Source organism: Aplidium turbinatum, chromosome 3 (assembly GCF_918807975.1).
Source record: "Aplidium turbinatum chromosome 3, kaAplTurb1.1, whole genome shotgun sequence".
NCBI classification, from domain to species: domain Eukaryota; kingdom Metazoa; phylum Chordata; class Ascidiacea; order Aplousobranchia; family Polyclinidae; genus Aplidium; species Aplidium turbinatum.
The window spans coordinates 30,756,820-30,828,908 of record NC_137474.1 but is presented as its reverse complement, the minus strand read 5'-3'; the positions used below and the strand labels follow the sequence as shown (position 1 = coordinate 30,828,908).

Here is a 72,089-nt window from a genome sequence, read left to right as displayed (position 1 = left end):
CCAATGTGTTTACAGGAAGTGGACACTGTAGGAACCCTACATGGGCAGTGTTAGGCATTCGTGTCCTACAGTGGGAAAGAGAGAGAGAGAGAAACCTTTTATTTTGTCTGTTGCGAGAAAAGTATACGGTACAAATTATAGACAATGCAAATAAAATAGCACCATAACTAGAATCTACAACAGACAGGAAGCAGCGAAAGACCATATTAGTCATCGAGTCAGCTGCTTAAAGTGCTTCAGTGCCCACTTTTTTTGAGCGTTTTTATATAATATTGCCATTATGCAAATACTGCTTATCGTAGAATTTACACTAAACTATCAATAAATAGCAAATAGATGGTACTAAGACATAGGGTTGAAAAATCAATATTATTGACAAGCTTTTGAGGAAAAATTTCAAATTGAGCAAATCGGCAGCCGTGGCCGAGTATCGGCAGCCGTGGCCGAGTGGTTAGCGCGTTGGGCTCGCAGTCGAGAGCCTGCATGTTCGACTCCAGCCACCCGCACTTGTTGTTGTTTCTCTGGGCAAGAAACTTAACGATAATTGCCTCTACCTAGTGATCGATTTCGAGTAATGGGTAGTACCAAATTAAAGTCATAAGTAAAGTAGACAACCGGAAAACAGACATTGCCGTCGGCTGCAGCGTGGGTCAGGTGTATGTCGGAAGGCGTACACCGATGCATAGCGCTCAAGTCCGCTTTCCCGCAGTGCAGGATAAAGATAAACAAACAATAAACAAACAAACAAATATTCAGAAAAACTGGGCACTGTTGGGCGGATGCAACCTAGAACCTAGTTCGTACCCTGAACAGTCCGTACCCTCAGTTCGTACCCTAAAAAGATCGGGAGAAAAAAGTAAAAAAACCCGAAGTCGCTGATCGCAGTTTTCGCAAACAAACAAAGACTCTTAGGATCATTAACAGAAATTTTAAAATGTTTGCGGAAACTCCGACCAACCCTAACCCTTTTGAAATGTTTGCGGAAACTGCGGAAAAACGGTTCTATTTTTTTTTCTTGATCTTTTCAGTTTGTTTGTTTGCGGAAACTCCGATCAGCAATTTCAACTTTTTTTATTTATTTTTCTCTCGATCGTCTCCTAACCTCTTTCAAAATGTTTGCGGAAACTGTGATCAGCGACTTCGGCAAACTCTTAGGATCATCACCAGAAATTTTTAAATGTTTGCGGAAAAACGGAAACTGCGATCAGCGACTTCGGCTTTGTTCTATTTTTTTCTCAATCTTTTCACTTTGTTTGTTTGCGTAAACTGCAATCAGCAACTTCGCCTTTTTGTTATTTTTTCTTCTCGATCTTTTCCAAACCCTAATCCTTTTAAAATGTTTGCTGACAGGGGCGCCGGAAGCGGGGGGGCAGGGGAGGCGGATGCCCCCCCTGCCCTCAATTTTTCTGCAGATGGAGGGGCAGGGGGGCAATGGTGCCCTTTTAAAGTCATGTAAGCCACTACACATTTTGCAACATAACAATTTCTGCTATTCGCTTTTAGCCTAATTATAATCTTTCATTTTTGCCTCAAAATAATATTTACGGCGCAAAATTTTGCAACACAGTACAGGCCTTAAAACTCGTCTTTTTTTTCGGCAGCCATCGTGGCCTACCGGGAGCTCCTTCTCGGCGGCCAAATCTGCGTGCTTGGAAGCCAAAATACAAAATAAAAATTACGATAGCACAAGTAAATAGAATTAAACTTGCAACAATGCTAAAATGATCATTTAGCGTTGTTGAAGTCTGGGCCTGGGCGACGTCCTACAATAGAATCGTTGCACCACGCACTAATTGCTTTATCGGGATTGTAATCCAGTACTGCGAGACCATCTAACGACACTCGCACGAGTGTCTCCAATGTGGCTGATTTTAAAGAAGTTCGCCATTCCCCTAGAATTCTTTTTAGCAACGAAAAACAACGTTCGACATGATTGTGTTGACGATGACGGTAAGGAAATAAAATAAGTATTTCAATGATGTGAAGGACATTACCAAAAGAAGCATAATTTTTGTAAAATACGATCAAAAAATGTTTTTCCTTCGGATGTCAACTAACCTGGTTCTCCTTTTTAACAAAGATTCAATGTCCGACAACATCGAATCGACATAAAAACGACAATATTGCCAGCCGACGTAAATTAGCACTTTGGATTAACACTTTGTTAAAATAAACGTCGAGAATTACAAACAAGACTTACACCGCCGGTGATTGCAGAATGCAGATGGATATATTCCATCAATAACAAATATTTCCGCACAAAGCAACAGTGGCGATTATGACGCGCTGACCTAATTTTGCGTCACTCTTTGATACTACATATTTTCGACAGTTAATCCACGATCATTCTATTGCGAAATTAAATAATTGGCTAGAAGAGACCGGCGGCCAAACTTGGCCGATGTAGGAGGTAGCACCAGCGGTCATTCAAGCACTACTTTAGCGGCCATGGCCGCAGGCTGCTTTAAGGCTTGACAGTAGGATACATCATTATAACATAGCATGATGCCCTTCTTTGTATACCGAACGGCGGACACTTGTAGGCTATCATTACTAAATACATAGTGAGCTGATAGATTAGCATTATCGCTATATCTAATCTTAAAACTTGAAAAAAAAATTGGCCTTTCAGTAAACAAAAGTGCCCTTTTTTCGTAATCTTGCCCCCCCAGTCAAAAATCGTTCCGGCGCCCCTGTTTGCTGAAACTGCGATCAGCGACTTCGACAAACTCTTAGGATCATTACCGGAGATTTTAAAATGTTTCCGGAAAAACGGAATCGGCGACTTCGGCTTAGTTATATTTTTTTCTCTTGATCTTTTCAGGGGGAAAATTTTAGGAAAAAAAAAAAAAAGGAAATGTTTGCGAAAACTGCAATCAGCGACTTCGGCTTTTTTTAATTTTTTTTTGCAATCTTTTCAGGGTACGAAAACTGTTCAAGGTATGAACTAGGTTGCAACCCTGTTGGGCTATCTCCCCTACTACATATTTTCTGGACCTGGGTTTTTTTTGCCTCATCTGGGTTTTTTTAGCACACAATCTAAGTTTATTGGAAATTTGTCGCTGGCATCCCTGATGTTTTGTAGTTTTTCACCTTTAGTCCTTTAGAAACTAGAGTCATCTACCAATATTTCCATTCCAAAACTAAGGACCTATACTCAAGGGATCCAGTTTCAGGCAACTTGTAATGAGATAAGCTGTAGGTTTGTTTACAATCTAATTTAGGCTATTCCCTTGTTGTTAGGCCTATGGCCTCGGCCTACCAGGTAAAAGCTTCGTTTTATATCACCTTAGTGTTTTGTCTTTTGATAAATGAACAATTGATTGAAACTGTTCAGCTGTGCGTTTGAAGGCTGCTGTAAAAATGAATAATTTGGAAATAAGCTTTTACAACTTTCTAGGTACCGGTACTAGGCTAGGATCGTAGGCTACATAGTGATTTAAGTAGATTTTTTGGAACTGGTATACAAGTTCCCCCCCCCCCCCCCCCTGGTAACTAATGACAAAGAGGAATTGACCAAAACATGTGGATTGAAGTGTGTAAACAGTAAAGCAAAGGTAAAGTAGTTTCACCATGTTTGGTCGAGTCCTGTCTTTGTCATGAGTTACCAGGGGGGGGGGGGGAGAGACTTGTATACCAGCTCCAATTTTTTTGATAAATGTTGTGTTGGGTTATTAACATTGATTTTTACTTTAGTTTGCAAGCTTACATGTTGAAAGTAACCTTTTAGAAATTTTTATGTGGACAGTTATTTTGAAGAGAAGATTTATTTGTTTGATCTGGTAAACATAACATCCTGCATCCTGTTCATTTGTCATGGCATCGTCTTCAGCTTCATCAACTAGCCAAGATGATGTATTTGCGACTTATATGAGTGAGGTAGTTTACTTTTTGATTTTATTGTATTATGCACTAGTAATGCACCTAGGCATGATTTTGGCCTAAGACAGGATGTTCCAGCCAGAGATTGTTAACAAAGGCCGGAGGTTGGAGCTTTCGTAACAACATCTACCTCATATATATAGTAACAAATATATACTATTAATACTACAAAAAGTGCTCAATGCCAAGCCAGACCAGAGCGTATTACATCAAACATAGTTATGTACGCTAGGCTACTTTTCTTTAAAATCTCTACAGCCGGATTCACCCTAAAAGGGTGATTATCAGAAGGTCTTGAAAAAGATGCAAAAGCAACAAATTGGTACTACCTATAAAAATATTATAACCTTAATTTAATCTGTAAAAAAACCCATCAGGATTACGAAGGGCCACCTTCATCGGTTACCACAAAAGCGTCAACCAAGACATCCAAATGGAAACCAAGCAGATTGATACCAACACCATTGATTTCTACAGGCTACCCTATCTTTACTGCATTTTGCTTTTTTGTGATGTCACAGGTGTTGGTGTCCATCTGCTTGGTTTCCATTTGGTCGTCTTGGTTGAGGCTTTTTTTGTGGTACATTTACCTTTTATCTTTTACAACTTCTGGAACGAAGAAGCTTCAAAATCAAGCCGCGCTGGTTCGACTCTCGGCTCGGGGGTGTGCGCTTGAGCAACGCACGTCAAGGACTGCTCTCCATTCAGCGGCACATAGTGGATGGAATAATTCCCCGGCAACAAGACTTCAACAATCGGAAACTTCACTCTGTCAATCTCGGTGACCGGGCCTGCGTCAGTGATTCAAAGCCTCTACAAGTATGCAAAACTGCCAGGATTAAGCTCTGCAAGAAGCTTTCCCAATCCGAAGATAAAGATTCAATCAATCACAATCAATCATTTAACACCAATACAATATGTTACAGCCAATGTATCTAGTTGTGTATTCTTGCATTATTGCAATACTACAATAAGACATAAAATTACATTTATCCAAGGTCATGAACTTAACCAAAGCCATATACACAGCTGGCACAGTTGAAAAAAGTGGCCGGAGTTTGGCCAGAGCCGGAGGTTGTTCCATCACTACCATGCACTAGTGGCGTACGATCGATTTTTTAATAAAAACTGGACAAATATGATGCTCTGGGTTTTTTCTATTCTTTGTTTTGGTTTTTAACCCTTTGCTTTTCAATGTTTTTTTGGAAGTTAACTGCTCAAGGGGGGGCCGTTTTTGGATCAAATTCAATCAGCTGTTACGTGTTATCCGCTGGTGCTATTTCAACAGAAGTTGCACTGGTGTGAAAACAAATCATTTGTCTATAAGTTTGAAAAGTCATTATTTAAAAATTTTATATGTTAAACTTGATATTTCAATTTTTGCAAAGGTACTCAAAAACGACAATTTTGATTTATCTTGCCGCTATTTAATTACCATGCTAATCCGATTTCATGCAAAGTTCTGAATAACAAAGAGCTCAATCGACTGTACGAAGTGTGTGTGCGGTGTGCCGAATCATTGCATTGATAAAGATTTGCGAGCAAATCTTATTGTAAGCTACTCACTGATTCTAAAATAGTTACAATCAGAGTAATATTGTTACACGAATTTGAAAAAAAACAAAACTGCGTTTGTTGTCTTACATTTTTGTCCTCAACTAATGCATTCCGAAACTCATGGGTAGCTTCTAGTTCTATGGAATCAAATTTCTCATAAGTAACACCTTAGCCTGCTTGAATAGCTGTTTACATCTTCGTTTGTGTATTTTAGGTCTACAATTGAGTTTGTAGTATGAATATTTTTAGTAGAGAGAAGACAATTGAACAAGTTGTTGAAATTATCTGAAATTTCTAAGTTCAAATTAGGTGCTTTTGAAATTGTGGATTTGTGTCAAGTCGCATCACAAATATCATGCAGGCTCCATCATAAGTCATTTCGCTTACGGGTGTTTATAAACATGACTCATAAATTACATCCACAAAAAATACAGCATTTACATCAACAAAGCTAAGTTCGAAGCCCACTTTTTATTGAAGATTGCGTCAATCAATTTGAAAATACATTTTTAGTCCGCCAGCGTCGAAACAATGAAACAGCGAATTGAGGAACATGCGTAAACAAATGAAATGTGAAATAACCCACAGTCAGCAAATCTACATAAATTTAACGTTTACAAATGTTGAATCAATGTAAATAGACTGGATTGCTGACTGGGTCCTTATTGTTTGAAGCACAAAAAATATGCGTAAAGGTGACAACATCAGCAAGGTAGTGATTATGTTTCTGGCCAAAAAGAAATTAACTTTTGACTTCAAAGATAAAAATGATTATAACGAAGCTTCAAAGTTTGTCGTAAAACATTTTGCAGAGATACAATAAACATAATCACTTTGTGCCAAGTGTAAGAAGACTTCCTAGATTCTTTCCAACCATTTGCATGATTGCAAATTATTTTCTATAACTTTATATTGCCAAAAAATGGCTTTTTTGTTGAAACAACATGGCTACAATTCTATAAAAAATTCTTAGGCCTACTACATTGAAGTAATGAAAAATTTTTTTGTGATTTTGCTGATGACGTTTTACAATATCCGAGAAGTAAAAAATAATAATGATGAATTATTTTACAAAACCGTGGTTTGCAAGCGCTTCACAAAAAATTGTTAGGGGAAAATTTACTATTAGACGTAAAACGTTTGTAAAAGAAAATTGTCAGTTTACGTAGTTATTGTTTGTTTGTTTGTTTATCTTTATCCTGCATTGCGGGAAAGCGGACTTGAGCGCTATGCATCGGTGTGCGCCTTCCGACGTACACCTGACCCACGCTGCAGCCGACGGCAATGTCTGTTTTCGGTTGTCTACTTTACTTATGACTTAAATTTGGTACTACCCATTACTCGAAATCGATCACTGGGTAGAGGCAATTATCGTAAAGTTTCTTGCCCAGAGAAACAACAACAAGTGCGGGTGGCTGGAGTCGAACATGCAGGCTTTCGACTGTGAGCCCAACGCGCTAACCACTCGGCCACGGCGCGCCACCACGCGCTAACCACTTACAAAATATTTTGTAATGTATATACATTGTGTACATTGTACATTTTGTTTGTACATTACAAAATATTTTGTAATGTAGATGAGACATTATCATCTTTATTTTGCGCTCTTTGGAACACAACACAATGCACTGTGAAACAAAAATACAGGACATAACAACAAGTAGGCGACATAAAGCAGGGAAGGGACGCCATCGAGTTAGCTGCTACGTGTAAATGGAGCCTATCTCACAATTACTGTTTGCAAAAACGCTATTTCTCCGGCTTCTCCCAAAAGCATTTGCAGTGATACATTTCCTCAATTGCAAGTTTTGTCAATGGGAGCATTTCCAGAGAACGTTTATTTCGAAACCAGGTTTTCGTGTCTTTACCCAAGAGAAGATTTCTTATTGTAACGTTTTTTATTCGTCAATGAATATTATCTGCTTGAAACAACTGTTTTGAACAGTTTGTGGCCTCCATAGCCTACTATTTTGATCGTGGATTGCTATTCTTCTTTGTAGAGCTGATAACGCAAAAAACGTTTGCTATTATTGTTTCTAATTAACAGCTTTGCGATCACTGGCTTTTCTTTGTAGCATAAGAAATAACGCGCTATGTATTATTGAGGTCAAACCAAACAAAGGAAAGCAAGAGGATGCTTCTCTCTGCTCTCGCATATCGATGCACGAAGCAATTATGAGCTTATGGCTTGTTATCGCAATGTAATCCATTTCACGCTTTGCTGGAAGTTAGCTAGAAATAGCAAAAATTCACTAAAATCTTGAATTTACAAGAAAACTACACAACTTTTAGCATCAAATTTAATATCATCAGATCCGCCTGGCAATTTTAGGAAAAGTCAAGAAAAACCAAGTGCATGGCGTTACTGTGCTTCAAATAATTAAAAGAAATATGAGGGGGGAGCCAAATCTGGCCTCCCTTTGAGGAGCAAAGTGTTAAAGGAGGTTAAATCGAGCCGTTTTTTTTTGGGTCAGGTAAAATACAGACAACCCTGACTGATATGCACCCATTCCGTGTATATTTTTAACTTTGTAGGCTTAGTGAACATAAATTACCGCTGGAGTACTATCTTAGTGTTCTTTTTGTGCGTAAACCATATAAAAAATTAGGTGCAGGTGTACAATTCTCGGAGCTGGTATACAAGTCCCCCCCCCCCCTGGTAACTCATGACAAAGACAGGACTCGTCCAAACAGATAGGGTGAAACTACTTTACATAGCAATATGTGAATTGTGATGTCATCAACAAGCAATAATGTCATAGACAAAAATCTTGAACAATGAGTGTAAAAAAAGTACAAAATTTGCAAGTCAGAAAATCTAGCTTTTATATAGTTATCAAAATTAATTCATATTTTTTATTTGACATGAAAGAGTATTGGTATAAGCAGGGGCGCAACTAGGGGGCTGTTTAGTCGGCATGACAGCCCCCTTTAAGATTTGCAACTGCAAGAAGAGAGACGACTAACTAGACTGAGACTTACGTACTACCTAACGTGTGTTCGTTCAAGCTACGTCCTATGCATACCAAACTTGTTTCACGCTCAAGTCGCATAAACCGCAATACAAAATATTAACAGACCGTCATTTATTCACGCAATATGATGTCATAAAAACAAAATGGCTTGGGATACCGGCTCAGCTTTATGCTTGCAATGGCATGAAAAAGAAGCTTTACAAAGCCATCATTTTAACAAGTTCTCATTCTCAGGTTCAATCGTTTTCTTCTTCTTTCCTTTGTTCTCTCAAAACAACACGCGCACGCGCACACACGTAAGGGACCTCTGTTGATCACATGCAGAAACGGATTGGCATGCACGACGCACGTGACTTGCAGGCGTTTTGCGGACGGCGGAGCATTTTTTCAATTTTTTTTTATAATTTTTTTCCTTTCTCCGTATTATTTCCGAATCCAATTACCTGATAAAAAGCGGTTTTTAGATTCGATTCTGGATGGATTCGAATCTTAAGTATTTGAAATTCTACTTTGGGCATCCCTACTTAGGATGCAACCTTATTAACCCACAAAACGAAACTGCAGCTGGCTTTAGGCTAGTCTGATTTGTAATCTTCGTATGGTCGCAACTTCACACATTCTTAAACCAATTTTATAATTTTCATATCAAAAAGACGGCAATTAAATTTTCTTTACAATCTTGACGTGTATCCAGGCCCTAAGCTTGTGTGGACTACTTTTTAAAATGTCGGCTTGGAGAGCAAACAATTTGCTGTCTACTTTCGAAAGCGCGGAAAACTTTTTTGAGAGAGTAACAAGCGCGGACAGAGCGAAAACGGTCGCTTCGCACGTCACAGAATTGGATCATTGCGCTGTCAAATTACACTAGGCTAATATTCTAACAATCTAACTGTGATATATCCACAATAGCTTCTGCAAATAATTGTTAGTTTTCTCTCTTGTTGCCGACCCCCTTTGATTTTTTCTAGTTGCGCCGCTGGGTATAAGTATAAAAACATGTGAATTTCAGTTCTTAATTTTTATACCCATTTGTTTTATAGGCCCCCAAAGTTTGGCTTTCGAAAAATGCATGTATCCAATTGAAACCTTTGTAATCATATCAAGAAGTTCTCTGTCAACCTTTTAATTTACATTTTTGGATTCCTTGGGTCTTAAAACGTCTGTCTAGCAATTTTCAGCCATTTTGTTTGATCGTAGGTTAAGAAATTAGAAATATAGTAAGAAGATGGGCAAAATCACTGAAGCGGAACAGGCAAAAATGGTCATTTTTCTAATGACCATAACTCTACTAATATTTAAAATTTTCCAAAATTTTTTTTGCATTCTTCATGCTTCTTTGACAATGACATCTACAAGTACATATGTCAAAGTTCAATAAAATCTATGACATGTGGTGTAACCCATTTGCTCATTTGGCATGGAATGACCCTTATAATAATATTATTTTATTTAAAGTGGCTATGTTTACTCATTGGTTGCCATGTTTGTGATCAAAAAGCAGTGTCTCGTGGCAGAGATTTCCAGGATTGAGGTTAAGTTTACAGTGAGAGTTAGGGTTTTTATTTTCTGCCGAGGACTTCAAATTTTCCAAATCACAAGTTTTTAATTGTTTTAATCATTTCTCAAATTAGAGCATAATTTGTTATCTGGCAACACCAGTGCAGTAAATATAGCCATGTCCTATTTTATTTTGGAATTTGTAATCGTTAAATTTTATTTTCCAGTACCGGTAGTTTAAAAGTAGTGTAATGTACCAAACTTAAAGGCATACTAAATGAAATTTTTAAACGGGAATTAAGCATTAAAATGCGTAAACTGAACATTCAAGAATACATTTCAAGAAAAATTACCGAAAAAAAAAATGTTTTCAATGGCACTGGCAAGGCCCAAAGTCCAATGTTTCATTTATTTCAATTTTTACAAAATGACCAAAAAGTGGAAAGACTACTCGAGAATACGTCACTATTGACAGCAATTACAAAAGCCATGTTACCACATCTGATGTTTTAATATCAGATCTGATGTTTTGAGCAAACTGTCTGATGTTTTGGTGTTGAAATCTGATGCTTTGATATACATACATACCACACATAGCCTACAGTTAAATCGCCTGCAGTAACAACTATTGCTCGATCAGCTGATTGCTAGTCTATAGTGATGTAGACTGTACAGTTGCACGCTTTGCTGCTCATGCCCATTTCCGTTTTGAAAGCTCTGACAAAAGCATGTACGGAATGCTGATCAGACCGCAATGGGGCAAAATTTTATTGAAAATCGTATTATGGTAGCATGTTAAACACAAAGAACGTGTACAATCGCCAAGTCAGGTTTTTCCTTTAGTATCCCTTTAATGTTTTCAGGTCAAGCAAATTGAAAAAGCTGATTCTGTTTTGACTTCCAAGCAACAAATTGACAGGCTCAATCGCCCTGGTTCCAAATACTTCAATCTTAATCCATTCGATGTCTTGCAGGTCAGATTTCTTGTTACATTCATAATTTTGATTAAAAGCTTGGATACATGAATGAATAGAACTGAAATAAGAATGAATGTAACTTAAATGATAAAATCATATACTTTCTTCTTAATATCAAAGTTTGATGTTATCATGATGCTGCGACTGATACATATTTGAATAGTTTTCAAAGTTTTATGCCAACGTCATTTATGTGATGAAAGCTTAAACATAAATGTTATTCTATCTACAAGCTGCATAAAAAAGTTTGACTTTCAAAATTAATTGTATGCATTTAAATCATAGGCTAATCAGCATGATGAGAAGAATTTTCAGTGATTACATTTGTTAATTTCAAGTGTTGTTTTCAGACCTGGATGTATAATATATTTATATATAAGATTTTCAATGTTGATGTTAACAAGACACATTTAGACATGATCACTTTGTTGGTTCCTAAAGTAACTTGTTTGTTCTTAGACTATATTTTTGTGGAAAGTGAAATGGCTTTTCAACATGGCCTGCTGATTGAATATTTTACTTCTTTTATGCTGATTATACGGATTACTATGTTGGACAATGGACAGCAATGCAATGCATTTTCAATACAGAAATTCAATGTTGTTTCTTTCATTATAGTAGTAACAGCCTACTGTGTTTGTTGGCACTTTATTCTATTCCATTATGTCGGTAAAACATATGGATTAAGCAGCTGCGTCAAATAAGTATAATTGCGTGTCATTTTATTGCAGGTGACTCCAGATACTCCACAAAGTGATGTGAAATCAAAGTTTCGAAAACTTTCAATTTTAGTTCACCCAGACAAAAATGCTGATGATGAAGAAAGAGCTAAAAAAGCCTTTGATGGTATGAAACTGATGCATTGTTTTCAGGTTATGTTAATTTTTCCACTAACACATGTTCTTTGACTTGTCAGGATCAAGTGGTTATTACTGTGGTAGTTCATGTCCTACTTACTCTGCCATGGTATCTTTGAGCTTGATGAGTTTATTACAACCAAAGCTTAAAATTAATCACAAACTGATAGAACCAGCCCACTAAAAACCACCAAATATATTTGTTTTAAACGTCTAGCGATGTACAAGTGATGCAAAGTCATACAATTTTTCGGATACACAACCGCGGCCACGAATGACGTGATCCCTATGACGTAAGACCCGAATGCCTCAACACCTGAATAACTGAATCAGGGATAGACTTAAATGCCGCAAGACATGCTTGACGCGAGACTTGAAAAAATGAAATATTTTTGACACACAATGCGATAAAAGGATGCAATATGACAAGTGAAGCTTTTTGCACATAACAAAATAAAGATGAAGGTACCACTTTGTGGACACGTTTGAAAAAATATTAGACACGTTTGGGAAACTCTAGGGTTAGGGTTAAGTGCAAGTCTGGCTTCTCGTCATTCGTGTCTTGCGGCATTCGAATCTTGCGTCAAAGGGGATCGCGTCATTCATGATTGCGTCATGACTCATAAGGTTGTATTCTACATTTTTCTGCCTGGGTAGTCTGATCAAGCCTGGCAATATCTTCAACCAAACGACGCGCGCCCTTAGGTCGAAAATTGCTTGTCGAATAGTTTTTGTACATGACCACAGAAAGGACTTCGTTTTAATTTTATATCTTATACTCAATTATGATAGGTTATTTGGAGAGTTTGCGCCCTAGAAACCCCTATTATAATGTCTGTTTCTACCCTTTATATCCAGTTCTTATTCATGGTGGCCTTTTATTGCTGATTATACGAATTACTATGTTTGACAGCAATGCAATGCATTTTCAATACAGAAATTCAATGTTGTTTCTTTCGTTATAGTAGTAACGGCCTACTGTGTAACTGTAATAACACTACTATTAAACAACAATGCAGTAGTTGAGATTGTATTGATTGAATCTTTAAAAAGAGATAGTGATTCTTTACAAACAAATTATACCAATTCAATGCTTTTTTTTCCGGTACATCCCTACTTCTATCCATTTTCCAGAAAAGGGTTATTTTAATCAATAACATTTTTTGTTTGAATTAGGTTATTTCTCATGGCATTAAGTAAATCTCCAGATATTTCACTTTACAATCCCACTTTTGTTGTGATTGCCCTGGATTTAATCATCTGCAATGAGTACATTATTATTATAAAAGTACCTAATTTAGCAGGTTGAACCGTGATGTCATGGTTACTGATACCTTGCAAAGTCTTACACAGCCCGCTATGGTTTATGTATTGTATTTTCAGCTGTTAAGAAATCCTGGGAAACCCTTAATGATGAAAAGGAACGTACCGAGTGCTTGGGAGTAGTGGAAGATGCACAGAATCGCCTTGAAACGAAGTTGAAAAGTAAAAGGAAGAAGCTTAAAAAGGAAGGAAAACCCGTTGAAATTCCTGAAGACGATCCTGACTTTGTAAGTGGAGAAACCATGCTTTTAAATATTGCTCAACGATTTATCATTTTTATCATAGTGGCTTTGCTATAGAATAGCGAGAAAATTAAAACTGAATCTCTGTGTTGTAGAATGATTTATATTTTAAGTTTTCTGGAAGTTTAACCCATCTCTACCTTAACGAATTTGGTCCTTTTAGCGTTTTCAATTGAGTGGTTGATGTTTTCAGTACGCCATAGAACTTCACAAGGAGACTTGCAAGCTGTTTGCCGACTTGGCCCTTGTCAGAAAGGAGATGGAGATGAGAGAGATGAACGAACGGAAGCGACAGAGGCAAGCAGAGATTGAAATCGAAGAAAAAAATAAACTGCAGAAGGAATGGAACAAGAATTACGAGGTTTGTTACGCGATTGCTATTGAAGTGACGGTTATAATTCATGATTATTCTGTTATTCATGATAATCATCAACGTTTTAATGATTGCATTGCTTTCACTTTTCATTGATAATTTCAACCGCACGCATTATTCGGGCGATCAAAATGCAGCAAATTGTCCAAATTCTAAAATCAACAAGCAAGTTGTTGATCCATTGATATTGTAAAGTTCATTGACTGCACTACGCGGTGATTACAATACAGCGCACTAGCGGGAATCCTTTTAAAATGTAGCTTGCAAACCACGAGGTGAGCCTATGAATGTGCAATATGAACCCACTTTCCGCAGTCAGCGTAATGTTTTGGTGATGTTGTTAGCATGCAATGGGAAATAACTTATTATGTGTGTTTGATCGTATATGTATCCGTCCACCTTTGTGTTCGAAATTTATGTAACAGAGATAGATGAAACCTTTAATTTTTTTTGTACCGAAATTTCATCGTGCTAAAATAACCACCTTTTCAATCGCATCATCATCGTTCAAATTCGGTGTTGTCTCCACTAGTAGTGATGGCCGATTCATTCCTTGTAGCTTTGCCTTCACTTTTAGTTTCTATCTCATTTTGTCGATCGCATCCTTCAGTCCGACGTTGTCCGCCTCATTCTTCACCTAAGATGCTTAACTGTTGTGATGTTGTTTTTCAATTCTAACCAACCTTTGCAGGAGAGCAGAGAGGGCCGCATCAACAGTTGGCAAAATTTCAAGACAGGTAAAAAGAGGAAAGGGACCAAGCCAATGAAGTCCTTCAAGCCACCAAAAGTCAGAATGGAACAAAGATGACGTTGCTACCTGTTGACTCGATTCGCTCTTGCTGTTTGAGCAAAAAAACTGCGATGAAAGACCACGAGATACAAACAGGCGTCAATATTTAATGTCACACTTTGCTGTTTATTTTAGTTGACACGCGCGTTGCTCAGCAAGGATGGTGTCAGCATGTGGGGGCATTGGACCAATGGACCATGTCCCCCCTTCCAAACTTTTTTAAACTCTCGCAAGCTAAAAAATATTAGTGGTACTACTCTTTGTCAAATTGAATCAAATGGAGCCCCTCATTGCAAAATTCTGCGTCCACCGCTGCTTACCACAGCATCAAGTTTTATCCTCATGACAAACCTCGCGTCAAATTTACCAAAATTCACGCTTTTAGTTTTGAAATCCAGTGTAAATTGTTTATAACTGCAAAGGGACCTTGTCGAAGATGTCTGGTTTTGTTAAATGGCCATAATGAAACTTAGGCTACTATCCATTTGGCCTTTTATACTTGAACACAAAAGATCGTTACTTCAAAAATGACTTGGTAATGGTTACCGTGTTTTCATCTGTTGATACTGTTTCGTTGGCGGAAATACTCTGATGCTATCAAGCCACCAGAGACACATTTGTAGCTATTCTAATACGACGTCATGTCTTGCTTTTTTCACCCCTTACTTTATGTAGCGTATTCAATTTGTAATAGCCTAATGCAAATTGACAGTTTTTACACTCTTCGAAAGCTTCATACGATATTTCAACAATCTGTTGATGAATGCAACCAAAAATGTAGGCTACGTTGTCGCACTTCAGAATAATTGTAATCGGCCTCCGATTTGTTGCGGAAATAATCCATTGCCAGAAACTAGCATGAGGAAGACTATATTGGTTGTCAATATTTCAAACCTTTAACTGCAAAATTGTTCTTGTCGAAAAATTGATTCCTCCATTTTATATGGACGCCAGTCCTGTCGCTTTTACTGAATAAAACGTATCCGCTCTGTTGTTCGTTGCCGCCGTTTTTACAATACGAATTTTTTAAGTGCTTCTGACACGAGATACGTCATGTATGTTAAATCTTTACAGTGTTTGAAATATTGTACTCAAGACCTTCAGCAATGCCAAAGTTAAGCGCAACAAAATTCATTCTTTTGTCAGCAATGACTAGGAAGCTGGTTCGTAGAAGTGAATCAACAAACAATGAACTCGGAAGGTCTGTTGGGTGTTGGCCTCAACGCCCAACAGACTATAATTATAAAGCGGATTGACATGACTTCTGCTGAATAAATCTTTTCAATGTGACTTGTTTTGTCTGCTGTTATAACAGCAGTAGCGTTGACAGGGAGGTTTGAGGAATGATTTTGGACCTGGGCGGTATAAATTTAGGGGTTAGGGTACCACATCATAATGTTCCACATCGCCATACATGCACTATTAAGATATGACGCGTCCAGTTTTGGCTTCACAAAGCTACGCTTTCTCGTTTTACAGTACAAAAATTCAACAAAAGCAACCAAATAAAGCGATTCTCTTTTTATTACACACAAAGAAGGCGCGGCCTCGATCAATCTGTGAAGGCCACCCTGTCCAATAGGGTGGAATGAAAATAACTTTTTCGCGAAATTCAAAAACATAGCCCCCTAAAAAGTTGCTTTTGTTCATGAAAAACACATTTGTGAAAAAAAAATAATAATGTCTTGATGAATCTCAATCCACAAATCAAAGATGGCCGCCAACTTTGCTTGAAAATACAGTAAATTCACCATAACTTTGCCAATACTTGCCCAATTTTCATCATATTTCAACAAGCTTTCCTCGTTCATGTCATAAAACACTACAAATACATATGACGACAGCGTGAGCAAATTATGACGTCACTAAATCCAATATGGCCGCCAAATTATGTTTTTTTGCATTTTTTTCATTTCTGCTATTTCTACTTTCATTTTTTTATAGACGTATAGGCTACGTATGATTGCGTATTGCAGACCTGTTCAAAAGTGTTCATCTTATACCAGAAATAGTTACAGTCGTGTCCATATTAATTGACTCAAGCCATGTTTTTCAGTTAGCCTATATTGCAATGTGTCGTAGAATTTCTGATAAATCAAAGAAATACCAGGCAAATGATTATATTAGTAGTATTGATAAAGCAGAAACACAAAAGCTAGAAAAAAGAAACAAAAGAAGAACATTGTTAAAGCATTATGAAATGACCACAAGAAGTTGTGCAACTTAGTTGTCTGCATCATCTCAGGTTTATCACAGTAACAGTGACACAGAATGTCCTAACAATAGTGGTACATATATAGATGCTTCCTGTCCAAAGAAGAGAAAGGTCTTCCCCAAATCTTTGCAAACAATGGCAACCATTTGTGACAGATATGGAGTCTCAGATAGGGCATCAGAAGCCATAGCGAGTTATGTTCATGCTGATGTTCAAGGCGGCAACTTCCTGGTGATCGACAGAAGCAAAGTTCGCAGGAAAGGATGAAGAAACGCACAGCTTTTTTGTCAGGTGAAGCCAGCACAAAGATTACAGGTTTATATTTTGATGGCCGAAAAGATAAGACAATGTTGCAAAAGAGATTGATGGCAAATTTCATCGTAAAATAATATCAGAGGAACACAAGACAATTATAGCAGAACCAGGATCATTTTACTTCGGGCATGTTTTTGCAAGTAACGGGACGCGAAATTTTTTTTCCTACGAGATTTTTGTCTCATTTATTTTAGTCACTTTAAAAGTAAGATTTACCGAAAGTGTTTGAGAGATTGGTTGATTCAGATTGCGAAATAACTATTTGCCAATAAAATTCTGCAATGATAATAAAATATAAGCTTTCCCTAACCCTACTTTTTTGAAAAGCTCTTGTGCACCGCAAAAATTAATTTAAAGAAAAAAAAAAGTTTGACTTCGACGGGCGTCGAACCCTCGTTCTCACGATTACTAGGCGGAGGATGATACCACTGAACCAACCGTGCCAACGAGAAACTGTTGCATTCCACACGGTTTTAATACAAACTTTTACCAAAATATGTAAATGAGACAAAAATCTCGTAGGAAAAAATATTTCGCTAACGGGACAGGGGCTGAAATAGCTTCAAAGTTGTTAGATTATTTAGAAAAAAGGGGGGTAGATACAAATGAACTCAATGTAATTGGTAGCCTACTAATTGAACAGGCGTCAATACTGGTGTAAAGAAGGGAGTCATTCGATTAATTGAAGAGTCACTAGGTAAACCATAATGGTGTATCTGCCTTTTGCATGCCAATGAGATTCCTCTCAGTTATCTTTTTCAAAAGATAAATGGTCCAATTACTGGCCCCCATGGATTTGCAGGACCTATCGGCAAAGCCGTTCATACCTGTGACTGTCAACCACTGGTAAATTTTGACAAAATACCTTGTGATTTAGAGCACATACTGCAACCCAAAGACTTAAGCACCGATCAGAAGTATCTGTTTGAAATCTATCTGGCTATTACCCAGTAAACATTTTTCCTTGGCCCAACGTTGGCTGACGGTTGTTCGGGTTGGCTGAGGGTAGTGTAGTTTTGCCAACTTTTGAAATATTTTAATTGAAGATACCTTCGAAGAATTGTTTAAGTTTGCTTCATTGTATTCCTTTTACAATTGTAATGGGACAATGAAAATGCAAAAAAACTTAGAATTAGGAAGTCGGTTTTTCCAATGTTGGTGTGCAGTTGTACAGAACGTTGGACCAACGTCATTATTTGCGGGCGAACTACGGTAACCCCTCAATTTTTTTACGTTATTGCTATAAGTAAAAAAAAAATTTGAAATGTTTTTCTAAATCATGCATCACTATGAGGATCACTAATTCTGGAAAAAAAACACTAATTTGCAAATTTAGCTGCAGTTTTTCAAGTTTGTTAGCAGCAGCTAGTTTTTTTTAGTGTTCTACTATGGCTCTATATAACTATACTCTGCCTTCTTAAAATTGATCAGGGCTGTAGTTTCATCTCGCAATTTTTACGTGCTCCGTTCATTTTTGTTTTCGAAGTTTTCATTTTATTTTCGAAAAAAATTATGACAACACTGAACTGAATAATTGGACCACAGTCTGATTGGACCACAGTTTCCCGTACCATGTGTTTCAGGCAAGCACTTTAAAAAAACCATAAACATCTTATAACAACTAGACAGCGCATCTCGATTGAAGAAATTAAAAAAAGGCATTCGCCATTGTTACTGTCTCAAATTTGCGTGAAAGCTGCGCTGTTACAGCCAAGCCATACAACAAAATCTGTCATTTTTACACTGATTCAACGTCTACAGACGTTTGTTAAGACAGAATTTTTGTTAAGCGTTTTACGAACCAATTTAGCTTGTATTTGCTTGCAGGTTTTCTTACCAATGCGGTAAAACCTAATTTTTAAATAACATTTGGACACAGTTTTGACTAGTGTAAAAATATGATTATTGGTGCATTCAAACACATGATCCGAGAGATTAGTAAATATCTTGGAATAATATTTACTCCTTTTATCATTTGAATTGTATTTTCTTCGTTTTCTACATCCATATGCACATCACGCCATATCTAAAGCATTGACAAACGCGAGTAATTGGTACATTGTAAAAAATGGCGGACATTACAGTAATTTTCAATGTAAGAATTCGGTAAGCAACTGTTTGTTTCGTTTTATTATTGTCGTTTTCAATACACCATTTCTTCTAATAAGTAAGGCCTGCACTTTATCCAGTCTAGGCAGAAAACGTTTTAGACATTAGACATGGAATAATAGTTGTCTAAATGTTTAATTCGTCATGAATGTTCATTCTCAGATATTCAGTTAAGCCTACACTACAAAAACTAACACTTAGGCCTAAACATTACAACCGCAAGCAATTTGTACAAAAAGCTGGATAAGTTTGCCTTCTGCGTATAGAAGCTTAACAAACTAAATATTGCACCCGCACCTGAACGTTCATTGGCGAAGTAACGTTATATCAACGCTGTAAAAAGGGCAAAGGCATGACTATGAAAGCTAGTACAGTAGGCTAAAGTACATGGCGAGGAGACATCAAAAAACAGCAACAAGCTTTTTGGCATTATGATGCTGTGCGTGTACCGTGACGAGATACCATTCTGACGAGTTAGTCTAGTCGTTCTAGCGAATGTTCGCATTGACGTCACTGGGAAAGCACAACTAACCTATCATAACCATAACACATCTGATTGGCTAAGCAGCTGGTGACGTTTTGCAAAACGGGTGAGGATTGGTTGAAACGAAGGCATTTTTTGACATTTTTGAATCTGGGAAAGCAAGTTTGATAGTTGCTTACCTGGAGCCTCAGTGATTGTTTCTGACATAAGCGTTTGCGTTAATTGGCATTTATAGGCAAGACATGCGGTTTGGTGAGGACTTAGACTACTCACAAGCGTTACGAGTAATTCTAGTCACGAATACAGTAATTTTCAAGTTAAAATAGACGTGATAAAAATAATAAGTTAAACCTAGAATTCAGTCATTATATTTTGCATAGTTTTTGCTAAGGTAAGCACTGCTTTCCTTGCTTTCCCTCACCGATCGTCACTGGATAAGATTTACATTCAAGTTCACACCAGTCGTTCGAAAGAATGCAATCCATGACATTGCGCAACTCAAAATCAGCGTTTGTTGCACGCTCGATGTCACGTGTGCTCATGGCAATAGGTGTCGCTTCTTTTGCTACAAATTTCACATACTCATGCGTGTCATCACCGTGTTTGCACAGCGCTTTTGAAGAAAATAAGCGAGATAAGCAATCGGCAATGTTTTGCCTCCCTGGGATATACTTCACTTCATACTGATAAGTTCAGTTCAGTTTATTTTTTGTTTTGTTGGCGAAAAAGAAAGACACAAAAAGCAAAAACACAATAAACACAAATAATTCGCACAACAAGGCATTAATCTCATAGATAGCTAAGGCATTAATCTTAAAATCCAGCGATCAATTCTAGCATTCGGCTTGGAGCGGGGAGTGAAAATGAATTTTAACAATTTATGATCTGTCAATAAATCAAAACTGCTCCCATACAAATAAACATGAAATCTTTCGCATGCCCACACAATAGCTAAAGCTTCTTTTTCAGTTTGCAAATATTTACGTTCAATTTCGGTTAAAGGTTTTGCACCAGCACTCCAGCTAAACCATAAGGACTAGCATCAGCAATTACTTGAGTTTTAGCATGTTTGTCATAACAACCCAAAGTTACACAATTGCACAATAAAGATTTTAGCTTTTCAAAAGATTGCTGTTGAGCTTTACCCCAATGAAAATCAACACTTTTACGAGTTAACATACGAAGCGGTTCCGACACCGTGGCTATAAATCAGATATAAATCTAGCATTATAATTCACCTGTCCTAAAAAACTTCTTACTTCAGCAGCATTTTCAGGTGCTCTTGCTTGCTTAACAGCTTTAACTTTTGCATCTTCCGGGTCAATTCCTTTAGACGACAGCACATGTCCCATAAATACAAGTTTTTCTTTGTTGAATTCGCACTTTTCTTTGTTCAGCGTGAACCCACTATCTTGAATTCTTTCAAGTACCTTCTCGAGTCTTCGGTCATGCTCTTCTTGAGTCGACCCGCACACGATAATGTCATCAAGGATATTCTTGACTCCTGCACAGCCTTGTAGCGTTTGCTGCATTACTCGTTGGTATATCTCCGGAGCACAACTAACTCCAAACATCAATCTCTTATATCGATATAATCAGTGATGGGCATTATCGGCGATAAATTTTTATCGCTTATCGTTATCGCTCAATTATTTTTTCAGTTATCGTTTATCGTTATCGCCAAAGGCAAAATTTGATTACCGCCAATAATTAATCGCCGATAAATTTTATTTCGAATCAACACACAAGTGGAAAGACCATGAAAAGTAATATTTTTACTAGCCACCTAGTTAATGAAACTAAAATTAAAACCAGTTCTTCTTCAGTGCCTGAAGTGTATGTGCACAGGTCGTTGTGAAGGTGGGGGCACGCCCCCTGCAGCGACGGCCCTGACAACATAATAATTTTTAGAGTTGCAAATTGCAATGCAATGAAATGCATGCAACAAGTCTCTTGTTGTTTTGCTGCAATCGGCAATCGCGAGTGAATTTTACAATTAAAATGTAAGCACACAGACAGTATAGATTCCTTTGAAGCGAAGCGAAAGAAATTGGCAAGTGGTTTGTGAAAGTGTCGCAATACGAGGCCGCTTTTACATCGGAAACAAGGTCTTTCGCACCACCTCACGATCAACTATTTTATTCTTGTGTTTTCTTTTTTCGTTGGAAGTGTTAGTTTTTAGTAGGCTAATTGTCGTAAAAAAATAAAATCCCTCTCGTCAAAACATGAAACTTACTGTTTTAAGTGCATTAAATCTTTAGATGAGTAGATTAACTAAAATTGCAAGAACTTGCCTTGAGACGTGCGGTTACGTCACAAACTCAGTTTAAAAGACAAAATTCACACACAATAACAACACAAGATCAGTTATAGACTATAAGATCGATTTTTTTCTAGCTTGGCGATATAACTTTAATCCAAAAATAATAACCAAATTCGTAAGTGCCATTTAACTTATAAAGTTAACCCATTTGTGCCGAAAGTGAAAGTACTTAAAAAAATTTTCGGAAATTTAAATATTGCATAATTATGACCTAAAGAACATATATATCACAATTATTTTTTTCCTAATTGTGTTTGTACTTTTTGAGAAAAAAAACGTCCTATATATAAGACGCTAGGCAAATCCGTTATCAAATTTCACAAGTTTGTTGTGCGTAATGCTTAAGCGTTATTACATTTTACTTATCGCTCAAAGTGATAAATGGGAAATGTCTTGTTCATGTCTTGTCATGTCATTATTGTCATCGAGCATTTTATTGAAATGAAAGTTCAAAAAATATGAAGATGAAAATTAGCAAAGTAACACAATATCACTGTTTAATATCAATATCACAGTTTCTCCACGTGTTAATTTTATTCGTAGGCCTTTATCCATTGTTCGTTCAACCGTTTCGCCACTGTCCAAATTGTTTGCTCCGCGTTGGCAGTGATTGACGTTGTTTTGCAATGCCATCGCTGTCAACGTGGAACCTTTTTCGCTATAAATACCAGTTCATTTGTAGTGTTGTTCATTCGCAATTCAAAAGTTGTACTGAAGAGAGCTAAATGCTCGAAATCCGGATATACAACAAATTCATGCTGTGTATGAATTGGAATTAAAAGCGAATTGAAGTTCATCTGGTCCTTTGTCTCCATTCATAGAATTTGAGCATACGCTGACGACGACTGTCATTGCGGAATATGATATTGCTTGAAGCATTTCACATGCAGACCGACATCACATTTTTTGCATCTTGTAGTAGTTTTGTGCATGACAATAAGCGCATCGAGTTGCGTGGTAAAATTATGCTAAATAGGCTACAGTATAACCTTTCTCATTTACCTATGCGACCTAGCCTACCTCAATCAAATATTTTTGTTCCCACTAATACAGTGCCTATATTGTAATTCTTATCTCAACAACTCAGCGTTCTGCCATTGCTTTAATGAATGTGTTCACAAAGAAAACAAAAAAAAATATCTGAAATTATCATTAAATTACGATAATTATGTTATTGTTCTTAAACAAACACGACTAATTTGACAAGCTTGATGGATTTTACAGTATGCACATTTTACTACCAATAACGTTTAAGATTACTGATAAATTTTCAAGCATTTTGCGTTTTTTGGAATTTTTTTTAATTATTGCTGACTTTGTTGTAAACAGCCCTTTAAGCAGAAAGCAAAATACAAAGTTTGGAATTTTTTATGGTATTTTCATTTGATTTAATTATTTTTTCTACTGCACGTAAGCGGCAGTGTAACTCAATTGATAAAAGCATCCAACTGGTATCTGAAGGTATAATAAAGCACGCGGTTACCTCAGTGGTTTGATTCTGGATCAAGAGGTTGAAGATTCGATACCTACTGCCGCTGTTGCGATTCTATTCATGCATAACTTACAAAGCGTTTTGTCCCTTTACAGTATATTATGTTCAATTTTTCGTCATGTTGATGAAAACAGTTCATGCTGCATGGGATGGGGCAGCGCTAATCAAGAAAAAAAATTATCGTTATCGGACATTATCGGCGATAATTTATCGTTTATCGTTATCGCTTAACTTTTTTTTGATTTATTGTTTATCGTTATCGGTTTAGGCATTTTTCGTTTATCGATTATCGTTATCGCTTAACTGAAAAATGAGTTATCGCGCCCAACACTGGATATAATCCTTCATGCGTCACAAATGTAGTAATATTTCTAGAACTAGGTTATTGTAATTCAATTTGGTGATAAGCCCGTTTGACATCTAGTTTAGTGAATCCCTTGCTTTGGTTCATGTCATGCAGCACTTCTTCAATGGTAGGCATCGGGTGACGTTCTCTTCAGACTGCTTTGTTAGCTTGGCGCATATCGACACACAAACGAATGTCTCCATTTTGCTTGGGCACGATTATTGCAGGTGAAACCCAAATTGACGGTTCTTCAACTTTTTCGGTGATGTCAAGGTCTTCCAACTGCTTCAATTTTTCTGTCAACTTGTCACAAAGGTTAAATGGAATTCGTCTTACAGGTTGACACACAGACTTTACATTTTTATCAACAGGTATTGTTAGTTGAAAGTCTTTTAATTTTCCCACACCATCGAAACATGACTGATATTTATTCAAAAACGAAGGACTTTTAGTTACAGCATTTAGTTCAGAATCAAATTTAATTATTTGTAACTCTGTGGTTGTTTTCAATCCTAGCAGCGGTTGCCCTTTTCCTTTGATCACTACAAATTCGACATTTTTCAGTGCTTTTTTTGTCGTTTCAACGTCTGCAGTGAAAATTCCTGCTATTTTTAAAGGTGCATCACTTCCATAAGCGTAGATTGTTTTGTCAGAAAGATGGCTTTTGCACTTAATGCGCTGTTTTTTCAAATCTTCCCACAGTGCACATTTGCAGAATCAATTACATTACATGTAGCTCCCGAGTCGATAATCATTGAAATATTGATTCCACCAACATTTACCGAAACTTTTCCAGTAAGTTATTGTAACTACATAGATTAAAGATATAGTCCAACTCACCATCGGCATTTCGTTTTACTTGTCTAATGTTATTTTTCCGGTTTGTCCTGTTGCTTCCATTCGTCGGGTTCTTTCCCACGTGGCTGGTTTCAACAGACTTTGTTCTGCAGCAGCTTGCAAAGTGACCCATTTTATTGCTTTTTCTAGCCTACATTCTTTTCCTTGCGCTGGACAATTCCTGTCGCTGCGTTTGTGACCCTCCCTTCCGCATCGGTAACATCGGAATCGAGATTGATAGCTTTTCTTATCTGATTTAAACGTCGAGATTTTGTTGACTTCCTGACTGTATGATTTGGATTGAATTTCTGACACTTCGAATGCTAAGGCCAATTCTCTTAACGTTTTTAGATTCAAGTCACTTCCTTTTTCTAAGAGTCGCCGTCGTAACGCATCCGATCTACATTTTTCCACGACTTGATCACGAATTTGATCATCCATGTCTTCAAAACAGCACGTTTCTGCTTTTTGCTTTAATCGAGTTATAATTTGTTCTACACTTTCTTCCTCTTTTTGAAATAGAGATCTAAATACATGGCGTTCATACGGGACATTGTTTAACGGCGTAAAATAATTAGTTAGTGCTTGAACAGCAGCTTCAAGCATAGCTGGCCAATTCCCCTTCAAAGATAAAAAAAAATGTCCTGCACTGCCATTCTAGCACAATGCAGCAGCAGAGCTCGCTTTCTAGAAGCAGTCGTAACATTCTTTCCTTCAGCATACAACTCAAAAGCTCGTTTCCATCTGCTCCATCGCGTGCTTGCTCCAGGACTTTCACAGTCAAAAGGTTGCAAATCAAACGTAGGTATCTCCATTTTTTCTGAGTATTATCCTACTATCCTCGTCGCCAGAATTGTTGTGTCTGCCTAGCCTGCTTTACACAACTTGATAGTTCAGATTTAACTTACTTGTCATGGCACTTGTATTTGCGTGGCGGAACAAAGAATCCAAACAGCAAGACACGAGTCATTTATATACTAGCACGTTACGGGTTTCCAATACAGATTATGTAAATAGCCTACACAGACACTACACCCATGAGCAGCCATTTTAGTTTATGATGGAAAAAATCTAACATGCTTAGCCTACCTTTTCAGTTTGGATTACTGGATACACAGCTAAAACACTAAATTGCTTATAACCTGAGACAAAATAGATTTTCACATTAGCCTACTTTCTAGGTTATGGGTCTACACACTAACATTCATGTGCTGAAATTCACTTTAACCAACCAAAAACACGAAACCTCCTGTAAAGTAAAAATGAAACTACAGGATTTCCAAATTTGGACAAATCTCGACACAACAAGTGTAAAAGTTTTTATATATTTTTTGTAGGAGACAATATACGACGGTGGATCACATCTCCCCTATTATAGGCTACTAATTAAGCCTTTTCATCAACCTAGTATTTATTTTCGGACAGGCCTTTAAATTTCCCTATTTAATAAACAGTTACATTTGGCAACAAATTAAACTTCTTATTCTGACTTTCTTTTCACTTCAAGTGGGTCGCCGGTGCAAATTACAGTCTTCCACATCACTCTGTCAATAGCATCTTCTCCTTCACTCCAACTATTTCTGTATATTCTGCTACACAATCTCTCCATATTTTTTCGGCCTTCTTTGCTTTCTTTACTAACTTCTAATTGTCTTATTCCTCTTCCGACATAATCTTCGCCTCTCCTCATCGGCTCAGCCTACGACGTATCTCTCTTAGCTTATCTTTTAGCTCTCCGATTTGCATCAGCTTGCATTCGTTTTCTGATAAGTTCATTTCTTACTCGGTCATGCATTGTCAACCCTAAAGACCACTATAATATTGGCAACAAATTAAACATGGTTGTTATTTTTATTACCTATTATTAGGCCTATTCTCTACAGGTCTTGCAACAGGCAGTTTGAAAGGTTGTCTGGTTCAGTTATGAATAGTTTGAGTGACGTCATAATAGTCAGCATGTCAACCAACCTCATGGGCCGTGACGTGTGCCGTGTGCAACATTTTGCAGAATGCAACTGAAAAAGGAAAAAGAAATATTGAAGGACTCAAGACGCAAAATCTCTGCATTTGTAAACCTGGATTGAAGCAGACTTATTGCATGTAGTTTAGCCTTTCTGGTGAAAAAAAATGTTTAACCCTTCTCGCATCTGTCTCTAAGTCACAACTTCTCGAGCAGTGTATGTGTATGTTAAGCACCATGTTATTAAAAAGTTTTTGAAGTAAAAAAGCTCTTTTATTTGTATTGAAAAAGTACGGTAATTGAAAAAAGGAAAATGCATCGAAATAGGCCTACACCCAATTAAACTTTGGTCAGAAAATTTTCCACAGGGGTCACAGTTTAGGCCTACTGTACATCAGTTTTTGTATGTTTTTAGGGTTAAAGGATTGCCTTGCAGAGTTAAAAAATTAACATATAGGCCACTTGTGGCATATCCTTTACACAGAATAATTACCACAGAGTTGGCCCATCTGGTAGAATTTTAGAAGGAAGTGAATAATATGGTGATTCCCCTAACCACAAGTTTTTTTTTTCCGAAACACGATACACGAACTATTTTTCATCACCCACTCTATAATTCTGAATATACATTTTTTGGTGGTAATCCACTTCTAGCTAGTTGCGTCTACCTTACAAAAAATAATTTCAGCCGAAAACTCCATCAACTTTGCACATACCGACGAAGATCGTGATTGAGAGCAAGGATTTTCGCGGAATTGGAAAAATCCGTAATGCGTAAATGCGCACCCTAATGTTGATGGATGATTTAGAAAACAAATACAGACGAAATCGGTTAATCAAATCACCTATTTGCCAGACGTTTTGATACGATTATACGATTGATTCGTTTAACCAATTTACTAAAAAAAAGGTTTATTGTGAATGGGCATAATTGTTGAGGATGTTTATGCTGACTAGGCTGCAACGTACATTACAACTGAATACTTCCTACAATTGTTTACATTTCTGGTTAAACTTAGAGTTTACTAGTTCTGTGTTACATAACATTATGCTGTATGTTCCAGCCAACAAAACTGGTCATATTTACATTGATTTATTGTCTGCAGACGTTGAAATAATGTCATAAAGACCAGCTTTGCTGACTGAGAGAGCATGTACAATCAAAGCATTTTTTGCAAACTGCGGCAATCAGACTTCTTTTAATCTCACCGATCTCTGTGACATCACAACGCAAACTTTGACGTTGACGTTTTTGATTCAAGCGTGCTATTTTTAGCTCTGTGCCAGCTGTGTAGTTTTGAGTATGGAACGTGGTCTACGAAAATAGTGGTATGGTAGAAAAACACGGCTCACACTCATTGTTTGGTTTGGAATCGCAAAGGTATTTTTTTCAAGTCTTTTCCGCTGTCTGGTAAAATAATTAATTTGCAATGTTCTTCAACTGAACGAAACTGCACAAATGAAATTACGCACTGCATTTCACAACAGTAGGCTACTTTTTTTCAGCAATTTTTAAATTTTTTTTTAAAGTTTTCTGGTTTTGACTTTTGGTCATGCTTTCCAACACTTCCCTCTCAAGCCGAAATACTTTGTCCGTGTTCATTCCTTGGAAGGCCAGTCGCCGACGGATGACATTAAAAGCATTTGAACTCTTTTATTGGGAAGTGTAATTATTCCTTTTGTGTGCTCTTCTGTTTTAATGAAGCCCAGCTGTGTGAAAATTTGTTCTTTGTAGTGTGATGTCTACCACATAAGATTGTGGCCTGGGATTACAGATACTTGTCTTTGTTTTGATCGCATGCGTCTGTTTCACCTTTGCTTCATTTCGCCTTTGAACATTGGAGACAATTATGCAAAGCAAAAAAGAGACATTTTCTTTTCGCTAACAAGTACAATTATACGATTAAATGAATGAAGTATGCAAACGAGAAGCAAATCCTATGCTTTTATCTGACTTATTCTATTAAGCGGTATACGCTTAACCGATGTTTTTACTTAAGATTGAATTTGGTTTGGGATTTCAGGTTTTGATTCAAATAAACGATTGATACGTTTAAGCATTATACTATTAACCGATTTCGTCTGTACCACAAAGTATATTTTGACAACTACTTCACCTCGGTAATGTTGTTAGAAACATTGAAGAAAAATCAAATCCTTGCATGCGGGACAGTTCGACCCAATGGAAAAGGGCTCCCCAGTACACACTGTTGCTTCCGATAAGCAACTTTGGTTTATTACAAGTGGATGGACAGGAAAGCAGCCCACATGCTGTCCAGTGTCCAACTGTCCACTGTCCAACTTCCATAATGGACTATACCATCATCCCTGCTAAGGTGACTGAAAGACGGCTCAAGGAAAGAAATCGAATGTCCTGTGGCTATCAAAGACTATATGAATGCATTTATGGATGGAGTTGACAAAGCTGATATGCTTTGTGCTCTCTATGGCACTAATCGCAAGTCTATAAAATGGTGGCACAGGATTTTCTTTGGTGTGATGGATTGAACAGTCGCCAATGCCTACATATTATGTTGTGTACAAAATGTTGAAGAACAAACTGCTCTTTGTTGGACTTCCGCATGCAAGTGGCACAAACTTTGCTAACCCTTGGGAGAAGCAGCAAGGTTGGTAGGCCATTGCAGACTCTCTCACCAAATGTCACAAGCAACAAAAGACGCAAGTCCAACTTCTCATTGTCCAAATCCATGCATATGGAAACTCGCGGCTGTCATTTGCCTGTGTTTGTAAAAGAAAGGAGATATTGTGAAGTCTGTTCTGCCAATGGTTGTGAGTCTCGCCCACATTCAAAATGTTCTTACACTGTGATGTATTTTTGTGCTGCAATCAGCAAAAGAACTGCTTCGTGGTATTACATAAAGATTGATAAAGTGTGCCATTGCGGTTTGTTTTTTAGCATCATTTGAACCATCAGCAGTGATATGTTCGTTTATTTCTGTGTGGTTTGCTTATTCACAACATTCTGGTGTATTCTTGTCGTCTCGATGTCATGTACCGGTACTATTTGTCAATATACTCCATGCATGTGGTATACTGTTTGACTTCATGTATTACATTGATTTTGGCTGTATACCGGTACTCTGGGTTTTTTTTTTTCGGTCATTTATCGGTCATTGACCGATTTTTTAGCAAAATGTCCGAAAAAAATATAGTCAATTCGGTCAAAATGTCCGAAAAATATATAGTCAAATCGAGTGTTGCAAGGTTGAGTTTCGCTGATGAACGTTGAAGAAAGTTTTCTCAGATAAAACACGACAACGTTTCTCAGCGAAACATAATATTGTAGCCATGGCTTGGTTGTAGCTCATAGGCGCCTAACTATTTTTTTGGCCGTGGGGGCGAAAGCGTGTTTCATCAGCAGCAACATAAATTCAGCAAAATGTCACGCAGATGGATGACATAATTATGTCGTCACACTAGGATTGCTTTTATTGCCACACTCGGAATTATTGCTACGTTCGACCTACCGTTAAATATTATAAACAAAACTCGACCACTTCGGTTAAGCAAACACATGCCATGCGTTTGCGTAGGCTAGCGGTTGATGGACTGCGACTCTTTAAGCTAAGCACAACATAAAGTTTAGCAACGAACTAGATTTATTACCATGAAACAAGAGACGAAAAGGTTTACCAAAAGTAAAAGGTAAACTGTGAATGGAATGACAATATCTTGAAAATGGAATGCAAATACTAACTTGATTATACGCTTGATAATGTGCCTGTTGAAAGTAAAATCATTCACGTTTACATCAATTCAACAGCACGTCACCTTGAATAAATTTAGAAGTTGCTGACATCCGTAAACAGCCCTTGAGAAATAGTTACGGAGAGACGTTTGATTAAGTTTTCGACTTGACATTGCTCCCTTTTCACTACAATATCGCAACTTATGACTGACCTGCTTTCAACTTACGACTGACCTGCCTGTTTTCGTGTTGCAGATGAAACAAAAGATGCGCATATTCCGCCTTTGATCAGGTTTCTATGGCAACGGTCGTGTGTGCGCCATGCAGTTTGCGCGAGTCTGTTGTTGCGTTGTTTATTCGGCATGTGCGCAATGCGGTTTGTACCAGCCCTTGTTACGTTGGTTGGTGGTTACGTCGTGCCGAGACTTCAAGTTCATTTTCACAGCGAGCGGTTCACTGCCGCGACATTTCACTGCAAGGCATGGGTCACATTGAACAGGATCAGATGTGACATTGGCTGCACTGGAGCTAATCTATTTAGGTGGGGGTTGCATAATACGGTGATATGTGTCTGCGGAGCGGTAGAACAAACAATGCAACACATACTCCACGAATGTTCCATCTTACGGCCCCCAAGTGGAATCATTGGTATTCGAAAACTGGACCCAACTACCGTATCATGGCTGCACGATGAGGCATTGCCAATCTAAGCTACTACAAGTCAAACGAGAGAAGAAGAAGAACTGCAGAGGTTTCGACTTTCAAAAGCAACATCGAGTCTGTTTGCAAGCGCATAAAGCCAAACGCACGCTCCGTCTACGTAGCAAATTATGTTGTTTTTGGGTGCATTCAACATCTGATGACATTGAATCGACACAAAATGCTAGATTTTTGCTATGTCGCAGGCAGCAAAATCAGTCATTTTTACATTGATTCAACGTCTGCAGACGTTAAATCAATGTAAAAATGACAGATTTTGTCTGGTGTGGAATTGTAGCATCCTACTCGTTCTAGTGATTATTTATCGCGAAGCTGTTGCGGTTTGCATTAAAAAAATGCTGTCCTGCTGCCGATCGTTAGTTCATCTATTGTTTTATGTATCAATACAGCATAAAAAGTTGGCGCCTATGTTGTAGCTAGTCAGGAAGTGCAAATTTTGGTTTGTATCAGCTACTTGAAAGGAAATATTTTCATCAGAAAAAAGACCGAAATAAATAAAAAATGACCGAATTTTTTCAAGTCATTTCGGACAAATGACCGAAAAGTGTCAGCGAAAACAAAAACCCAGCCGGTACTCCTCTTTACTTCTGTTGTGAGACTATTATCATCGGACTGATAAAGCCTCAGCTGCAAACTAAAGACTGACAAGTTTTGTATACTTAGAGAAGCTTTGAACCACTGACACAGGCCTGATCAACCAGATTGGCCAAGTAAAATTTTTGCTGATTGTGGAAGAGTTGTCTGAATTATTCCATCCACTAGGTGGCTGGTAAATGGTGAGCTCTCTTTGAAGTACATTGCTCTAGTGCACACCCTGAGAGTCAAACCAGGGCAGCTTGCTGTTGCCATTTTTCCGTCCACAAAGCCCAAAACTCAATCGCGGTGAAGCACAGCTGGCAGCAGTAGTCAATAGTCATCATGCACTTTAGTCGCATCATATTTGTCCGGACTTGTGAGTCCCATTGCACAGTTTCCATGGTTGGTTACGGTTGATACACATTAAAATCCCGGTACACGACAACTGGGCGAGACAAAGTGGGCGATACCCACTTGGGCGAGACCAGGTGGGCGACGAGTCAAGTGGGCGACGAGCCAAGTGGGCGACGGACCAAGTGGGCGACGGACCAAGTGGGCGACGAGCCAAGTGGGCGACGGCCAAAGTGGGCGACGGAAGCGAAAGTTTAGCCGTTCGGAAAAAATATGACTTTTAATTTTTACTTTAAAATACAATGATTGATTTGTGGAAGGGAGGCAATGAGAGTTCTCACGCTGAGTTTCACGAAGCATTGGAAGCAACATTTTCATTATTTTTTGTAGCCTAGTAATACTAATAGCGCTATATATAGTCAATTCGTTTTACCTGAGAAAAGTTGGAACAAACAAACGTTTCTTCAACGTTCATCAGCGAAACTCAACCTTGCAACACTTGGCCGAATTGACTATATATATAGCGCTATTAGTATTACTAGGCTACAAAAAATAATGAAAATGTTGCTTCCAATGCTTCGTGAAACTCAGCGTGAGAACTCTCATTGCTTCCCTTCTACAAATCAACCATTGTATTTTAAAGTAAAAATTAAACGTCATATTTTTTCCGAACGGCTAAACTTTCGATTCCGTCGCCCACTTTGGCCGTTGCCCACTTGGCTCGTCGCCCACTTGGTCCGTTGCCCACTTGGCTCGTTGCCCACTTGACTCGTCGCCCACCTGGTCTGTCGCCCACTTGTCTCGTCGCCCACCTGGTCTCGCCCAAGTGGGTATCGCCCACTTTGTCTTGCCCAGTTGTCGTGTACCGTTAAAATCCTTTTGCAGTTAAGCATTTGTGTTCATAACTAAACTGTATACAAAACATTGCACATTTTTTTCATAAAAAATGCACCATGGTAAACAAAGGGTTAAACAATTAGAAAGTTTCAAAACAGTTTAACATTGCTACATTCAAGTATATTTAAATTTTGAAGTTGATATAGAATTAATTTCCTAATCTGTCATATAAAACAATAATTGTCATCCCAATGAATTGCTTTGTTGCTGATATTTTTTAATAACCAATCAAACTAAATATCGCCGCTGTTAATGACAAATACGACAGCTTCAATAAATTAGTCAGTCGCCATCAGTGCACCCTGCACATAACTTCTCATGTATATTTGCTAAATATTAAGGCATCCTTCGGTTAGCCACTGTTTGATTTTTTTAATGAAAACTAGGCCCCCAACTTGCCATATCACTATTTGGTCATATTTGCTTATCAGTTTTTACCACAATTGGTTCAGTTTACTGCAGTATTGGTTTTCTGAGCACTCACTAGCTATTTTTAATGAATGAATGACTTTATACAGTATAATATATATGTTTGCTTTATTGATACGTAGGTATCTTTATTCTGGAGTTTAATTCATTCACATATTTTTGAAACGTATCTGTATTTGCAAATACAATGCAAGAAGTGAAGGCACAAGGATTTGACCAATTTATGAAAGCTGTAGAATCACTTGAGTTGAAAGAAAAAACCAAATTTTGCTTTTTTTGTGGAGACAAAGATGAAAACGGAAAAAGCTGGTGTCCAGACTGTGTGGTCAGTGAGCCTGTTGTACGTAAATGTTTAGAGAAATTACAAGACGATTCGAATGTTGTGTTTATTTATTGTGCAGTTGGTGGTCGTGACTATTGGAAAGATCGTAAAAATGAGTTTCGCACTCACAAAGCATTAAAATTGACAGGTGTGCCAACATTGTTGAAGTGGGGAACTCCCCAAAAGCTTGTTGAAAGTGAATTGAAGGAAAGCCTCATTTCAGTTTTATTTGAAGACAGTTGAACTGTTGCTTACTTTTCATGCAAATGTCATATCATATTAATTTCTGTGATTTTCCTGCTCCAACATATGCATTTCATTGCATTGTTCAATCTCAAAAATATTGTTTAGTGTTCCACTTATTTCATGAAATGTATCATTACATCATTTCTTGCCTATTGTGGCAAACACTTGCATTTTTTCAAAATATCTTTTAAAACTGAAGTTGTTTTTTGCTGTGTAAAATTTATAAAAAATCATTAGGCTATGGAATGGATATTGTCTGTGCTGTGACACACATTAGTAAAAGTAATGCATTATCTCAAGAAGTTGGTAAATTAAATATATACATAAATTTTGAAGGAATTGAAAAGATAAACTTCACAACAGCAACTGTGCATGTGTGCAACACAATGATGTGAATAACAACAAAAATTTTCAGGTTGGTTTTTTATATCCTAATAGCTTACTGTGGTAGCCTACTTGCTTTGTATTGAAAAAATGTTGGCTTTTGTTGCATGTGATTTGGAGTTTTGCTTTATGTGACTTGCAAAGGTCTTTGATTTAACGTTGTTTTTGTGCAACTTTGCTATGTCAGTAATTCTAAAATGAAACAAAGTAAGGACAACACCAACTTCCTCTTAATGCTTAACTTTAGTTACTTTCTATAAAACTAGACTATTATTTTTGTATTAAAATTATACCTATTAGCCTAAATCTTGTATAAACGCAATCTTAAAAAAATATTCATGTCAATTGTAAATTGAGAGATAACAGGTTTGTGATGTTGAGTTCTCACACTCGTTACATGATCAGGGACTTCTTTAATTTACCAATATGGCTTAGGTCATGCCAGTAGGCTACTAGTGTTTGAACAAGTAAATCAAATTTTTACATCATGAATCTTAACCAAAGATTTCTTGGTAATATATGAGGCTACCAGTTCAGTGCATTGTTGGTGAAGAAAAACGTGGGTAGCCTACATGATTTCAGTTTTCATCTTCGTTGTTTTTGACATGGTTTGACATTTCGTTTTCTCACGGTTTAAAGATAAGCTCTTCTCTTTACTACACCAATAAGCATACAGACGAGTCTTGTTTTCCACTACTAAAGCAGCATGGCTGGGCTGGCTGGCATATCCTATTATGGTATTTGTCCTTCTATGGAATGTCTTTGTTCTGCTTATAATTGTCGAAGAATTAATTTGCCATAAAAGTTTAAATGGATTCTAGTAGAATGCATATGATTTTTCAAGTTGAATATTTTTTTTTTATAAATTGAGTGTTGCATATTTTTATTTAAATGAACCAAACTACTTAATCTGTACATTCAGTCTACTGCATTACGTGGTGGAGCGAAGCAATTTCTTTTTCGATTCTTGCTTATATCATACTCGTTTAGAATGTCATGTTATTTTATTGAGTTTCATTTTTTCAATCATGGCAACTGTAATTATGATATATATATAATTAAAAATGAAAATTTAACTGTTTTAACTGCAGATTAAATATATATACCGTAGCCTACCGTACTTAAAGTATAAGACTTTAAGAGTTAGTATGTCATTTGATGTTATACAAATGCCGTCTAAGTATTTGAAGAACACAAATGATCCTTTCAGTTGGCGCTTGCACGTTCTTTCAATAAGTGCCAACGGCAAATCTACTGCTATGGTTGGGCGACATTCCGCATGCGATTTCAGAATTGATCCAAAAGAGTTTCCCTGTTTTATATCAAGGTATGATGATGCCTTTGCCTTTTGTAGTTAATTTGACAGTTAAATTACTTGACAAGATAGTATTCTGACTCAAATGTGTGACATATTTATGACCAAGATATTTCGGATCCAATATGAATAAGCTTTTATTATATACTTCTAAGTACAACAAAAATATAAACCTACTTTTTGACTATTTTGTTACGTTTTACAAATGCGTTTGATTCAGAAAACATGCACAGTTTGACTTGAAGGAAGAAAAACTGTATGTAAAAGATTTGGGAAGTGCAAATGGAACATTTAAAAATGATGTTATGCTTACACCCAATGTTGAATATGCATTATCAAGTGGTGACTATGTTGCATTTGGGAGCAAACGTGAACAAAAAACTGTACCCGGAGAAGCTGTCCAGAAGCAGGACACTCCATTTTTGTAAGTACTGTACTTTCTAATGAAATGCTATTTTTACAAAACCTTTCTTCCACATGTGTGAAGTTACTAAATGATATATTCATCCTGAGCAATTGAATTCTTATTATTAAGTTAATTTTGTTTTATATGTGGATAACTGGATATTTGGCATATCACATCACTATGTGATAGAATTTATTAATATTACTTTATTTGTCAAAGTTTTTGTTAATTGCGCATTAAAACAAAAAATAAAGTAAATGTGCAAAATTGCATGGAAAGTGACTTGTAGGCACCTGTCATGGAGGCATCTATGTTTCCTATACACAATAAATGTAGTCTATATATCTACCGTGCAGTACAAAAATTGTGATGTGTAAAATGTACTTGTAAACAAATTATATTATAGCATTTTGCAAACATCCTATAAAATGCACTTTACTTGAACTAGCGTATCAATCACCCGGCAATCATAGGTACCAACTTTTCAAAAAACATTGGGGGGAGGGGTGAGAAAGGGGATGACGTCATAACCATATTATAATAATGCTATTTTACTCAATTAAAATGGTCTTTGATTAATGTGTGGGCACATTTGTCATGAAAAAAGGTTTCGTGTATTTTTTTTGTTAAAAGCAAAACTTTCTTGATTTTGTCAGATGATACTATAAAGATGAAAAAAAATTACAGTGGCATTTTTTCTGATGCACTCTAATGACCTGAAATCCCCTATTAAAATGGCCAAAATTTTGGCCTCATTCATTTACATTAAACATATACAAAAGTACTTTATGACATAAATACTTTGTAACAAAGTTTCTTTGTGACGCACATACAGCAAGCTTATTGAATCATTTTAATCAGCTGTTTTTTATAATTTGTGATGTCATAGATGAAAGACAGTATGCTACTAGAGAAAACCGAAGCTGGTGTAACGGTTTTTACAGGTTTACTCAGGCTGCTGGATAAAAATAACAAAGTGATACTGGAGTAAAGGGTGAAACAGCCTGTTAAGTAGAAAAGTGTTAAGTAGCACCCAGAGATCTGGGCAGAATTCATGAAATGGAATTTCTGCGTAACCAAAGGTGTTCCTGGATTCACATCAATAGGTGCAGACTGCAGACCACGAGATTGAAAAAGAAAATCGTGAACTCAAGGTTATTGGAGGCATAGTTGGAATTACACAGAATCAAAAGTCACTGGACAAATACTTTCTCATCTCACCTGAACTCTCAAATTTGCTGCATGACTTTGAGAAAAAGTACTACTCTGGTAGCAAGGCAAAGAGAACGCAGCACCATGAGCTTACAGGAGAAAAACTCTCCCGAATAAAGCAAAATGCTATCAAACTCAGCGTAGTATTTCACGAGCATGGAAACCCATTTGAATCCTTTGACGAAGATGAAATTTACAATTTGCTCACCAAAGGAGTTATGAATGAAACTGCTACCAACGACATCCTTCGGCGTGATGAGAGTGGGCAACAGATTTTTCGAAAGTTTGGCACTGAACGTCTTGTAAAAGGAAAACTTTCCGTGTGGGACAAAATGACCAGGAAGAAACTGTCTACATTCAAAAGTGCCAATGCAATTGTAAAAATCAGCATGGGAGACAAGGTAATCAAAATTAAAGAAGAGCGAGGACTGTTGCAGCGGTTCATTGTAATATCAAGAAGTCGACCAGAGCTGGATCTCAAGGAATGCATCGAAACGTATGAGTTTGGTGTGGTGCCCCGATCACTGTTTGCTTCAGATGGATCCCTCCTGCTGGCATATGATAAGGCATTAATACTCCTTCATCTTGAGAAGCTGGATACCGGTAGTAACAGACAACTGGTACAAGTTGACAGGAATGAGGTAACTGTTACTCCAGAATGGCCCGTTTCGGTGAGTCCGATTTGGTGAGTCTGATTCGGTGAGTCCGATCCCTATTCGGTGATTTTTTCAAATATTTTTTTTTGAATTATTGGGTACCGTAGCCTAATTATCATTGCCGTTTTAGGGTTAGGGTTTAGAGGTTAGAAACTCACCGAATTGGACTCACCAAATAGTAGCAGACCCCTGTTACTCAGCGGTCCGATAATCATTCATTTCAAGTACCCTTAAAGATGACAGACACAACAGTTGAATATACCACTGTGGACCCACCAGATGAACTGACAACTCACCGAGTGATCATCATTGATGGGATAGCTATGGTAAATGCAGTTACCAAAACGGAAGCGTCCTGTCTGCAGTTATTACCTAGCATGCATGTATTTGTGTATGTATCTGCTCTTAAATGTCATGGACCCTAAATTACACTACACAATAGATCTTGTGTTATTCAAAGCAAATATTGTGATAATGTCAACTGTCGCCATGTAATTATGCAATCTTGAATTGTCAAAATGTCAGTACTGACAAAATGTTACTATTGGCTTTAGATTCAAGGTTATGAAAGCTGATATTTTCAATACTAATGTTGCAAAAACAATGTCCAGCAGAGAAAGTGGTGAAACTTCTGCTACTTTTAACAATGACGTGTCAACCAGGCATGAAGGTATTTTTAACTTAAATATTTTTTTTCTTTTTCAAGAGTATGACTAGTTGAGTACTAACCAGAGGCGTCTAACTATTTTTTGTTGGTGGTGGGGGCGAAAGCGTGTTGAAAGGTGGTGGGGGCGAAAGCATCAATGACTGCTCCATCTTCAAGCCACCTAACGGAGTGGAAGGTCTGCGTGTCATGGATGATGAAACCAAAGACTAACTGCTCTCTAGTAGCCTTTCAGTGTAGTCCGGGAACATCATGAATCTGGGGTGGTAAAAGGATAGACCCTTGGCCCCAGACGCTCACACGACGGCGACGCAAAATGGTAGATTTTTGCTATGTGGGATTGTAGCATCGCGACTCGCTCTAGTGATTATTTATCGCGAAGCTGTTGCAGTTTGCATTTAAAAAATGTTTTCCCGCTGCCTTTCTTTTTTTGAAGTATCATTTTTCAAGCCATTTTTGTACAATGAACTTGAACATGTGAATTCACAAAAAGCCAAACTTTCACAAAGGTGTTTTGAGATAACTCTGTTTTAATTATTGTCTTGGTCTTTTACTTTTTTTTTCTGGAACTTTGGTAATGATTGTATTATAATTATGCTTAGATATACTGGTAAGATGTATTATGCCAAAAAAATTTACTCGATAAACCTTCTGTCAAGAAACTATGGAAATGTTAAGCCCCCAAATTTTGAGTTGATTCCTTCTTAAAATCAATAGCAATATTGAAGGGCCCTGAATTTTTTTTTTGCTGAAACTTTTGTTTTCTTTGTCCGAAATGACTTGAAAAAATTCGGTCATTTTTTATTTATTTTCGTCATTTTTTTCTGATAAAACTATTTCCTTCAAGTAGCTGATACAAACCAAAATTTGCACTTCCTGACTAGGTACAACATTAAGTTTCGCTGAGAAACATTGCTTTTTCCGACATTTTGGCCAAATTGACTATATATTTTTTCGGACATTTTGACCAAATTGACTATTTTTTTTTCGGACATTTTGCTAAAAAATCGGTAAATGACCGAAAAAAACCCAGCTGAAGGGATATTTGTTATGTTTAGGCTTGAAAACTTTGGCCGTTTTTTCAGAATCAGGCATCATTTAGAAGACATTAAAAGGAACAGAAAGTAAAAATTGATAAATATATATTGAGTTTGGCCCTTTTTTGATTCGCGTATTCAGTTGTGAAAATGTATTTACATCTCAAGTTTTGATTCCAATAAACACTGCAGCAGTAATCTTTTGGGCTTGCTGAAACTACAGTTATTTTGATATATTTATACATATATACATGAAATACATTTTATAAAATTGTGTCTGCAGAAAAAAGAAAGCAACCTTCTTGTGCAGAGGACAATCCCGCTGGAGCATCTGAAGCTATAAAGAAACGAAAATTTTCTGATACGAATTTAGATGAAACAGTTGCAAATAACAGGACACTTTCTGAATCATTATCCCTGAAATCTGTGGCAAACTCTTCTGATAATTGCAGTCTATATGATTATGATAATGTTTGCAAAGAAAGATGCTCATTGAAAGATACAAACGCACAAATAATATACAATAAAACTATTAAAATTAAAAAACCTGAAAAAAAACAACCCAAAAAACGCAAGACAAACAATCTTCAAAAAATTGTGAAAAAGGAATTGGACAGTTCCTCTACATTGATTCAACAAAAAAAAGGTAAATTATTTAGTAAATTTCAGTCAATGAACTGTACATTTAACTATTTTACAGTTTGTCATGTATAATATGTGCAATAAAAACTTATTCGTGTTATAGTATAAGCACTAAGCTGTAAATAAATGCTATACTGCATTAACTTTTATAAAGTATACAATATGAGAACAAACGTATGAGCCTAACATGCTGCAAAAGTTAGGCTATCTTAATCTTTCTCTTGTTGATAATCTCATGAAGGCTACCTCAACTATTGTAAAATCGATGGTGTGAAAATACAAGAAACGATAATAAAACAAGTAGCTGACTATGACCATTACCCATTTCTTGCCGGCTTTTCAAAGTTTTCTCGATTATGTTTTATGTCCACAACAACCTTGGGGTTCCAGTTTAGGGAAAGCATTGTTTATCTGGCAACATTGATACAAACCTGCAGTGGATGTCATGTGATGTTAACCAGCCGTCTGATTGGTTGTTAAAATACTTAAGTACTTTTAGCCAAAAAATCCATGATTTTGAAAAATGCCAGTTTGCCATGGAGACGCTTTGGCATAACTTTCAGCTAAGAAATTTTGGTAGGTATCTTAGGACTGCAAAGGAAGTCCAAAATAAGCGATAACTCGTGTTGGTCAAAATGTGACTTAAATACTTTTCGTTCTCCACCCCCTCAATTGTAAATATTAGACATAAATATTATTTTGAAATCACATACATTTTTTTCAAATTGCGCTGATTGAATGGTGTTGGACTGTTGGCGTTGCTGTTTTCAAGTTAAGAAATATTATTTTGACATTCAATCTGACAGTTTTGCATAATTAACAAGCTTGAAAAGAAAGCAATTGCTCTGTGAGCTACCTGATTTGCATGATCAAGAGAGCAAGCGTTGAGACAACGTTTATACTTGTTAGGACAATTTTACCACTGGACGAATGTTAGGACGAATTTTGTACGAACATAAACACCTTAAGCGAGTGTCAAACATAATATGTTTGGAAGCCTACTCCACTCTTAGAGAGAAATACCTACGGCCTGCTCAAGTGAACCCAACGTTTTCAGAAACTTATATAATCATACATTAGCAGTTTTAAATACCGTACTGTCTTGCAGCTAGAACTAGCAGATAAACGATGTTTCACATCACTATCAATATAATGATTAACAACTAATTTGAATGTTTGCTTTTGACGATGTTTAGTTAAAGCAAACGGACCAGCCGAGCAATGTGCTTCGTTTGAATGCAGAATTTCGTCAGCTGGTGTCAAAGAAGTGATCAATTGGGTACAGTGTGATTCTTGTGACCAGTGGTTTCACACCATTTGTGTGGGCTGTGACTACAACAAAGTTAGTGACCAGGCACAACAATTTCATTGTGGATTTTGCAAGTCGTAGTCAAGACTACTATCCTAACAAACTTTTTCTTATTTGCTTTTTATTTATGGTAGGCTTTGTGAACCTAAGTAGGTTTAAGTAATGGTTTCGAAAGTAAGTTTGAAAGTATGATTCAGGTCTACGAGATTTCCGGGCGGCCGATTCGGAGACGCTGTTTAGAACAGTGCTTCCCAACCTTTTTCAGTTTGCGACCCACTTTTAATGCAAGTTTTATTGTGTGACCTACAATGAGATATGACATCCTTATTATGGCATATTTACTACTGGCGTACTTACTGAAATAGTTAATGCGACACAACACATCTACATGTTACATATTTGTTACATTGTTGCATAATTGTTACATAATGATAATGCAATAATTTCCCGATCTAATAGAAAACAGGGCGCACAATTCATGAAAATGGAAAGTGAACAAATGAAGTGAAGATAAGAGTAGCGATGGCGAAGGCTCAGTACTGTTCAAGATCAAACTGCGGCTTGTGAGATCCATAGTAATCTCGGTATTTTTTAGAAAATTTAACATTCAGTGACATTTAGAACACCTTGGCGACCCACCGGTTGGGAAGCACTGGTTTAGAAGACACTGGCTGTCTTGTAAGTGTTAATTCTACTATTCTTTGTCAATCTCGTCTCTATCTCAGTTTTGGCTTTCCTCGTTCGTGTTTGTTTTCACAGGGTGTCCAAGTTATCGCTTCAAAGATAATTAATGTGCATTTATATCATCCTGCATGTGTCGGCTTTAGACCTAATGCGTACTGCCACGCTGGTTTCAAGACTAAGACTGAGGTTTTATTAAAGTAAAGTCTTGCATGACACTTATCTGGCGTCTTTGTCTTAAAACGACATAGTAGTGAGAACCGATTCCGACAACTTTTTTAATCAAGACCGGAATGTTGCTTTTCAAAGCATTTGAACTGAATATCTCCAAAGCAATATTTCCTATTCGTTGTTATCCAATCGGCTGTACCTTAGCGGGGCCATTCTGCCTATCACCAAGTTTAATTGTTTCATTCAGTAGGCTACTGTGCTTTTAATTCAGGGAAACAAGAAAATCCTTAACAGCAATTGATCTAAACTGATCAACGACCCTAAACTTACAAGGCTGTTTTTCCATAATAGTACCGTACTGCAAGTGTTTGAATTTGTATGTTCTGTTTTTTTGTGTTCTTGTTGTTTTTAAACTTACTGCTTCCAATACTTCACTCACAATCGTACTTAAAGCATGGCTATATACATTTTTTTTTCCTGCAGAAACCTTTTTTTCAGTGCAAAAACCTTTATATTAAGCTGCATGGACAATATATATACCTGTGCAGCTAATTGTTAAAGATACACCACTGTCGCTTTTACAACAAAGACTGCATTGTGCTTTTCCTGTATGACAATGGTGAAAAATTGAAACTTTCAAAAAAAAAGATTAAAATATTTATTCTTTTTGATATGCTTTAAGTTTTATAATTATCTAATTTCTAAACAAAGCGTACACATTTTATCGAATTTTGGTTTAGTCATTACCATTGAGGGTGTCCAAATTTTTTCTATACAACAATCGTTTTTTTCACTCCTTTGTTGAATATAATTTTGCTCATCACATTTTCCTCCATCAGTGCGATCTTGGCCATTTCATTTGTCATCTGTTTTCTTTATGTTTTTTTGGATAACCTTGTTTCCTCTTCATATCTAAATTATATCCAATATGCATGGAGATTAGGAGAATCAGCAGAGCCCTATTTATGGCATGCATTTTGCTCTACAACTGTAGAGCATCATTAGTGCCTAAAAAGCAAACATACAAAAACATTACCTAAAAAACTGTTATTAAATAAATAAATGAATCTGCAGTAGCCTAACTAAGATACTGGTCAAAACTAACTGGTACAATGCTGTTTAAAAAGTTATACTGTAGGCTACGGCAAATTGAAACTAAGCTATATGAAACTAACTATGACAAAATAATGATAGGCAAGGTTAAAGTCCAAATGGCTAAAGCAATACGTACAAATTGACTCTGTGTAAAGATAGTACGTTTAAAAAGAACTAAGCGACAGAACATGGTAAAAGGTTGTGCATAGTTGTGCCATGTTCGCATTACAGACTCATCTTCATCATTCTGTTCAATATACCCTCCACTGAAACCCTCATCATCAATTGTAAAGTCTTCTAAACTTCCTCTTATGACCAGGACTTTGTTAACGGCAATTCTTCGTACATCCTCATCATTGTCACCAAGCATACCAAACAAAACATTTTCAGGATGTGCAAAAAATGAATTTCTTTGGACGACTTCTTTTGCAATATCTTTAACTTTTTGATTAGGGAACTGAACTATTCTTCTGACAAGATTGAAGAAATTTTTCGGACCATCTGTTAGTTTATGTTTTTTTTTAATTTGAAACCATGTTGGAAAGTAAATTTGAACTTAAAACTCAGCTAAATAGATCAAAGTTGAACAAGGTTTGGTAGAAGTGTAATACGGTACCATAGTATTCTACAGGCAATGGTCATTGGTCATCCATCTGGAATGAATGAGTGGTCCAACTTTCAAGAGTTGCAGATCCATGTCCACATCACCAAGCATTACCGGCATGCATATTCTAAAGCTGTAATATTGATCAGAGCTAAGATTTTCAATAACTTCATTGCTCAAGATTGGAAAATTTTGATTAGAAATTTTCTTAAACTGTTCCACTGGCCTATCTGAGACACTGATGTTAAATTCCTTCCCTATCGGTCCACAAAAGCTATCTGGGCTTCTACTGTAGTTGTACCATCTAAGCCAGCGGTTCCCAACCTTTTTGGTGCCGTGACTCTTTTATAACATATGCCAAGTTGCGATGATCCCAAGGATAAAATTAGTTGGGTTGATCCTCCTTCACTGCACTTTTGGAGCTAACTAGTAGGCTACTAGGCTATATATTAAATTTGACTTCTAAAGAAATAAATAAACAACACAACAATTTGTTCAGTGCCTTTCTGCCTTCTTTTTAGCCAGATCTGAAATCCTTGGAGCAGTTTTTGCAAGAGCACTACGCAGATCATCTTCTGCATCAAGTCTGCTCCTGTATCTAGATTTGGTAACCAACAAGCTTGAAAGCCTGTTTTACAAAGGTATGTTGTTGGAAAAGGAAGAATCAGGCGCAATGCGATCTCAGACAGAACGAGATATGACTGCAAACTTTTGATCCAAAATTTGATAACTGACATTGAAGAAAAATCAGTTTTTGCTGCATCGCTGGTAATGAGTTCAATGAACTCATCTTGTGCATTCTCAGGAACATCTTCAACTCTGATGGTGAATGGGCTTCTAGCAAGGGCAAATGGTGTGTCAGGTAAATTAGGAAAATACCTTGAAATTTCTTCCTCAAGAATTTTGAAGTGTTTTTTGACAGAAAGTATTGTTCTATTCATTGTTTCCTGTTCAATATCATTTTCCTTAAAGAAAGCAGATAAGCTCGGCAACATGTAAATTCTATTTTCATCCAATTTTTTTGCCAAAGTTGAAGTTTCAACTGGAATGCTCGGATCTTTTCTGACAAATCTAGGCATGTTGCATTTGGTCCTTGGAGAGACAAATTTAACTCATTTAAAATTGCAAAGATGTCAACCAAGTAAGCAATTTTGTGAAGTTGGTTTGTGTCGCCGAAAAGTGCTTCAAACGGTGGTTTAGATTTTTGATTAAGAAATGTTTTTAATTCATCACGAAGATCAAAACACGTTTCAAAACTTTGCTTCTGGACAACCATCTCACACTAGTGTGAAGACGCCCCTGGCGCAGAGCCAGAACCGCCAAGTGGCTGCTACGCCACTGAGCCTACACTGGCTTGCCTAGGCTATCAACTGATGCAGAAATAATAGCCTAGCTCTCAACTTGCGTCCTAGCTGCTAAATGTTTGAAAATTTAACTTTTTTCTCAAAAATGTCAACAAAAATTGCGACCTCAAGTTCAAGTTTTGCTTAAAAAATGCATTATTTTTGCCCAGGGTGTTCTGGTTTGTCTGGTTACTAGACAAACCATGGTAAAATCGCAATTTTTACTAGACTCTAGTAATATCGCAATGCACTCTGTGGTGAGCTGCCCATTGTTAAGAGTTAACTTTCTAAATTTCTGAACTAATGAAATTCTAAACTTTTCGGAAGGCCCCGGGTGACCCCAGGCAAATTGTCAAGCGACCCCAGTTGAGGTCGCGACCCACAGGTTGGGAACCGCTGATCTAAGCTGATGAAGACATGGCGCAAAGGAAGTTCATTGCAGTGTAGCAGGCAAATTGCCCATTGCAAAAGCCGCTGAAGTAGTTTTTCCAAGCTTCTAATAAATCCATTATTTGCACCAGTCATCGATGCAGCACCATCTGTACCAACCACTGAAAGTTTTTCTTTCAGTTCCATTTCTGCAATTGCATTAAAAAGATCTAATGCAATAGTTCTCCCTTTGCCATTTTCTGTAGCAAGGTGAGTTAAATAGAACTCACCTGGCTCCCCCACTACAACGTAATGCTCTTCTAGGTGAATCGTCTTATACCATTTACCTTCAGCTTGAAGCATCATTTGTGTTGAATTCTGTCTTCCATCAATGTATATTCCATTCACTAATGCAAAATGCCTTGTTTCCTCTTCTCGTATCTCTTCGCGATATTTGTTTCTTTCACGTCTTAACTGACTTCTGTCTATCACCAATCTCTTATCTTCATCATCTATTAGTCCAACATCCTGTAATGCAGCATTGGAAAGTGCTGAACCAGCTCTATCAGAGACTTGGTACCGCTCACGCATTCTTGAAAGATTTGGCCAACTACATCTATTTTGTTCCACCTGTGAGTCTGCTTTTCCTGAAGTAAAACCTTCATACTGTTTAGATGATGATATAGTTGATTCAATTGAAATGGAAGAATCAGTATCAGAAAAAGAAGCTGGCATCATGTAGCTATGGCCAGTTATACCATGCTCTACTGATTCTTGCTTTGCATTTGAATGTTGTGGATCTTTCATTTCTTCCAAGTCTACAGAAAGAACATGGCTTTTCTGCAGACTATATAACATTGTCTGAGATGTTACAATTTCTGTCAGAAACTGTTCAAAACTTGCAATGGAGTCAAAAATTTCATATGTAGTTGAATTATTATTCATCACATTATCAAGAACTTATCCATACTCATATTTGGATAAATCATCTTTGGAGAGGGCAGCTGCTTCGTTCAGAGGTACCTTTTTCTAGAGAGAAGTATTTTCATTTGATATAGTTCCCACATCTTCTGTTCGACCATGAAATGTTACATCATCCTCTAATTGTGGTACATCTGGTGGGTCAATAATAACTTCAATCGGCTCATCAATACAGCCAGTATTTTCAACTTGTACGACATCATTTTCCAAAAATTCTAAATCTTTTTCATCTAGAACAAGACCATTTTCGTTGTCGCTTTCATTGCAAAACAGTATTCTGTCTATTTCTGCCTGTTTCAAATAGAACACTTTGCTTTGTGATGACATCTGACACTGTAATAGAAAATATAATTATGTAGGCTACTATTATTCAAATACAAACGGTAAATACAACAAAACAAGCAATAATTATGCATTTTGTTTTACTCTTGACTGTGGCATAATCTCAAGTCCCTCAAAAATATAGCTTGAGTCCAATTAAAGGTTAATTTATCGGATTTATATCCTGAAATAATTTCATAAGTCTGAAGAGAACGTTTAATTGACCACCAACAACAATAATGACACTCTTTATGTAAACAAAAACTTTCTAGTTGCATTATAAAACAATTACTAAAAAATGTAACAGCAATCCAAATAAAAAACTACAACAACAACAAAAATGTTCTCACGGCTGACTATGTCACAAAAAACGTGTTTGTAAGTCAGAAATGTCTTCTCGATACCCTTGCAAGATGCTTAGTTCAACTTTAGTAAACAAACACACTCAAATCTTTTCACAGCATAGCCTAAAAGCCTGTTGCCTCAACTTGTCAAAAAAGCATAAATTCAAACACCAGTATCTAGCGAACACGTGCTCAGAGTTTCCAAACTTTTATTTAACTTAAATTTCGCACTTTAATCTAGATTGAAGTCCAATTAAAGGTTAACTTAAAACTTTGGACTGACTTGATAGGTAAAACACTGCTTGCACAAGAGCAAAATTAACTTGTAGTACCTATATGTACCAGTGTATTTAAAAGGGTTAAATGAATTTCAAAAGACTTAATGAGAGAAAATGACGAATCTTTCACATCCTTAACATTAACAAGCTCTTTCAGTAGTACTGGTGCAGTGGTGCAATCACCTTCTTGATGATAGCAATGCATTTGGTTCTGTGAAGCCTTAAAATTTCAGGCTTTGAAGAAGATGGTATTTCCTTGTTCAATAAATCAGTTACATGGTCAACAGTTTGTATGGCAGAATGGCAAGCTACATGCAAAGCTAATCGTACTTCTAATTTTTTTGTCAACTCCCTTGTTGCTGGAAAAAACGTTTTCAAGGGTTTGTTTTCAGTCATCTTTTTTTTTTTTTTTTTTTTTCAGTTCAGTTCATTTATTTGTCACAAACACAAACATGAAAAGAATACAAAGTATACAATAATAACAATAACGGTCATCTAGTCAGCAGCCACCTCAAGCTTGGTGATGTAGGCCTAAATAACATATATACAGTAAATACACAAACACACATACAAAAAAAGAAAATCAAGCATTTGGTGATACAGATACACATGTTTTCATTATGCAAAAGAGAGAAAAAAAAAAAAAAAAGCAAACAAACTAAGCAGGTTTACCGTGCTACTGAATGAATTAATTGTGAGTGGAGTTTAAGAGATATCAATCGACAATTTTAATCAGTAAAAAAGATAAAAAGCAACGTATACCAAAGAGATGAGCAAATAGAATAATGTAATGATATAGACAAAACAGTTATTATTCAACAGTGGCGTTTAAATCAAGAAAGTAGTGTTTAAAGCTTCTTTTAAAAGAAGTTGGAGAAAGACCTTTGAGATCACCTGGGACCTCATGCCACACTTTAGGACCCCTTATTAACATCTGCCTTTTACCTAATTCAGTACGCACCCTTGAAACAAAATAGTTACTGCTGGATGATTGGCGCGTATTGTGTGACAAATGGTTGACATGGTTCTCAGTATTGCCATGCTTCTTTAAATCAGCTTTGTGAGCTCTCTACTCCACTTGACATACCTTGCAGAATGCCTTTGTACCATCATGTTTCACATCAGTTAATCAACCTTTAAATTGCTGTTCTTTTAACCAACAGTCTTGAAATGTCTTATTGTATTTTGCCCATTTTCCCATCACAGGGTCATTTCTTCTGCTTCCACCTGACGAGAAGCAGCACGTCAAAATCGGTTGTGAAATGGTTTGTTTTTTCAGTGACTATTTCATCAACATAAAAATATTTCCCCTGTTTCTACCTATTTTAAGATTTACCACAAGTGTGCACTGTGCAATGATGGTAGCACAATAAAGACTAACGAGGAGAGTTTGTACTAGGTAAGCACTAACCAGGGAGAAACTGGGCTCAAAATTGGTTTTAACGTCACTCCATTAGCTTTATTGTGCTACCATCGTTGCTGACTTAAAATATTATAAGACTGTCGCAGCTAGCCTCCATTAAGCTAATAAGATTTGCTACATTATTTAACCCATTGCATCTCTAGTCTTTGTCTAATTAATCACTTGCAAACGGAATTGTTCACTGACAGGGATTAAGTTTACGGCAAAATCGGCCGCGCTAACTTTCCGCATTAGGGAGCATATGTAAGAAAACTGCGATTTCAGAGCCCGAAATAAATGCAAACAAAAGGCCAACATATCACTCACAACGAATGAAATAATTTTTATTACACTGTCAATACATATTGGCTGTAAAATTGCTCAATATTGTTTTTGCACATGGTAAAGTTTGAAACACGGTACAATGCAGAGGGACTTTGCATGTATCACATACATAAATTGTTTCTTTTCGTTTCCCATGAGAGTAACATACCACACATCTCTTCTGTCGCTTTTCTTTCTCAGTGGGTGGCAATACTTCAGGAAAATGCCTGCTACTGAGACGGCTAGGGGCGGGAAGGCTATGGGGGCGACCTTTTCTGTAGCATGGTAAACTGCATGAAGAAATAAGTTCATCAACAAGCATTAGTCTAAACTGGAGTAAACTACAGCAAGCTGCACCATGCCTAATATCTTTGTAGACCAACTATGAATTCAGTATCTGCTATGCTCGGTATTTGGAACTTGGGTCCCAAATCCAAACTTGGGTCCATCTAAAAGGTGGTATCAATTATTCATAAAACTTTGCTTTTGATGTCTGTTACAGGGTTTTGGGGGGCAAGGATTCCATTTTTCACACTTGTTTTGTTCTAAAATATCAATGAAAGGTCTTTTGAAGCTTGTTTTTGAAAAATATTACAATTTTGGCAAAAATGGGTGTTTTTTTTTACTTTAGTCAATAGAACAAGAATTTGAATTAACATTCAGTATACGTTTAAAATGTATAAGATTTAAAACTGCAAACTGGTTCGAGGTACATCAATGACATCAGCCTAGGGCTAGGCTATATCGGAGCAGATGAGTAGCCTATATTCAATAAAGTTATTCGTCAGCTGTGAGCTAATTTAATGCCATATTTTTTTTTAAAAACAGTGTAACTGCATATTACCGGCCTACTTAAGTAGAAAGTTTCTCTCCTGCACAAGCAAGTCGCTTTTGTCCAGAACAAATCCTTTCAAGAGAATATTGGACATCCATCATGCAAGATGCTTTAATTCTAGCATTTGGGCAATTGATATGTGCTAAAATTTGGTTTACGTGAATTCGACAGCAGTGGAAGTTCTACTTCTCAAACATGTGATGTAGCCTACTCATAGACACCTTAAATAGATATTATGGATAGATTTTAGATAGATTCATAAAATATAAAATCTATCTGTATAAATCTAGCTATTTAAGGTGGATATGGATGTACTGAATAAACAAAATGAACTGTTGAAAGTTTGTGTATCATCAGTCCACCCGGTTCAAATTCTGAAGAAATGGTGAATCAATTGCATCATCGTAGAAATTTTCATTTTCAATTCCCGACAAATAAGATCGAATTTTGTGTTCTAAATATCCAACCAGAAAAACAATCTTGTGTTTGATAGAGCCATTATAAGCAATGAGCTCTTCAGTGTCAGCAATATTCAGAAAATCATCGTCAATATGAATGTTGGAATCGCATTCAATATCACCCAGACAGTTGTGGGGTAGAATCATTCAAAAGAGCAAGAAGGTTCTTGGTTTCAGCAGCTGCCTTGATGTCTACAGTATTAATATAGAAATTACCGCCACTACGTTGTCTGGCTTGGCCAAAGAACTTTTCAAGCGCTTCATCAGCAAACACACCAGGTAGGACATGACTGGAATTATACTCCTTCAGCTATCACTGTGCAGCCTGAATGTTGGTTCTTGTTGACACAACAAATGTATCTGCAGTTGTTATCGTGTCATTTCATTCGATCATGACCACCTGTCCAGGCTCAAGGGGACACCTCGTCAAAATTTTTACAAAGCTTCTTGAAACTAGTGTAGTCCTTTATCCACGACTGACGACACTCATCCTGCATGTTCATAGCAGAATAGCTATCCTTGACATTTATCATGTAGAACCAGTCAGTGATGAGCTTAACAAAAATGATAGTGCCATCACTACAAAATCGAGTAGCTTTTTCAAAGTGGAAAGGGAAGCCACAGTCTTTTCGTTAAAAATCTGTCAAACAAAAAGAACACTTTTTTTCCGCAAAGGCTTGGGGTAGGCCTACACAGCTGTGTATGTGACCTTTGTTAAACGGATGCTGTTTTACGATCTTCATTGTAGAGTGCTTCAATATCACGCCAGCGTGCAACATGCATTTTCGCCTCTTTCATGAAAGAAAGTTTTTTATTGTGCTCAGTTGCAATTTGTGAAAAGCAGGCCTCGAAACTGAAGGCGGCTATCGCGGCCATGGCCGCGATTAACCTACAAAAACAGACATTTTGTCCGCCGGGTCTCACCCTTCCGTCGGCCGCATTTGTCCGCCATGACGTTCAGAGAAAATTTTACCCAAGTGGCCTTGTGAATAAAGTACTTTGTTACTTTTAATCACAAAGGATTAGAAAGCAGTCAAAGCACCCGATAAATCACACTGTCTATGCTTGAATTGTTGACATTGTTGATTGACCAAGCAGCTGATGTCTGACGATAAGCAGGATGCAAGTGACATCACAATATACTTTATTGATGCGATATATTCAGTCTTCGAAATTAGCGTCGGCAATAAAAATGCCGAAGCCACACGAGCGCTTGTAAGGTTAGGGTTAGACATTCCTTCCAATCGTTATGGCACAGCCATAGATTTGTTCCTTAGTCAACACCCTGATGGAGCTCTACGAAAAAGAAAGAGGCGTGTGGATTGGTATCAAAGCCCGAAAGCCGCAAAACGTGGACACTTCATTGCGAACGGCGAAGACGGTGTAGATTTGCAGCTATGCGATCCAGTGACGACGCGATAATAACGTGCTCCGATACAGAATCTGATGATTCCGATTCTGACAGCTAGTTCTTTATCAAACAGACTTTGTGTTGATCGTAGTATTGTGCCGAAATTATGTTACTGTACATGTAAATCGAGGCAATCTTCTCGCAAGGAGCTATTAATTTGTTAGGGTACCTGGTTGAGCAATTAACGTTAATTTATGATCATTCAACGTTGTTAGATATCGAATTAATGTAAACAAACGTAAATTTCTTATTGGGCATTGTTGTTATGCAATATAACTTGCCGGAAAATTAAATCGATTTGTGCTGACTCGAACGTTGAATCAACCCAAAATTAACTTACTTTCCCTCCCCCCCGTGAGTTATTTAACGTGAATTAGGGGAGAGTGGGGGAAGTTGGGCCGTTTTTCACATTTTTGAATGTAGATCACTCAACTCTAATTCGATTGTAGAACGCTGTGCATCATTATGATCTTGATCCTTCGAGTAATTTTTTCTGAATTTTGAATTTATTGTAAGTCTTTCAGGCAAAACGGTATTAAGGTTTAAAAAACGATAACTTTTCAGCCCAAAGGTAGTAAATATACTAAATTCATTGTGTGCATATCTAATTTGTATTTTAAGTGTCATATAGGAGTCAAAGCACTTAGTGTGAATCAGTCCTTCACATTCTTATCGACATGCTGTTGTAGGGTTTGTATCACATAACTCCATATTGAAAACGCAAAAACTTCAACGCTGGTTTCAGCATCACACAGTATTAGTCTGCACAAATATTAAAATCGTGTTTGGTATTAAAGAGTTTCATCAGCTTGCGGGACTTTAGTTTTTGTCTGATGAGGCCATCTCTACGTTTTAATCCATGAGCAGATGCTTCAGTCACTACTTTCACATGTCTTTCCACTGCCTGGTTGTGGCAAGGATGATAGAGCCTTAATGGTGATTTTCTCAGATTTTTCAGGAGGTCTAACAAGTTCTTGATTGCTGGCGGCTGTTTGATATCGTTGAGGTTTAAGTTGACAATTTGGTGAAATGATTTAGCCTTGACGTTGATAACTGGAATTTGGAACAATTTGATGTTGGTGTCAATGTTGGTGCTTTGAGGTCTGGGTTCATTTACATCCACCTTCAAAATTGTCAATTGGAATGTGGTATTGTGCATTTGATTTACGCATAGCTGTGATCTTGTTTACTGCAAGTCTTCGGAGGCCTTCATCATTATCGCTAAGCATTCCCAGTAAAACATTTTTTGGATGTGCAAAATATGCATTTCTTTGTAACATAGATAGTGCAATAGTGCGAATTTGTGTATTAAACAGCTTTGTGATACGGAAAACAATATTGAAGAAATTCTTAGCACCACCAACATATTTGGCAGGGGGGTATTTACTTCAAATACCAACAATAAAATCACTATACAAACTTTTTCATCCTTCCCTCCTAAAAATGTAACACTAAAGTGCTCTCATTTGAATAAAAATTCCATCCTTCTCTCCTTTCCTCTAGCAAAGCGCTCAATGACCTTTTCGTTGAAATCTTTATCTCCATATATCATGTTGTTTTCGATTGACAAAATGGCTAGAGCAGAAAGCCTTTCTGTTGCCATGGTATTACAGAGAAAGCTTTTGATTCTCTTCAGCATAGAAAAGCATCGCTCTGGTTCGGCAGTTGTTATCGGGGTAGTAATCAGTATTTTAAGAAGCTTAATAACCTCAGAAAACGTTGACGGCAGACCTTCGAGATTTACTAATGACAACAGCTGCACTAAACCTGTCCGGCATGCATGTCCTCTCTGGAATACAGCACAGTAAGTTCAGTTCTAAGCTTTTCTTTCTCCAACATTGGGTATGCAGCAACACAACTAATGCAGAAGCTGGAAAATTGCTAACATGTTCTGAAGTGTTGTTTAAGCAAAGTAACTTACTAGCTTCCAAGTGGTTTGCACATTTAAATCTTTCCTGGCATTGAAATAAAACAACATCACAGACTTCTTTAGCTTCTGATAACCTGTCGTCCTGAAGCTACCTCTGCTTGCAGCTGGCATGGTAAAATCTTTGTCGATATCTGATCTAATTTTTTGTATTGCTTGAACATATGAACAAACCTACTCAGTGACTTTCTTGATGTCATTGCCTCCATTGTTCGAGATTGCAGTTGTGCAAACAAAATGTCGACATGAGGCATTACTTTTGAAATTTTTTTTAGCCAAAATGAGAAGTCTGGATTATTCAGCATTTTTTTTATACCAGCTGCTGCATTGCCAGTAGTTGATGAGTGACTTTGCTCCAAATTAGAACAACATTCCAAAAGAGCATCCTTCATTTCAGCAACAGCATTTACAGTGCGGCTTTTGAAAGTCCAACGAGTTGTGGATGGCCGAGGAATACGCTTCTTGGTGGTCTGCTCTAATGCAGCCAATCTTTGGGGAGAATTTGAAAAGAAGGCTGGAATTCCAGAGAGACTATTAAAAAGTATTCTGACACTTGAGTTTTGTGAGGTAGCTTGCTGTAATATCAAATTTAATTGATGTGCATAACAGTGGATGAAATGAGCGTTTGGGAAATCTTGTTTTATTAATGCCTGCACACCATTTCTGGAACCACTTAGAGCTGCAGCACCATCATAAGTTTGTGCTACCAGTTTATCAACATTATTACCAAGTAAAAAGCCTAGTTCTTGCAACAAAATAGATGACAAAGCACTTGCAGTTTGATTTACAGGATTATAAAATCCCCAGAACCTTTCAACTGGGTTATTTTTTACTTCGTAACACAATTACCATTTGGATCTTACCAGACACATCAGTTGTTTCATCGCACATAATTGCAAGAAAATCAGATTTTGAAATTTCTTCCCTAATTCTGTTTTTGCAGATTTCTAAAATACACTCCAAGACATCGTTTTGAACGGTTTTTGAAATTCCTTTGAACACCTTACTTGAATTGAAGTGGGCCTTAAAACTTGAGTCAAGGTTGCATGCAAATTCAATTAATCCAAGGAATACACCAGGTTTTTTGGAATCTGAAGATTCATCATTACCTCTTAAGGGCAACTCGTGCTTCCCACAAAATTTCACATAGTCTATGATTTTTGACATTGCTGCACGGTTCCTTGATACTTCAGCATTGTGTTTTTAAGCTGAGGGCATTACTCATATGTGAGCCTGATTTTTCATGACTTGAAGCCTTCTCATGCAAATGTTTCAAGTCTGTAAGACCAATTTTTGTCCACGACTCATCATTTTTTTTTTCAAACAGCAAACATGGGAAACAAAACAATGCATTTAGTTCACTGCACCCACAAAGCCAATCATACTTCACATAAACTTCTCTTTTGAATCGCCTTGTGTATGGGTTGTGTCGACTGGCACATTTTTGAGCAATGTGCAGGTTTGGAGTGGGTCGTCCTTTCGACTTGATGGCAATTCTTTCTTGCAATGGAAGACATTGGAATCTAATTTGTTTCAGTGTTGTGATCGAATTATCCATTTTAAATATTGCATTAAAACCTTAAGTATTATATATTTACAAGAAAAATAATTGTGCAGTCATGAATATGGTAAATTTAAAGTTACAATTATTGCTAGCCTATGCATTTATGCAATTGTACAATTATTGTTAGCAGCATGGTGTAACAGCAGTGCATTGAATTTGTAACCAAGATGTGCTGAGTTTAAAGCCTACCAGCACCAGGCTGTTGCATTATTACAGCATAAACTTGTTAAGATGATCAAGCAGCTGAGAAAAAAATACTAATTCAGACATCACTTATACACAGTGAACGAGTTATTTATGTGAAGTTTAGGCAGCATGCATTTACTGCATTGTCTAGGGAGAGGAAGCTTCTAAGTTTGTAAAAAAAAATTATCAAAATTCTGTCTGTGTAGGCTAATACTGCAAGGTACAATTTTGAAAAGCAACATTTGGAGATAGTAAGTTGCAAAAAATGTTTTCAACTGTTTTTCAACACAAATTTGCTATTGTACATACAGATTCTAGAATTCTTAAAAGTTTAAAAAAGTATACAAAGCTTTTTCATAGCCCTAAAAAAGGCACCAACTTACAAACGCTGAGTGCATCACATTAGTTAACTCCAGCACTGCTAGCAACAAGTACCTCGAACTAACAGTACATGATCAGGGATGCATAGATCTATGACAAATCTGGAGTCAACTCTGGCAGTAGTCTGCTCATTTTTAAAACCAGAGTGCGGAGTTAAAAATGTGATGAAAAAACAGGACCTGCAGTTGATGCAAGGTTTAGTTCACTTTTATTTTAGGTACTATGGTACCGTAGGTACCCAAAATCTTTATTTCCTAACATTATTAGCCTAAGCTATATTTACAAAAACTCACGGTATTGCTTATGGGACAAACTTTACTAGTATTGAGCTTAGTCTTGACTAGCCTAGGGGTTGCATACAAGGCTCAAGTGATTTTGAGATGCCCTAGGCTGGACTAGCATTTCCTATAACTTGTTAAATACCTTAACTACAGCTAACACTTCTACATTCATGGCTCACCGCTACTCTGCGAAATAAAAACTAACTTTAAAAAGTCTGTAAAGTTATTCGGTTAGGTGGGGCTGTTTTTCATGCAGCCCCAACAGATTGAAAAATTGCTGTAAAATACCAAAAGAGGTGGAGCTTCAAGAATAATTTTTAGCCAATCAGATTGCCTGAAATCCAGAATCTCGGGCTGCACAGGAGTTTGCCCAAACTTCGTGTTGCCAAACGAAACTTTAAATATTTCAATTTTCGATCCGCAATTCTTAAGTGAAAAAAGCAACTGGGTCATACAAACACAGCGGAAAACATATTTCTCCTCTTCTCTCGTTTAGGTGGGGCTGCAGCCCCATGGCACGAGCCGCCACTGCACAGCAGCAACGTTTTTTGCTCAAACTGATGTTTTTTGCACTAACACGGTCTTTAAATTCCTGGCAATGTTCTACTATTCTCATTGTTTTGGTAATAACCTGTAACTTTTTCTTTGACACTTGTTAGAAGTGGCATTGAGCACACGCCACTCGAACTTTCCAAGATGCGAGCAGTTCTTCACTCACATTAAAAATATTGCAAACTTTTTCTCCGGATAAGTTGCTTGGAGCCAGTGTCAGTACCGGTACCTGTATCTTTTCAGCTCTTGTGCTGTCACTAGTCTCTAATTTTTGTTACATTTCAAAAATCATATTATGAAATGATTTTGTTTTCCAGTCATTTTTAACATTACTATTACTGTGGTCATCTTTTAGATCAGCTTCATTGACATTCAGTACCTTGGACAGTTTGGAACGAAACGTTTCATTAACTCCATCTAATTTAGACTTGCCATATGTTGGTTTGCTAGCAGAGGGTATGCTATGCAACTTCACTGGTGATTGGGCAATAGTGTGTAACTGTGTAGACTTAAATTAACTTCACTGAAAGAATCATCTAGAGTTACTTCAAATTGAACTTCTTGTAGCTCACTGTCAGTTGATATACTGTTTGTGCTTAAATTTGCATCTTCATTAAAATGTCCCATGGTATTCATGTAGCATCTTAGACAAACCTTTTTCCCAGGCACAATTTTCAATCAGTAAAAAAGCAACCAGGTGTCGGTAACTACAAATATTTTATTAGTAGAGCTTTCGCCGCCGTAAAGGCGGCTTCATCAGTACTCTAGAAAAGCACAAATAAAAAGCATTAAAAAAGAATTGTAAAAAATTATTAAACTACAGAGTAACACTTCAAAAAGACAATGTATGAACTATCAATAAATGATAATCTAAATTAAATGTAAATAAAGTCTAGGTTTAAAATAATTTTAAGCTGACTTGAAGCTTTTCGTTAACAATTTAACCCTATTTCCTGTGGGGGGGGGGGGGGGTCGGTGGGGACTTGGTACTTTTCAAAGCAATATCATTAAAGAACTGCGCGATCCACAGCTTTGAAATTTCTTGACTTTTCCTAAAAATTATTCAAGTATTTATTCTACTTTAAATGACGTTGCTATTGTCTATAGTTTTAAAGATATTACATGATTTTCATTAAGGATGTGCCGATTAATCGGAATCGGCAGGTATCGGCAATTTTTGGAGAATCGGAATCGGTATCGGAAAAAAATTGCCGATTCTTTCCGATTCTTTATCAAAATTTTCTAATCAAAAGTAGCGCGAGCGCGTGGAAATACCGATCAAAGTACGGCTTCTTTGAACAACCGCATCAGCATCAACTAGCATTCGGAGAGCGGTAGTCTAAATTATGACGATTGTCCGCCATTTTGTAAACTCTTGTTTAGTAGGCACGAGATCAAAATACTTTCTTTCTTTGAAATGATGAAAAATGTTCAAAGAGAAAATCAGACCAGATAAAATATAAAAGTTGAATGATTATACAACGGTTGGAAGTTGAAGGAGAAATGGATTATTACGTAATAGTTATTAGCTTGCAGTATGCGAGGCGCTAAAAGCAAGAAGAGAAAAAGCGAGGGAGTATAAACTGCAAAGAAAATGAGAGCAACTGTCTGAAAGATTCAAAACGCTTTTAGAAAAAAACAAAGGGCGTCAATGGAAAACAACGTGTGAAGTTGCAAGTTATATATATCTTTTCAGACGCTGAATTGCAGTGAATTAATCTTGTCACTTAGTAAACACGTGAAAAAAGATTACCTCGTTTGCGCAATAATCATTCGATTGTTTGTTCAACCCATGAAACGGACTATGTTACAGCCAAATGCTGTCCCAGCTCTAGTCGGCATTCGGCAAAATTAGGGAGTTTTCTTTGATCTGTAGAATATACCTTAATATTTTTACGCCTCAACGGAACAGACTTACTCCAGCAATTGGAGAAAAGTTGATGTTATTGCATTTTAATTTACGTGCCTTTAATTTTGAATATTAAAAAGCGGAAATGTTCTTTGTAATTATTGTTTAATTGTTGTAAAATTCGTAGTCACTGAAAGTTGCTTAATGTTAATTTACTAAGCAGAGAGAAGTGAACTCCAAGTATAGGCCTATTACGCTTAATGCGTTCAACAAACAATCGTGTGATTTCGCAAACGTAATCAAACCAGCTACCAGGTAATCTTCACGTGTTTGCTAAGCAACAAGATTGTCTGCAACTCTGCGTTGGAAAACAATAGTAATTTCTTCGCAAGATGTTTTTCTTTTTTCGCCTATTGATGCACTTTGAATGCAAGGCTGGTGTGTTACTTTTTTAAAGGTTTTTGTATATTCAATACTGCTGCTTTCATTTTCTTTTACACTCTAGTCTTTTTCTCTTGTTGTTTCTGGCACCTTCTTGATTCTTGAATTCTGCGAGAAAAATACTGCAAACCGCAGAAGATAATATTTTGCATACTGCATTAAGCTACGTTTATTTTGCACTCTGTGAGCAATGGCGATTTTTCTCTTTTCACTGATTTCCGCAACAAATAAAACGCGTGTCTATCACCACTTTGTAGCGCGCAAGAAGTAAACAACTACCGTATGTCTAGAGTAGGCGACAAAGTGAACGCTTTTAGACACTTCAAAGGCAGCAACTTGTAACAAAATCGCAACCACTTGTAAAGCGCCAACTAAAAGCAGCTTTAATCATTTAACCAAAGAATCGGCATCGGAATCGGTATCGGCATCGGAATCGGCAAATATTTAAGAATCGGAATCGGCATCGGCAAAAATTCTGTAATCGGCACATCCCTAATTTTCATAACATACTCTGATATTTTAGCTAGCTACTAGCTAACCCTTTTGTTTTCAAATTATACGGATTAATAGGATTACTGAGCGCCGCAGTGCGTGGTCTGCGACGCAGATATCTCATGAGTTGGCTTTGTTGTAAAGCATTCAACCGTAATGATTCCGCCTTTTGTTTGCAAACTCAAGTTTTGAGTTGCTTTGATTAATCTTTTAATTACATCTGAGTTTCTTTGAAATTATAAGAGAGCACCCGATAAGCTATGCTGAAAAAAATGTAATTTTACGTTGTTTTCTATGGCCAATACATTTTGTTTCTAACTTATAACAAGAAGCAGTAGGACAATTCTTGACAAAACTCTGTTTATCTCATAAAACAAACAGACTAATGTAGTATATTTCTTGATTTCTTGTCCGAAAGCAAGGAGTGCGTTCTTGACCCGCCAATAAACTTTTGCATGTACCTGTGCACTTATATTCACATGAATATTTATGGATGTTGTAAAAATGTTTTATGAAAACGAAAGATTGATGGATACTGAAAAGAACTTGACACAGACTATCTAAACTGCTTGGCTTTTGTGGAAAAACACGCGCAGCTAAATTATTGTGCTTTGACAAACATTGTGCATATTGTATCAGCACTGAATCTTTACCTAAATGGTAATTTTGCAGTTGCTTGAGAGATTACAAAATTATTTTTTCTTTACGAGGATTTAAAATTTTGATATATCTCAGCAGAAACACTATTAGGACGAACTCAATAAATTCAAACTTTTCATTCAAATGTTGGTCTTCAAAAGCTTATTTTCACAAAACGGTGTAGGCCAATATCTTTTTCTGCATAAATTTGGACGTTTGTGTCATTTGGAGCAAAGTTGTTTGTTGGGTTGAAAAAATCTGAAATCAATGCCTCGTTTTTGTAACGTATTGTAACGCAATCTATCAGTCAGCCGCTTTTGTGACTTTTTGTTTTCGAATACATTTCCGTGACAAAAGATTGGCTTTTGTAATAACGCCATCAACCATAGAGTTGAATTCTCTGACTGCATCTCAAACGCTATACCATACTCAGCAATTTTGCTAAAGCATTGTTACACAAAATGCATATCTGACAAAAGGAAAATATGTTGAATTAAATTATTTTTTATACGGATTGTTTTCCTTGTCCTTGAAAAAAAGAAAGAACGATTTTTATCGTTTGGCATAAAAATATGTATATTGAGGTTCACCTTGGTTTGCATAATGAAAATCGCCCCAAAGAATTGCTTGAAGTGATTTTCGCAGCTATTTGATCCTTCGCGATGATATCAATTATAGTTTCTATCAGATGAAACCTGTTCAAACTATTTTTTTTTAAACTATGGTTCATTCAAGAATATAATACTTTGTAAATATAGCTTACTTCATTTTTGTGTTTTTACTTCGATTTTTTCACAAGCAAGACTTTACACAAAACAAGTTATTTGCAACTTGAGTTGATTGACCATAGTAGCCTGAATGGACCAGAAAGCTGTGGCCAAAACTTGATTACTTTTTATCAAAATGTTTGCACATTGGAAACAGCAATCACTTTGTTTCAAATCAGCAAATCACTTTTTGTCATTGGTTCAACGTCTGCAGACGTCTAAACTAATATACGACAAAATTGGTTTTCTGGGTCTTCGGTTCGGAAAAACATCATTATGATGTATTGTGACGTGGTCTATCAGCCAGCAGTAGTTTATGCGTCTTTTGTTTTTGGATGTGTGTCAATTACAAAAGATGGCTTTTGCAGTAACGCCATCAACCGCAAACTGCATCTAAAATGCTATTTCAAAATTTAAACAGAAAGAAATCTTCTAATGCGTAATAAATAACTTGACACAAAATGCATGTCCAACAAATTAGAAAAAAAATGTAGAAAACGTTATTTTGCAAATCTAGTTAACAACATGAAAAAAAAACACTTCAATCATTTTGACACAAACGTGCATTTTTAAAATATCAATAACCTTCAATTTTGCCCAAGGAAAAAGTCAACACTTTAGTGATTTTTTGTTTTTTTACGACAATAGCACTCGGCCTGAAAAAGATTTTTTGTATCGTTATGCCACGACTTTGAGTTTGTCACGCAGAACGGGAGTTCCATTTGGCAAACGACCTCTTCTATGGCCTACCAACACGATTTGACTAAACGATTATTATTATCACTACATTTTGTGACAACTGTTTGCAAAATTGTTTCATTCAAAGTGATCATTGTTGGTAAGTATTGAAACATATCACTTTTGTAATGCATCGTGACATAGTTTATCAGTCAGGAGTTTTAGACGCTCTTTGTTTTTGGAGTGCATGATGGCCTAAAATGGAACAAGCTCCTATCGAAGCAAGTCACTACCTTTGGATAGGTTGTTGTTCAAATACCACGTGACACCATTAGGCTACCTTACTTTTCTGTATTCAACCGCTACCCAGACAGCAAATCAGACACTTTTTACATTGATTCAACCTCTTTAGACGTTGAAATAATGTTAAAAACAAATAAATAGCTTCCTGAGATGTGCTGTGAAATACAAAGTGTTTCTTGATCATGCATAACCAAATTCGACAGTGTGAATGTGAAAAAAAATTTGCTTGATTTAGTTCCAATATCAAGTAATGACAGCACGTTTGAAAAAGTGTAGACTATAAACATGTGGCTCAAAATGAACTTGAAGTAGTTTTTTTGCGGTGATTTTGTCTCATTCTCTGCAAATGTTGAAACAAAGCAATTTTTTTTTACAATGCCTCCGGCAAAACAACAAGCAAACGCGAGTCGGACGCCAATTACGATTTCATTGAAGCGTGGACGACGTCTCCGCGTAAGAGATTAAAATCTACACAATGGAATTAACCCGTCACACTCAATTATAAGTTAATTAAGAAGCAATTTCTCAAGTCAAATAAAAAAATATGACCAACCAACAAATTATTTGATTTTTCAAGTTGCGCTGTTGAACAAATTGCAAAAGAGTTTCGATGTTATGTTGTCAGATAAATTATCTACACCATGTGAAAATTTGATTGATCTATCTTGCGTAGTTTTTGAGTTACACGAGCTCAAAGTGATAGTGTCAAACCGACCCCCCCGTCCGCAAGTCAACTGGCCAAAATACGTCACGAGAAAAAGGGTTAAATGTTGTTGTGATACCAACATTTCTTGTACTGTAACAGCTTAGCAACGTAAAAAAATTCATACAAAATTAATTTAAAGTAATATAAATTAAAGTAATACAATTTTCAATTCTTGCTTTTTGATTTAACAGCTCAATATTTTTCTAAAGTAATTGTTCGCATAGTTGGATTTTTTACAACTTTTCTGTGAATTTGATTCGGATTACAGCATTTCTTTTGGAGACTAGGATACCGGTCATTGTAGTTATATTTGTGGAATGTACAAATAGTGTGCAAAAATTCTTCCTTTCATAAGTCTTCCACAACACGAACAGTCGAACACGCAAAACCTTCCTTTCACCGTCTGTCAGTGACTCAGCGTGTTTACAGGAATCAGGCCTTGTTTTTGTGCTGGATAAGCCTTTTAATGGCAAGCAGCACTCATTAATTTACCCATACTGCATTTCTACATGATTAAAATTGTTTGTCTTAGCGCTATTAGTAATATTATGCACTATAATCTCTAAAAAAACAGCAGAAATAATAATTGTACAGTATCAAAGAAACAAAAGAGACATCTTCAATATTTTTCCCAAAGACGCAGCTCAACAAGACCTTTCATTTGAGCCTACAACAACTACAAACTACCTAGTGTGCTTGTCGAGATATTTATGTTTGAAATATCCAATTATGCATTAGACCTCCCCAATCCTCGGACTTTCTTTTGTTTTCTTCTATATTGTGACTTTTCTGCATTTGTTTTCAATGCTGATTTCAAAAATATGCATAAAATTTTTTTTCGATCAACGTCTTGGAAGTTATTCGCCGTTTCTTAGCAACTTTCTCTTTCACCAGAAAAGCTTCCCCACACCATGACCGAGTCCGGATGTTTGACGGTTGGGATAGTATAGCGAGGATCAAAGCGATTGGATGATCTAGGGCTCCTCACTGTGGTGGATTCCATCCGAAAAACCTGGAAGTTGCTTTCATCTGAAAACATTACACTCTTCCATTGCTCAGTAGTCCGGTGGACATATTTCTTTGCAAACACAAGACGTTTCTGCTTCATTCGCTCAGTTATAAGAGGTTTTTGGCAGCTTTGCGGCAAGGCAAACCCAGTTCTTCTGGAGGCGGTGCTGGATTGTTCAGATCGTCACGGTCTCCAGCAGATCTGAGTGCATATTTTTTAAGCCTAGTGCTGTCAGTTGAGGGCTTTTTTCCAGTTCTCTTTTCATTATGCAATCTGTACGGCTTGATGTTTTTCTTTTTCTACCACCACCAAACTTATGCTTCGGAACTGCATTGCACGAGAGGTTTTGTTCCTTGGCATCAGCCAAAATCTTCATAATGGTGGACTTTGATCTTCCACTATGCTGACATATTACCTTTATTTTTACTTTTTCTTGCCTCCAGGCTAGTATACGAGCTTTTTCCTCATCACTGGTGTACTTTCCAGGCATAGCTAGTAATTCACTTTCAAAAATAACGCATGCAAAATTCTTAAGTATAAACTCCTCTAGGGTTCCTCTTCTCTAAACAGTTTTTTAAGACTTTTGACTGAAAAAAAAACTGAAACAAGATTTTACACCGTTGATATTGCTTTGGTAATCTTCTTCACATTTTTCACAATCTTTGCATTGTTAGCCATAATGCTTATTGTTAGTCGTATGATCTGATGTAAAATGCACAGCTGCAAACCTGTCGTAAAATTTGCTGTACGCAAAAAGGTCCGAAGTTATTTTGCGGTAGCTGTATACCCCTACGGCCCTACCTTAAACCCACCCCACTCAATAACCCCCAATGAATAATTGCAACAAAAGGCATAAACTTCTTTAGAGTAACTTTATAACCTGAAAATTGTTAAGGTGATATAAATTTTCTCCAAGGAGACATAACACTTTAAAAAACAAGCTTATTTACAATTATAAATGGTCCAGTTCAGTGATTACAAACAGGGGTAAATTTCAAAGTGTTGTAACCAACTCCGTTTCACCAATTTCGTTTTTTTTTTGAAATGACAGTTTTTTGAACTTTCTAAATGTGAAATTTAAAGAAAATCTCGGAGGTTGGGTTAACTGGCCTGGATCACTTGACATGAAATGACCCAAAAACGCTCGAAAGGGAGAGACACGATGCATTTCGCTTATGCTTGCATGTTTTCATGCTCTTTCCTGATGATGGCTGGTTGTGCTTCAAGGTGACTTTTTGTTTTGGAAGTAGTGACTCCAAACTGCTCTTTAAACTTTTCTGGGAGGCATGAAATTTCTGGTGTAGCCAGGAAAAACCGTTGCCAAGCATTTGTGGTGTTAGAAATGCCAACGAACCTACATTGGGGTCCTCGCTGTGCTCTTGGTCAATATTGTTGCATGTCAGCGCTATGAGCAGTCTCGAGTACCCATGGGTTGGGACACACTGCTTCAAACCCTGGGTGTTGCTTCACACAATTCATGCCTCCATTCACATTGAGCAAGGATTGCATGCGCTCTGCTTCCACCTCATGGTAGTATTACAGCTTCAGTTCGCTCTTCTACTGTCACACAACAGGAAACACCCGGCAATACACCCATTTGTATAAACATTAGCAAAACCTTTTTTATTACACAGGGCTAAACCTGGCAACATTCAACGAGAAAGCTAATTTCAATGACGCACTTTGAATTTGCACTCATAGTACAAACTTGTATTTCGCAATTTCGTACCGTAGATGCTGCATTCACTGTACTCTGATTTGAATTGGTAGGGTGCCAATTCACCAGATTGAAGATGTTTTGCGACGTCACTAAAATCCTCCTCGGAGTCGATCTCAGAACTTTTGTCAGATTCAGACATTTCATACACTCTATATAATTCAACTACAAACTTATTTTGGAAAATGTTTGTGAATCATCATCACATCCGTTTGATGATGAATGCCAATTTTTAGGTGGACACATTTTGAAATGTTGATCATGTTGCATTAAGTCGGGTTTACTGTGAAAATTAAGCTGCAGTTGCATCAAAAAGATCTGGACGCACAAAGTCTGAGCATAAATGCATGGGAACGGGTATGCTCTTCCAATCTTCTCGGTATTCTGCCAATGTTTCCCTTTTGTGCAATATAATCTTCAAAAGGTTTTTGACATGATTTTTAAAAAGGTAATGCATTTTAAATAAAAAAAATGTAGTCACATTGATTTCTGCACACATTTTACCTTACCGCACCTGCTTAATCAAATACTGCCACTACACATACTATGAAATAGCAGTTTTCGTTATTACTCATTTCAAAAAGTTATGCTGTATAGACAACTTACGACAAGTAGGGTTTGCTTTGACCTTTTTCAGAAAATAGCCTCCTTTATGTTTTGCTTTCGGATAACTAATCCGAAAACCAGTAGTAGACCTGCTGCTATTTTCGTTGTAATGCATAGCAGCTATAAGTTGTCCTGTCAATAAATGTAGATCAAATTCAAATTGACGTTTGCAAATAAAAACCTTCATGTTAGTATTTCCATTCTGACAAATCCACATATTTATAAAATGAAACTCATTTTTGCAGCATGAATGTCAAAAGTTAATTTTGAATAGCAATCTTTGCTACGGTATTCAACCAACCTTGCAAGTATCCCAAGAAATGATTGATTGCATTTTGCAAGAAGATTGTATTTTCGGAGTGAAACGTATCAAGAGACTGTGAAATGCTTCAAGACAGGAGGTTTGGTGGAAAGCGCTTAGCTTCTCCATGTCTGCCAAATGTCGCCATTTGTTGACAAGCTCAAGGAAGGTATCATGAGCCTCCAGTCCGTACTTGTTGCAAAGTGCAATGTACTGCAATGGAACATACAACAATAAGCCAACCGTTTGTAATTGCAGTGTACCCTGTTTCATCCACTTTTTCTTTCTTACTTCTTCTGGGCCAAGTTCTCCGTGTGGACTGTGGACATTACTTACATGTCGTCCAATAGATATCCATTTGGTAACAATCAATGATTTATTGGCAGATGATGATGATGCCACACACTAGTACTGGTGGTTTATTACTCTTTGAACCCATGCATTTAATTCTTTGCGTGACTTCTTTTTTGGTTCTTTTTTGCTGCAGTGAGCATGCGTTTTCGAAATCCTATTGAAATAAAAAGCATCAGTCAGCTACCAGTATTGCATGAAGTAGCAGTCACATTCATTATGACAATATTTTAACTGTACCTTTAACAACATGCCAGACATCAAACACATGTTCAACTTCTGGCATGTGATTCCGGATATATGCAATGATTTGTAGATGGCGGTCAGTAACGAGAAGTTTCACCCGCACATCAAAGCCACATCTCTCAATGAAATCCATACATTTAACTAGCCCAGCCTTTTCCATCGCATTGCTGCCACCACAATCATTGCTCTGCAACAACATTAAACATATCAATTTTCCACAATCGGTTTTTATCTACTCTTAACCACTTCCTACCGGGAACGGCTATGGCTGCAAATTTTTCTTGACTTGGCACTGGGAAGCATGTACATTGTACATTGTACAGCCAAATACAACTTGTATTGTTTAAGTCAATTCCCTATAGGTTCTGCTATCTTTCATAAATAGCTTAGCATCAATAAATTATCATTACGTTACTGCTTTCTGGGCGATGTTGGCCTGTTTGCGAGCAGTTTTGAGAAAAGTATGTTCACACTGGGATTGGCTTTTCAATGAGTCATGTAAAAGAAGCTGATTTGCTCGCTGAAGTATAAAATGTATTGGCGGAAGTCCATACCTGAAGAAGTTGCAAATCCACTATTTCATTCAATCTTGTGTCCATGATCGTGTATGTGCCGACTTTGTGCCGTACTTTCCGCAATGTCCAGGAGAATACCCTTCCATCTCCTGCTAACATGAGGTCACCACCATCACCTTCCAAGTGTTGAATAACAGTATTCTGCTCTTCTCGCCACATGCGATAAATAGCTGGCTGGAGATGTTTTTTTAGACAGGTTATTGAAGGTAGTTGTTGAAATACTCTGGACATTTAGGTGGTCAAGCATTCTCAGTTTCTTGACGTACGATAAGCCGTTGGCAAATATGGAACCCACAAGACAAGTAATAAATTTCCTCCTGGGGTCTGTCCCATCATTGGCTGACTTGACCAATCTCTGGAATAGTTGCACTCAGGCATAGAGCAAACTTCTGTTATGGTTATGCATGTCCCACAACCAGCAACAGTTGCATTTGTAGCAGTTTGGCTGACTAGACAAATCTTGCACAATTATCTTTCTTCTCTTTAATTGGAGAAGTGTCTGATGAGGAACTGGAAGGTCTAAACAGTGCAAGTGAACTGTTTTAGATTATTTTAGTGCAACACCAATGTATTGGTGACAGCAAGCAATATAACAATATACAGTAACTCAAAGTGTACAAAACCTTTCTTTTCAATGACATTACATTGCAGAAAAGATTGAGCCCTTCAGCTTACAGTATGTATATTTTATCGTTTCCATACATCAGGAAGCATTCATAAAATTTCTATAACAGAAAACAGCATCATTGTTTACAAACTTACCCCAGCTTTTCACAACGTTCATTGGTAGACATCTCCGAAAATGTATTTATTGAGAAATTTGAATCGTGCATTTTATTATTTTCAAAAGATATGTCTTGCAAAGCCATTTTTGCTTTTTCGGAGTGGAAGTAAGGTAATCTGGTGGACTTCGTTTTCTTTCTTGCAAGTTTCAGGTCACACCTACAGATTGTGTCGATACCGGGGTATTTGTCTAAGTTGCTGCAATAAACATATTTCAAATCAAGCAAAGCAACTTTTACAGTATTATTTGGCCTCACTTTTGTTTCCAAAGCTATTAAAATGTACACTATTGTTCTTTCGTATGTTATAGAGTTAAAATTTCTTACCTTTTGCCGCATTACTTGGCTTCAAGGCAGCTTGGCATCCTTTTGATGAACAAACACGGAAGTTTAACACGTCGTATTGTGTTGCAGCATCACAGTTAACCATTTCTGTTTGGCATGACGCATTAGAATACTGGGATGACTATAAACAGAAGAACGCACAATAGCACATTACAAACAGCACAACAACAGTAACAAATAAAACCCACATTTATACACTAAACATTACCGTTGCATTTTCCTGCAATTCAGTGTGTTCTGCTTCTTCATTTTCAACACTAGTGTTAGCCAGTAACTGAAAAAGAAAACAACAGTGCATAAAAGATTTGTTTTTTTTTAATGCACTTGGTGAATTATACATGGGACGTTTTAAAATTACATGTAGCTGGGAATCACTAGCCTATACCAACAGGCAGCATACATATTGTAAATTGTATGGAAAACAATTTCTCAAGTATACTGTTTCGCTACTTGTGTACGGTACTTTATATCAAACATGTAGTAATATAATTGTTAGCTTAAAATTACCTCAAGAACTTGATGCCTCCTAGCAGCCAGTCGCATGGATACAGTGGAATTTGGTTGTGGAGTTGTCTCTCCACTGGACTTTGAATCCAACGGTTGCAAAGTTGTCGAAATGTTTTTGTTTGGAAAAATTGAAGGGCACATTACGGTTTATTTTGAGACGTGTGGCTTGCTTGACCCATGTCAAATTGAAAAAGATTTTGAAAATCTGTTTTCTTGAAATAGAGTCGGCATATTGTGCTGGACTCGGTTGATCTTGGCCATACTCTTGTGGTGTTTACAAACTTGTTTCATTTTTTTTTTGTGGTACGATTTTTTGGAAAATGGAACAAAGAAATTTTATCGGCAGAAAAACCGCCAGATGAACAGCTATTATACAACGCCTCGATTTGGCATGATAAGTACTGAATTGTAACAGGTTTAGCTTAGTCTACTCAGTAGGGGAAGACGGGGCAAAGCGGGACACTTTTCGTAAAAACGTAATTTCAGCAACAGTGATGGTTGGATTTAGTTAATTTCTTTTTTAATCGAAAGCCTTAGTTGGTCAGCATATTTGGTTCGAAAATCAACCGGAATCTTTCTACTGTTATAGCACAAATCAAAAAAGAATTTTTTTTTAATGTCCCGCTTTGCCCCAGCCGTGGGGCAAAGCGGGACACCATTTTTGCATGATTTCGTACTGTTGAGCCGCTTCTCTTAAAGACAACTTCTTGCTTTTCACATCTTCTATTGCATTCTTAATATTGATAGCCTATCCGTCCATTTACCTTTTTCAGTTTTTCTCTTATAGTGACGAACCTTTGTCAGAATTAAATTGTGTAGGCCTACCGGTAGAATATAAATGAATGCTGATAAATATTTTACAATCTTGAAGGCTAAAAGAGTTATAAACAAAAATTCAATCAACAGAAGAACCACAGATACAATCTAGACTTCTAGAGTCTCATGTTGCCCTAATGCACTGTCCCACTTTGCCCTAATACAGCTGTCCCACTTTGCCCCAAAGTTTAGCCTTTAGAAAATAACATCTCTGCTGAAACCTGTAAAGTTTTAGGTAAAAGTTGCCTTTGTTACCAACCAATACTGTCTCAATGTCTAAGATAAAAACAAAGCTACCAACAAATTCGCTTATGCTAACGAATGTGGTAGCTACTTTTCCATCTCTTTCTTATAACAAACCATGCCAAAACACATTTTACTTCTTCACGACACGCGTTGTGCTCTGCCAGTCGCCATTTTTTCACAGCAAATACAGTTTGTAGTGGGTCTGCTACTATTTGGTGAGTCCGATTCGGTGAGTTCCTAACCTCTAACCCTAACCCTAAAACGACAATGATAATTAGGCTACGGTACCCAGTAATTTAAAAAAAAATTGAAAAAATTTTCCCGTTAAGGGGTCAGACTCACCGAATCGGACTCACCGAATCGAATCGGACTCACCGAAACGGGCCATTCCGGTTTATAGTTGCTTAACTAGTGCTTCCGTTTCGAGGGAGGCAAAGAATACAAAACGTGAGAAATCGCGATGTCCCGCTTTGCCCCGTCTTCCCCTACTCACACAGCACTGGGGAAGCATGCATATTGAGATAGGCCTACTTGTCTTTTGTCTAGCCAATACACAATCACAAATTGAAATACATGAGTAAATACAGAGACTGGTAGGCCTAACGTGCACACAGCACAGGATACAGCACTGACCAAACATGAAGAAAAAAATAAATGCAAGTCTCTGCAACCCTTGACTATCTGAACCTCTTGCTGTTAAATGCCATCAAAACTATACTGTGGCACTGAAGGAAAATAATGGCATTTGTGCAAACAGTGCAAGGTCTAGTTCAAAATGTTTAGGTTAAACCAGGGGTCACCAAACTTTTTTCTCTGAGGGCCGGATTGCTGCAAGATTAACAGCTGCGGGCCGGTCGGCCGGATGCAAATTGCGAAAAGATATAGGGAAGATAGCCCAACAGTTCCCATTTTTTCTGAATATTTGAAATTTTTCCTCAAAAGCTTGTCAATAATATTGATTTTTCTACGTTATGTCTTAGTACTATCTGACGTGTTATTGCTTTAAGTTGCATTGTAATTTACGTTGTTGCTGATTGCTTCGTTGCTGATTGCTTTGTTACGTTGCCTTAAGTTCCTTTGTCGTTTTTACTGGTGTTTATTTTCAGTCTCAATTCAGTTTGCAGTTTATGTCGTCAGAACAACCTAGTTGCATTTTAGCGTAATAAACTTCTTAATAGAGGAATTGTAGATGGTTTCACTACATTTTATTATGCTAATAAAGTATGGATCTAAAAGACTTGCGCCCTAGACTCTTAGCTGCGGACCCGCAAAGTAAAGACGCTAAACGACAATGGGTGCATTGGTACAAGTCTTTTACAATTTATCTAGAAAAGCTCGGAGAAGTTTCAGCTGAAGACAAGTTGAATTTGCTTATAAATCATATAGACGCTTCAATATATGAACTGGTGTGTGAGACAACAAATTATGATGAAGCTATCGAACAACTGAAGCGCCTTTTTGAAAAGGTTTCTAACCCCATGTTTTCTCGATTTGTTTTAAAAACTAGGAAGCAGAAGCCAGATGAATCACTAGACGAGTACATGCAGACCTTAAAGCGATTGAGCCTCTCCTGTGACTTTCGGGCCGTATCGGCAGTTGCGCATAAAGGGGAAGCTATACGTGACTCGTTTATCGCTGGGATTTCGTCAAATCACATTAAACAACGCTTGCTAGAGGACAAAAATGCTTCGCTACAACAAACTTTTGATAAAGCTCGATCCTTAGATGATGCCCAAACGTTTTGCAATCGTGTCGAAATGACTGCGAGCCAGACTC

At 37.0% G+C, this 72,089-nt stretch overlaps 5 protein-coding genes across 5 annotated transcripts; 3 read left to right on the top strand and 2 right to left on the bottom strand.

The window, feature by feature from the left end:
* The first annotated feature begins 3,700 nt into the window (after window positions 1–3,700).
* LOC145766420 (dnaJ homolog subfamily C member 8-like) lies at window positions 3,701–15,763 on the top strand. The gene is made up of 6 exons (XM_082578128.1): window positions 3,701–3,879; window positions 10,775–10,885; window positions 11,620–11,734; window positions 13,129–13,295; window positions 13,504–13,671; window positions 14,375–15,763. The coding sequence occupies exons 1-6, from the start codon at window positions 3,817–3,819 to the stop codon at window positions 14,489–14,491; spliced, it is 741 nt and encodes a 246-aa protein (XP_082434254.1). The 5' UTR covers window positions 3,701–3,816; the 3' UTR covers window positions 14,492–15,763.
* Window positions 15,764–33,423: 17,660 nt separating this feature from the next.
* Window positions 33,424–33,801, top strand: LOC145766694 (thioredoxin domain-containing protein 17-like). Its single transcript, XM_082578403.1, has one exon. It carries the CDS (start codon window positions 33,424–33,426, stop codon window positions 33,799–33,801), a length of 378 nt encoding a protein of 125 aa, XP_082434529.1.
* Window positions 33,802–35,336: 1,535 nt separating this feature from the next.
* LOC145766693 (uncharacterized) lies at window positions 35,337–41,728 on the top strand. Its single transcript, XM_082578402.1, has 6 exons — window positions 35,337–35,515; window positions 35,724–35,927; window positions 38,332–38,447; window positions 39,762–39,929; window positions 40,085–40,124; window positions 41,363–41,728. Exons 1-6 carry the CDS (start codon window positions 35,337–35,339, stop codon window positions 41,508–41,510), a joined length of 855 nt encoding a protein of 284 aa, XP_082434528.1. The 3' UTR covers window positions 41,511–41,728.
* A 2,747-nt stretch (window positions 41,729–44,475) lies between these two features.
* Window positions 44,476–45,059, bottom strand: LOC145766691 (zinc finger BED domain-containing protein 5-like). Its single transcript, XM_082578401.1, has 2 exons — window positions 44,716–45,059; window positions 44,476–44,608 (listed from the first exon to the last, which is right to left on the bottom strand). The coding sequence occupies exons 1-2, from the start codon at window positions 45,057–45,059 to the stop codon at window positions 44,476–44,478; spliced, it is 477 nt and encodes a 158-aa protein (XP_082434527.1).
* A 4,318-nt stretch (window positions 45,060–49,377) lies between these two features.
* On the bottom strand, window positions 49,378–66,458 carry LOC145766311 (uncharacterized). The gene is made up of 3 exons (XM_082577991.1): window positions 66,446–66,458; window positions 66,145–66,276; window positions 49,378–49,632 (listed from the first exon to the last, which is right to left on the bottom strand). Exons 2-3 carry the CDS (start codon window positions 66,257–66,259, stop codon window positions 49,400–49,402), a joined length of 348 nt encoding a protein of 115 aa, XP_082434117.1. The 5' UTR covers window positions 66,260–66,276; window positions 66,446–66,458; the 3' UTR covers window positions 49,378–49,399.
* Between the last annotated feature and the right edge of the window lie 5,631 nt (window positions 66,459–72,089).

Bases quoted from the DNA above. Each gene is read 5' to 3' on its own strand.
- LOC145766693 (XM_082578402.1), top strand. From the start codon at position 35,337: ATGTCATTTGATGTTATACAAATGCCGTCTAAGTATTTGAAGAACACA. The intron at 35,928-38,331 runs GTAAGTACTGTA...TATTGGCTTTAG, and splicing joins AAGCAGGACACTCCATTTTT to ATTCAAGGTTATGAAAGCTG. The intron at 40,125-41,362 runs GTAAATTATTTA...GTTTGAATGCAG, and splicing joins ATTGATTCAACAAAAAAAAG to AATTTCGTCAGCTGGTGTCA.
- LOC145766420 (XM_082578128.1), top strand. From the start codon at position 3,817: ATGGCATCGTCTTCAGCTTCATCAACTAGCCAAGATGATGTATTTGCG. The intron at 10,886-11,619 runs GTCAGATTTCTT...ATTTTATTGCAG, and splicing joins ATCCATTCGATGTCTTGCAG to GTGACTCCAGATACTCCACA. The intron at 13,296-13,503 runs GTAAGTGGAGAA...TGATGTTTTCAG, and splicing joins CTGAAGACGATCCTGACTTT to TACGCCATAGAACTTCACAA.
- LOC145766694 (XM_082578403.1), top strand. From the start codon at position 33,424: ATGCAAGAAGTGAAGGCACAAGGATTTGACCAATTTATGAAAGCTGTA.
- LOC145766691 (XM_082578401.1), bottom strand. From the start codon at position 45,059: ATGCCTAGATTTGTCAGAAAAGATCCGAGCATTCCAGTTGAAACTTCA. The intron at 44,609-44,715 runs GTCAGTTATCAA...TTTGTAAAACAG, and splicing joins AAAACTGATTTTTCTTCAAT to GCTTTCAAGCTTGTTGGTTA.
- LOC145766311 (XM_082577991.1), bottom strand. From the start codon at position 66,259: ATGCATTACAACGAAAATAGCAGCAGGTCTACTACTGGTTTTCGGATT. The intron at 49,633-66,144 runs GTAAGTTGTCTA...TTCTTCATGCAG, and splicing joins CAAAGCAAACCCTACTTGTC to TTTACCATGCTACAGAAAAG.